This window comes from Melitaea cinxia, chromosome 9, assembly GCF_905220565.1.
Source record: "Melitaea cinxia chromosome 9, ilMelCinx1.1, whole genome shotgun sequence".
NCBI classification, from domain to species: domain Eukaryota; kingdom Metazoa; phylum Arthropoda; class Insecta; order Lepidoptera; family Nymphalidae; genus Melitaea; species Melitaea cinxia.
This window is the reverse complement of record NC_059402.1, coordinates 1,311,276-1,383,364: the sequence shown is the minus strand read 5'-3', so window position 1 is coordinate 1,383,364 and position 72,089 is coordinate 1,311,276. Positions and strand designations below refer to the sequence as shown.

Below are 72,089 nucleotides of genomic sequence, written 5' to 3'. Positions count from 1 at the left end.
CATAATAGTAAGGTTTACTATGGCAAGGGTGGACTCATCTCTGAAAGAGAATTACTCCAGTCAACCCGTGGTCGTGATTAAGTGTTTCATGTAGCGAGGCAAACAGTGCAAGAAGTATTTATTTAAGAAAAAGAAAAAAATCTAATAAATAACTAAAGCGTTTAAATACAAAATCACAACAAAAAATGTGTATAAAAAAATTCACACATTTTTTTTTTCATAAGATGACTACACTATGTATAGATTAAAATGAACGCATTTCTTTACTCCAACGTACTAACTTCCAGTCTGATTCGTTCTAAGACTGGAATATTCTCTCGTACGTAAGTAGCTCGTAAGTGAAGTAGATGGTTAAGAGGCATTTTCTCACCTTCGTCTTTTTGCACCTCGCCTTTGTTTTAGTTTTCCCCTTGAGTATGAATACATCTGGGTTTTTTAATATTTCTTGATCGTTTTTTTTTTTCGTTTTTCGTTTATTTTAAGGCTCTGTTTTTGAATAATGGGACTTTGTTTTACGTGTCTACGTCGCTTGTTCTCCATTTTTCGTTAAAATAAAAGATTTCGTTTTTTCAAATATGAAAATCTTATAGAAATTTTCCACTTTTAGTTTTGCAACAAACAATAGTAATAGCGCGCCATATTAGTTTAATAATAAATGATAATATGCAAATGAGTAATATTAAATTAAAGACAAAAATTAAAATTGAATAGGTAATCTATACAAATAAATAAAATTGGAATGTCTGTTTGTAATATTAAAATAAGCGCTTTATACTAAATGCACATGGATATATACACGGTACACATACCAAAATAATGTCTTTTTAAATTTTTGTCTGTCTGTGTCTCTGTCGGTTTGTTCCGGTTAATCTCTGAAACGCTTGGACCGATTGACGGGACTAGCAGATAGCTGATGTAGCAAGGAGTAACTTAGACTACTTTTATTTTATAAATTTATTTATTTTTTGTTAAAAAATACGCGGACGAAGTCGAGGGCACAGCTAGTGTATAAAATAAAATTTTAATCTTATAGATACAAACGCTAATAATTGCAATTTTATGAATAAACTAAACAAAATCGACTCTAGTTAAGATACTTCAGAATATGCTATATTTTTTATAATTTTTTTAAAGTAATTATCACTTGACATCCTTGTCAGTTTTCTTAATGCCATCTCAAGGACCTTCCCATGCGGATGTAAGAAAAGGACGGTATACTTCTAAAGTTGCGAGCGTTAAAGAGTAAGCTCTGCTAGCATATTTCATGGTAGATTGACGAATAAAAGTTTCTAATGTATGATTCAAATTTAATAAAACTATTTTTGTAAACTATATTTATAACCAAATTTTGCTAAATAAGATAAAATGTCGTTAGTCGTTAGTGGGGTTGTAATTATTGGCTTACAACGTGTATTATAAGTCTCGCAGATCTAAGCGAAATCCATTCAGAAGTTTTACTCTAAGTTCAATATCTAATTAAAATAAAATCCAAACGAAGACAGATGGTACAAAACAATATAAGTGTGTGTGTCAGCTTTGACTTGCGACTGGCTTCTTATGAACAATTAGAGTGACAATACAAATTTTAAAAGTTCTATTAAATTCATCATTATCGTCATCATCATTCTAGCCTATTGCAGTCCACTGCTGGACATAGGCCTCCACAAGTTCGCGCCAAAAATGCGTGAACTCATGTGTGTTACCCATAGTCACCACGCTGAGCAAGCGGGTTGGTGACCGCGGGGCTGGCTTTGTCGCACCGAAGACGCTGCTGCCCGTCTTCGGCCTGTGTGTTTCAAAGCCAACGATTAGATGGTTATCCCGCCATCGGTCGGCTTCTTAAGTTCCAAGGTGGTAGTGAAACCTCGTTATCCCTTAGTAGCCTCTTACGACACTCACGGGAAGAGAGGGGGTGGCTATATTCTTTGGTGCCGTAGCCACACAGCTACTACTACACAGCTCTATTCTACTAAATTAATGAAATTATATTTAATTAAGACAGTAAAAGTTAAAAATCAAAATTTAAATTCAATTTTGTGATTCATATCGACGACGCGTTGGCGCAGTGGTCACAGCACTGGCGGTTGCGCTGGCGGTGGGTTCAATACGCGCTCACTAGAAACATTTGTATTGTTGTTTGTCGTGGTCTGGGCGTTTGTGCTTGTGTATTGTGTGTGTTTCCTGACCTCCGAAACAGGAGAAAATCCTATTGGGGGCCTTTAGTGTGAAGTTTATTATGTCAGTATCTATAGTAAATTGTTACCTATATTTTACCAGTGTCACTGTTCAGCGTTATTTCATACGACTATAATTCTCATTATTTTTTATATCGCGAGTCCAATATCGTATCTTAAGGAGGAAACATGCAATAAATACTTATTAAATGTTATACCACAACTAAATCTATCAAAAGTTTCAACAATTTTCTTAAATACCACCACGTAAATATGCTATCACAATAAACATTTACAAATTGGATACATGTCGGATAACGTCTGATGCCCGAACAATCGCTTAAAAGGACGTAAACCTTAAAATAGGGGAGAGAGTACACTAATAGCGCAAGGTAGAGACTCAGAGCGGTCCAACGCTTTTGAAGTATCTTGTAATACCGCTTTTCGTCACTACTGCAGGGCTAACACGATTACATTTATTGAAAAGATATGCTTTGTCGATGGAAATAGCTAAGATACCATAAATAATTTTATTGGTATTGTTTGTTAAGTTTACTTGTTTTTTAATTAAAGATTATTAATATTATTTTATTTAAAGATAAATCTATAATACTATATAATTACTACCTCAGTGAAAAACAATGAAATATATAAAGAATTAATATTTTTTTACATACAATAAGAAGTTTTAGTAATTCAAAACGTTATATAATTTAATGAAAAATTATCAAATTCGTTTGTGTGTTTTTACATAATTTACAGCTACGATATCGAAAAGAAAATCCCAAGAATCGCATCGCATTCAGCCTGTAACATCCCACTGCTGGACATAGGCCTCCTGCTCCATGTAGTAACATTTTCGGAGCTTAATCCCGATTCCCACACTCAGAAATGTCATGTCAACTGTGAGCTCAAATGCTTTAGCAGTATCACACTTTGCAGTATACGGTAAACTCTATTGTGAACTATAACTTATTGTTATGACTTCATAATCCAGCAGGAGGTCAATAAAGAAGTTACTGGGACTTAAGTAAAAAAACAAATGTAAGTGCCTGAAATAAAAGGCTAATTCGCTTTAGCCTGTAATATTCCACTGCTAGACATAGGCCTCTTTGCCCATGTAGGAGAAGGATCAGAGCTTAATCCACCACACTGCGCCACTTCGGTTTGGGGGATATATACCCTACTATGAGTAACGATCGCTAGTATATGATGATGACCGAGATTAACAGATTAACATTCTCTGCGATGGACTGTGGAGAGATCCAAAAAGACATTCAGACTGGAAAGGAATATTAGTACCTACAAATATTAATCCCGAGTGCGAGTCGAATCCGAAACTGCTGGTCCTTAGGTGCTCTCACGCGGGATACACATCACAACACTATGATGGTGTCTGATATAGAAATACATAGCTAGGATACAAGGAATACAATGCGAACTCGTTTGTACGTTCAACAGCTTGCGTGCAACAGACCTGTTGACGATCAACACGATAATTATCATAATTAAAGGACGCAAGGATCAGTGTAGTGTTACGTAAGTAGCTTGTTTACGTTTCGATTCCAATTTTGTAAACGAATTTAATTTGTGTACGTAAGATAAACTACAGATGTAAATACCTCAAAAATGTGTATTTTTCGTCTTCTGGTTGACTGGTATATATGTATATTTTTTTATATTTGCGCAATTATGTATAGTTCTGTAAAAATGTTAAATTAATACAATATCTCTTACGAAAATTTATCTATATCTATAAATAAATAGCTTTTACACGCGGCTTCGCTCGCATTGATTTTTTTAAATATAAAGTATATTATGTTACTTCTAACACCTCTAAAAATATGTAAACAAAGTTTCATGATAATCGGCTAAGTAGTTTCCGCGTGAAAGCGTAACAAACAAACTTACATTCCCATTTATAATGTTGTTAGGGATAATAGTCTAAGTCCTTATTCAGGACAAATATTAAGGAATACCTTCTTTAAACAAATGAAAAAAGGGTCTTAAGTGTTAGAGCGAGTATATTGTACATTTTTATAAAAATGTTTTACATATTTTTTTCCTATAATTCAAGCTCTCTTTTTAACCGACTTCAAAAAAGGAGGAAGTTATTCAATTCGACCGTATATGTTTTTTTTATGTATGTTCAGGGATAACTTCGTCGTTTATGAACCGATTTTGATAATTCTTTTTTTGTTAGAAAGGAGATATCCCTAGTTTGATACCATGATAAGGAAACCAGTATCTGATGATGGGATCTTAGAAAAATCGAGGGAAACTCTCGAAAATCCGCATAACTTTTTACTAGGTGTACCGGTTTTGATGACTTTTAATTTAATCGAAAGCCGATATTTATTATGTGGTCACATTTAAATTTCATTGAGATCTGATTACGACTTTTGGAGTAATCTTTGATAATGCGTATTTACTTGACTATTTTTTCGTCTACCTACGTTGTATTACTTCTCGATATAATTTGAGTCGGTTTTTCTTCGTTTGCCTGCAAACACAATTATTAATATATGTCTATCAATATTTCATTTATTTATTCATTATTATCTAGTATTTTGATTGTTGTAATGCATTTTATGTTGATAATAAATTACGTTTACGCTAATAATTAAATAAAATCTACTAGCGCCGCCATAGTTTAAAATTAAAAAGAGTGGCGCTGGCGTCACGAAAGAAAAACACTTTATTCAATCAGATGCAGCACAAGCTGAGTAAAAGCCTTTTTGGGTAAAATTATTTTAAATCTAAGTCTCTAATTGTTGTGTTGTCTTCTTTTTCTAATACCTTTCCCTAAATAAACGTTTTTTTTTTCTTTCTAAAATTCTCTATTGTGCAGTCCTTGTGGATCTCCCCACCGTGCCTCGGAGAGCACGTTAAGCCGTCGGTCCCGGTCGTTATCATGTACACCTGATAGCGATCGTTACTCGTAGTACGGAATATATCCGCCAACCCGCATTGGAGCAGCGTGGTGGATTAAGCTCTGATCCTTCTCCTACTTAATGCTTGTGTTATAGGTAACAGATGACTGTTAAAGCTATTTTTTTTATAATTTAACACCTATACCCAGCTAGAAAACGAAACCACAAGCTCCAGACTAGAAAGCAGCCCTGCTTTCTATTCTGGGGCTTGTGGGCCACTACAAACTGTGCCAACGGCTGAGCAGCCGCAACTCTCCCACTTAAGCTTTTGTTCACAAGTGGGCGGCCTTAACAAACTATTGTGAATAGCTTAAGTAATTATTATAATGTATTTTTAATGTTCAATATACCAAAGTGGTTCTACTCAAATAATGTCCCAAAGATATACACCAACTAGCGATCCGCCCCGGCTTCGCACGGGTGCAATGCTGATACTAAATAAAAAATAAATATATATGCGCAAAAAAATGTGTTAATTTACGACATCACATTATGTTCCTCTACTATATTATGAATTTATTATTACATATAAACCTTCCGCTGGAATCACTAAATTTACTAGAGAAAACCGCATCAAAATCCGTTGCGTAGTTTTAAAGATCTAAGCATACAGACAGCGGGAATCGACTTTATACTATGTTATGATTATATCAATAAACAAACGTTCAAAGTTTTCCAATAAGTACTAAAAATATGAAAATGTATAGTTGACCTAATCATCTTACAAATACTAAGAAGAAAAAAAAAGTAATGAATACTTTAGAAGAAATTATTGTCAAAGAGTCTATTGTAGTATATTTTCGATAGTCTATAAGAAGATAAATTGTCTTGCTAAGTAAAATATCATATTTAACTTTATATAAGTAGGATTCGAAATTTTGAAATGTCATACTACAGATTCAAAAATATTGAAAAGAATCGTCTAGAAACTTACTCTTGCGTCAATACATCTTTAAATTGATAATTTCGCAAAAATTAAGGAATTCTTATTTATTTTTTTATTTTTTTTTTATTACTAACAACAATGTATCAAATTTCGTATACGCTTTTTTCGGTGTTTTTTTTTTAATTTGTGTAATTTAAATTACTTTCATGATCTAATTTCCCATTACCTTTCAATCTTAATCTGTTAACAAAAGTTAACATTAATATAACTAACTTAAGTTCTGTTTTTTAACGCTTTTATCTTTGTACTATAAAATAAATTAAAAAATTAAATCAAAAATTAAAGTAAGGATTAAAATATCAACAACTATAATTATTTCTCGCTTTATCAAACAATAAAGCATGTAAGCCTATTTAAATTACTTCTCATCGAACAAAATAAATAACATGAACACTTCCTGATAAAGGTTCTCGATAAAGATTCAGACAGTTGTCTAACATATAACGGTATCGGTCAGATGCATATTTCTTATACGTATATTTTCTTTCACCATCAACTTTAAATATCCGCCCTAGTTTAGTGGTCCATATGCCAAGTACGCGTCTAAGCACCGGTAGTTTCCGGGTTTGATTCCCGCTCGGAATGGACTTTGTATTAGTTTAAATATTTGTATCCGGTTTAGATGTCTATATATATAGATATGTGGGTTATTCCACCGTACCTCGAAGAGAATGTAAAGCTGTTGTTCCCGGTTGTTATCATAAACACTGATAGCGACAGTTACTCATAGTCGAATCCTTCTCCTACACGGACTAAGAGGCCTTTAACCAGCAGCGAGATATCACAGACTGAATCGTAAAAAGAATGCTGTAGAATATTAAGTTTCTTAGGGTCTGTTCCGCTTCCTGATAAAGTATCTGATAGCCAATCAAAAATTAGTTTATATGCAAGATAAATTTTATCATTAACATACGAAATTTTCTTTTAATGTTATTTCAAAAATTTATCATAGAATCGGTGTTATTAATTTACAAGCTTCTAGATTATTTAATTTCATTTATTATTTTGTTTTGTTTTTAGTGAAATAGCACAAATTACATTATACACATTTATACTACAAATTTTGATATATCTAATATATAAAATTCTCGTATCGCGGTGTTTGTAGTTAAACTCCTCCGAAACGGCTTGACCGATTCTCATGAAATTTTGTGTGTATATCGGGTAGGTCTGAGAATCGAACAACATCTATTTTTCATACCCCTAAGTTGTAGGTGGGGGGGATTAAGGGGGTTAATAAGATATATGGCAAAACAACGTTTGCGGGGTTAGCTAGTAATATATATATATATATATATATATATATATATATATATATATATATATATATATATATATAGTATAATATACATAAAAACGGGTTATATGACATTTTAATACATTTAAGCACCAAAAATATAATATGAATCAAAATATTAGTATATTGATTTTTCGAAGACTTCGCGTTACGATTTTTCTCAACCGTCTTCCAAAGAGAAAGGTTATCAATTCAATTCGACTGTATTTTTTGTATGTGTGTTACCGCTGAACTTTTTACTGGGTAGACCGAATTTGATGATTCTTTTTAATCAAGATGTTTCAAGCACTTTTGGAGTTATCACTAATATAGCGTAATTGCTTGACTATGTTTTCGTTAACTGTTGTTGTATTATACCTCATAACTTTTATTAAGTAAACAGATTTCGATAATTCTTACATAGTCTCATTTCTATTTCATTTAGATCTGATGAGTGCTTTTAAAGCTATATCTAATGCATATTTGCTTGACTATTTCATCTACCTACGTTGTATTACTGGTCGATGTATATTGAGACGTTTTTTTGACTTTTATAACATTAATTATTGAATCAATTAATTGTAGAACTAATATACTATTTAATTATTAAACATTTTAAAGTAATCGCAAAACTTGAAAATGACCTTTAAGGATATTTTGATGTTTGAGGCTGTTAAAAGTTTTACTAATGTAAGATTCTTTTGTTTTTAACTTGTAATAGTGTACTTCAGAAACTAAGAATATTGACTACTGTTTACATTAATTCAAGACAAAATAACTACGCCAAAAGGAAACGAAGGTATAAGTGGGTAATTTATGTAATTATTTATATTCTTTACTTAGTTAAATATAATAATTTATTAATACTTAATATATCGTAGCCATAGTTGAATTAATACAGAGATGTTTTGTTAAGTAATAACTGTTGATAATTGCTTGTATGGTACTACGCAAAGTAAAATATAGATTTTTTGTCGAAATGTCTGTTTGTGTGATACAACCCGTTGGCGCAGTTTGTAGTGACTCTTCTTTCTGTTCTCGTGTTGCCGGTTCGATTCCCCCTTAAATCTGGGAGTAATACTTGTATTTATATATGTACTATTTCTATGTATACTTATCATAAAAAATATTTACCTATAACAGATGGCTTACCATGTGGAACAGACGATTGTGTGTGTAAGTTATAAGATATTTATTTTAAACTCACATTATTTAATGAAAATTATTGTTCTTATAGCTATATTTATTAACTTAGGCTATGAAATAACATCGTAGAAGTCATAGACGTAAATCAGTAAGCTTTGAGTTCGTGTAAGATAAAATTACAAGTAACAGATGAAATACAAATGTGCCATGAAATAAATTATCTTAGTTATCATTGCATTAAAAGCAATTGCACATTAAGACGATGTACCGTAAATATAAATGAGAAACTTATTATTTCCGGTAAAATAGATAAATATCAGCGATCACGTAACTAGAATATAATCGTAATCGAAAACAAACATTCGTGACGTTACCAATACTATTACGATCGCAAATCGTATTCGAAAAAAAAAAACGCAAAATCGGCGTATTGTTTCTACTAATAAAAACTTCTAATAAACATGCAACTAAACTCGAGCTTCCGGGCAAATAAAACATAAAAATATATCCTATTTTCATAGGGCGAGGGTGTTTCCCCCCCGGGGGGTGAGGGCGCCCCCTTCTGCGCAAAAACCCAAAAACATCGAAATGAAAATGAGTAGCAGGGAGGCAGGGAGTCTGTGTTGGTAATTCATTTTTAACATTAAGTTTGTGTGAGTTTTTAAAGTACAGTCGATCGCGTTATGCTAATGTATGAAACGTTATTGTCTATGCGAGCGGAATGAGTTCTTTACATGTCGGTTTCCTGGCTTTGTTTGAGTGTAAGTAATTAATTAGTGTTCGGTGTATGTTTGATTACTTTTTAATTATATTAATTATGATTAGATTTTTTTTGCTTAGTTCGATTTTTAAATCTACATTTTTCCACCGAATAATTTTCTAATTAATGTTATATATTTTTTAATTAATTTAATAAAAAAAATGTTTAGAATTCCTAATGTGGGTAACACAAAAATAAAAATCTTAGATATTAATTTAATACTTAAAAAAATGCGTGAAATCACAGATTTGATAAGAAAGTATTTCATCGTAGTTAACACTTATTATGCAGAAACGTGTCTCAAGTTTTTATAGAAAGCTATATTGAGACCAGCTCGTAGAGGGCTACGCCGTGCGTAGTACCGTAACGACGAGCACTACGCGTCGAAGCGAACTTCGTGGAAAATTTTAATGTTGTTTATTGTATCTAGAATATATTTCCTACATTGAAATTTAAAAAGTGCTCTAGACAAAGTTTGCAACTGGGAGCGTACGATTGCTCCGTGATTGCATATGAGTTGTACCAGTGTTGTGAGTTGTTTGGAAAAAAATATTTTTTTAATTATAAAATAAGTAGGCCTAATACGTTATAATCAGGTCGAGTGTACCGCCGAGTTCGTATTGTGCCCCCACACACCTACACGCACTAGCGCGAACATAAAACGCAATTTTGTATTAGATTTAATTTGACTCGCACACAGCCGCGCGCCCCGCTGTGTGCGGAAGCATGCCGCTTCCAACGCACAAATTGATTGCGATCGTCGCCGAAAAGACGAATTTGCATACGCGGAAGTTTTTCATACTCTTACGTACTTCGGAGTGTGCTACATGGGCTAGCTAGACGGGTCGTCGGGGCACCGGAGCGGGCCGAGGGCGAGTCCGGCGGGCTCGTGTCGTCTCGACGTGTGCAAGGCTGTAAGTGCATGCGTGCTAGTTCATAGTTCTGCAGTAGTCGCCGGCGGCCACGCGCCGCGGCGCCGCGCCGCCGAGTGAGCGCCCGATTTAAAAACTATACGAACGAACTCGCGCAGCGAGAACCGTAATACCACCCCCCGCGTAATGATTTTTTGGCGATGAATTTATATTCGCGCGCGAGCGGTGCCACTTTTTCGACCCCCCCACCGGCCCACCCCTCCGCTCATTAACGCAACCCAGATATGCAATTCTGATCTTTGACGAGGAGGCTGTAGTGTCGGCGGGCGCCTCGCCGGGAGAGGTGCCCCGTTTTGTTTTTTCCCGCCCGGCTTCATTATTGATGGCATCGGGACGGTAATGCGGAAGCATGTGTGAACGTTTCATTACAAAAGGTGGACGCGGCTCGTGTTAATATTGCAGACCGGCCGGACCCGACCGGACGGGTGGACGCTTCCGAAAAAAAAAAAGAATTATTAAAAAATATAAACAGCCGCAATAATACCGAATAGTTAGCACGGTTCCGGTGGAAGGATAGTTAAAGTTTGCGGGTCCGGACGCGTGTCGACAAAGTTTCGGAAGTTCGCGAAGTTCTCACGTGCGTGTGTGGCCGGCGGCGCGCGTGACGGATTGGCCGGCTGCCGCCCGCTCGATTTCATTGGACACTCCAACTTCCAATTCCGAATTCCTCCGCGCGATCGTCCTAGTCTCAATTAGTGAATATTTTGTCAACAGTCGGGTTAAGTTTGTTTACTCGTTGTGTTCCGCGGCGTTCCGTTCCGTTGTTCCGCTGCTGGACATTTACTCGCAGTGACGTTGTTGATGTTTTGTTGATTGTTTTTGTTGAGTTACGTTTGACGGCGCGAGCCGGCGATAAGGTAAGTGCATTCACACCGCTCCACAGGTACTCGACTTAGTCCGCCAAAATTTAACTTAAAATAAAGTAACAATTTTTATCCCAAAAAAAGTAATTCACAATGAAATTGTCCGTTCGTCTTGTTGAACTTGATTTTTATCTATTCCGAACAATTAGAGCGACCCTTTTGTGAGCGGAACTATTATGATGTAAATGCCGGTGGACAGACGAACGAACGGACAAGGGTGAAGCTAGCCTGCAAGTGCGCTCGGACCTCGACATTAGACATTTTTGCATAAATAATTACTTTAAAAGCAATAGCTGATGCATCCGAGACGGTTGACCTAATAGATTTATTTCATATGTTAATGTTAATGCCTTTTTGTGATCGCATTGAAGCAAAAAAGTTTTGTTAAAAGTTGCGAAAAAGAAATTATTAATTTATACCTGATGTATTTTAATAGCAATTAAAAATATTTTTTTTTTTTTAAATAATTAGCAATAATCGTAATAAAGCATTATTATAATACTAATTAATTAAAAACATTAATACAGTTTTTCACCAAAAAAAGTCGCTAAACAATAATCAGAAATGAGGGAAATGTTATACATTATTTAATTACGAAATGCAACTTGCATTAGTTCAATGTAAAAACTTTTTTTCTAAGGAAAACTATAAAAATGTTATTAGTACGAATTAATGAGTATTCAAGTAACACACACGTTCGAATAATTTCTCAATTAGCACCCTAAGTGGACACTACGCGAATTAGGTTCTTTACCGAGACGTTACGAGTTGCTCGAGCTCAGAGCGCGCCTGCAGCGGCGCTGCACCCCTCTACCGTATAAAACACCTCGATATATGACTCGACTAGCGAACAGGTTTTCTATTTTAAAAAATATATTTTGACAGATACGAGCATATCATTATTATGGCGGTTGATTTGCGATTGGCGGGTGACAATTTTGGTTATTTTTACTTTTATTGCTTGTTATATTTAAGCTAATTTAAATAAATTTCCTCTGTATGTGTTTGTAATCAAACTATTTATGTGTGTTTATTGCTACTTGTGTGGTAGGTTACGACAAAAGCGAATAATCGAAGATACGCATCGAAAAATCGAATATCTATTAAAAGCAGATCGCTAATTACATTTCGGTGTCCAGACGAACGATCATCGATTCGAAGCTACGAAACAATCAACGTAGACTAGGAAAAAGTAAAAAACGTTGACAGACTCGTCCTGTCGCCGTTCTAATCGGGCCACGCACGCGCGACTTTTAATTGCATCCCCGCCCCCCGGAAAAAAGGGCCGAAGCACGATGGATTAGCATAGAACCTCGGCACCCCTTCGCGCGCGTTCCTCCCGCCATATTTTCGCGTTTTCGGCGGAGGGGGGGTCGATGCGTGCGCGCCGCAGTCGGCAGCGGCCGGCGATCGCGCGATGATCGCTCCGAACACTCCCGCGGCTGACATGATCGAGAAACTTTTCTAAGCGAGTGCAGTGCTGTGTGTGGATTTTTTTTAATTTTTACTCTGTTACGTTTTACATTATTTTTCGGATACAAATTTCGGTAAGTCGATTTTTATCAGTGGTGACGTTGGCGCTAGCAAAATTTGGCGATATCTGGGAGCAAGGTCGTGGCACTATGATAATATTATTTGCACAAAAAATTTAGTTAGACTCATTTGGATAACCTCATTATAGGACAATGCGCGCCGTTGTTTCACTTCACGTCGTTTTTTTTTTCTAAGCGACTTTTGTTTGTAATTATCGGATTGTTTACAAGAATACATACGACATGTCTCTTGGACTTAATTTCAATATTTATTACCAAAAACTAAAAAAGATAGAGTTTAATTTTTTCTATTGATATCCTGAACATGCGCTCAGCGCGTAAGTAAGAGATAAAACTATTATTAGCGAGAACGATTTTAAATATTAAGCACTGAAATCGGGTGATTTAAATTATGTGTTCAAAGAAAAACTAAGTCGACGTGGATTTCTAGTTCAAAATAGCTTAACGAGCATTAACTGTCTTTAAATAATAATAAAACATAAAATAATATTTCTAGAATATTAACGCATAAAAAAACATTATCAATAAGGCATAAGGCATTATTATTAATAAGTGCAGTTTTAAGATCGTCGCTGTCTACGTGGTGTGAACACGTAATAACTTTACACAAAAACTCAGTTTCTAAACTTCCGTAAATAACTTAACAAACACCCAATAATAACAATACATGTATCACAGATCAAATATATTGTTTTTGCTTCAACTTAATTTATTATCTTTAAAAAAATCTGAAAAAAAAGTCGAATCCTTTTAATTAACAAATAAAGTGTAAAAAGTTATTCACTAGTTCCAAGTTTTTTACGCCACATAAATACCTAAACTTCATAACTATACAAGTAACAAGGGACCTTTAATATATAAGAAAATTTACCTACGTGAACAAAGGTAAAAGATTAATTTATCACCATTAATAAAATATGAACTTCAATACCTTACACTTATTTAAAGGCCAAACAATTCATTTTTCAAGATTCCTACACAAATGTATAATCACGCTTCTTATATAAATACCCTTCTATGTAAGAAATAAACTCATAAAAACATACCCAACCAACAATAAAATGAATAATTTACGAGAGAATCAAAAGTTCAGATATTTAAAAAATATCCACGCATATATTATACTTTAAACAGCTTTATTATAATAGAAACTAATATAATATTATATTATATTACTAAATAATTGTCAATAAAACCATTAAAGATAGTTTTAATATATGTAAAATACCCCGAATATAATCTAGACACAATTAGTAATAGAATTTTTTCGTTTGTTTGAGCGCTCTAACGTTTCAAAGAGAACGTAGAGGCGAGATTGATTTCAAATATTCCCTTATGGATCTAAAAAAATTAGTATTTGTAACTATTATCAACCCTTTAACATACTTGTATGCTTATATGATTCAGCCTGTCACATCCCACTGCTGGGTATAGACCTCTTTCTTTAAGTAGGAGAAAGAGGTCTAAAAGAGAGATGGAGCTTAATCCACCACGCTGCTCCAATGCGGTTTAGCGGATATATTTCATACTATGAGTAACGATCACTATCAGTTGTATATCATAAAAACAGAAACGACAGCTTAACGTGCTCTCCGAATCACTGTGGGGAGACCCACAAGGAATCAGACTGGAAATAAATCTTTATAAAAGTACAAATATCCATCAAATATAAAATTCGTATAAAGTCAGGATGAATAGCTAGTATATACAAATTGGACCAGACAACCTAACACAGGCGTAATCTAGATCATATTACAGACGAAAGTTAGTAAAACTGTCTCAACGTACAAAAATATTATTGATAAAAAAATCATCACATAGCACCGTGTATCATAAGCATTCAAGATTTTAAATTATTATTTAAGCTAAAGCTACTGTTTCACTAGTATCTTATCCCTTGACGTTACATAGCTATGATGTTCTAATGACGAGATATTTAAATCAGATTTAGAATAATTTGAAATTCGAATAGTTGAGTTTTACATAAGCAAACTGACAGAATCTTTTTTTACAGTAATAGTATATATATATGTAAATTTTCGTTTAAATGAAAATAATATCAATATATATTTGTTAAATGAGACCAACATCGAAACAGGAGCAGTGAAAATACTTAAATAAAACATGAAATACATAAACTGCCATAAAGCTAGCTAAAGCTTATAATAAAATTAAGCTCTCCCGTTTATTTCATTTATTATAAATATCCGTTTGATAATAAAAACTGAAAATCAGTAATTTATATTATAAAAAAATGTCGTTTGCAAATAAAATCAAAGTACATAAACTAGATAAAAAGTCATGAATATCCAATTGTAAAGTATAATATCGCTAGCGTCCACCCACGACTTCGTCTGCGTGGAGTATTTACTTTGGGCTAGCTGGGGAAGGTCTTAAAAGGACAAAAAAACCCCGATTTTGAAACATTCTTCATTGGTGATCCGCTCCTATTTGTCTTAGCGTGATGATATATAGCCTGTATCCTTCTTCAATAAATGGGCTAACTAACACTAAGAGAATTTTTGAAATCGGACAAATAGTTCCTGAGATTAGCGCGTAATAATATTAGTATAGATTTTCATTAAGTAATAAAATATTCTTTATTACCACGAAATGAAAAATAAGAAAACGCTAGTATACAAAAAGATGTACGAAGGCGATCTCATCTAAAGCTAAAAGAGCGATATCTACCAGACAACATTTAGGGATATATTTAGCAGCACTCGCTTGAATTGGTGTGTAAGCTGGTGAACGCGTGAGGAGAGCGTTACAAAAATTGTGATCGGGCGAGGCGAACGGAAGTTGAGAGGGATATATATGTTAGTTGAAATAGAAAGAGAGAGAGTTACGTTTCGTAAGTTTTGCATCAGTCGTGTGGCCTAAAACACACTCGCTTTTTTAATCAAGTCGGTTTCAAAAGCACTTCTTAATCATCAACTTACAAATCATAATTATATTATTCTTTAGTAAATTAATTATGATTTACGTGGTGTTACCATCGATTCGGATTCAAAGAAACTACAAGAAATTTAGTAGTTACGCTTCCATAATAGAGCGTATAATATATTGAAACCGTTTATACACATTTTTTATATATATAAATACATATACACAAATAATATAAAGAATCTGACGTTAATAAATATTTTGAACTACTATTCACTTGAAATGTTGTTCAATTTATTATCTATTATAATTGCCGCCGTTTATGCGATACGATCCAGTAAAAACTCAACGAAATTAAATATACAGAACATTCGAAGATGATTTAAAGGACAAATTTATTTATATCTAAAATTATTTTAATTTTTTTGAGATTTTTTTTTATAGAAAGTTGAAATTTAACCATTGTAATTAAAAAAAAGCTTGCTAGGCATTAGGTATAAGTTCAAATAATAATTGCTTATTAAACACTAAAAAGGAATTATTACAGCTTAAACTAATTAACTAAAATACGTTAGATATAGCATATGCAATGTAATTAGTGTTTAAAATATATTCTTTAATAGGAAAATCTATTTAAATTAACAATATCATCGTATTTTGTGGTTGTTTTCCTTAAAAATATGGCAATGACCGAGGTACAGTCGCTCGATACATCGGTTTGCATTGTTTTATTTCATTTTACACACAGTTTTGATCTAAATTAAAATAACACTTGAAATAGGTATATGCTTATGTTGTAAGGTCTGATTCTCTTATATATTCCATTCTATATTACTTTTGTGAAATCATTTGTGCTTTTTTTATTATCATTAAACCAAAGGAGAAAGTAATACAAAAAGCAGGCGTCTAGAATGAATGCTAAAAGTCAGGTTCAAGACATACTCTAGGAATTCAACTAAAAGATTTTTTAAAAACTTCACTCACTCATTACCTTCAGCCTATCGCTAGTATTTAAAAACTTAAACAGTTAAAATTATAAGCGAATTAAAATTAAAATTTGACAGTTACCTTTCAAAAATCGAGTCGAATCGAGTATCAAAGCATATATAATTTTTAAATTCTAACTATTCTCTTTATATACTTTTTCAATTAAAAAGTAAATAGGAAATACAAAGATGTTACATACATATACATATGTTTTCATTTTATTACATTGTCGTAGGTTTAGTGTGCGATGAATTTTTAAAGCATATCAATACTAGCGACGTCTGTCTGTCCATATTTTTTTACGCGATAAGTAATCACCAACATATTATATACTTAAACTTTCTCCGAAACACGCTGCATCTTATGGTATAATTATTATTCCGATTGGTTCAGTAGGTTTTGTAGTATAACTGTACAAAAAAAACAGCTGTCTATTTATTAGCATAAATACAACACACAAAAGTATGAATATGTTTAATTTTTTTTTTTAATAGTAACTGTCAAGTTTCTTTGTATATACTTTCACTTTATGGCGACTATTATGAATAATATGATTATGAAGACAATAAAAATCTGACAAGTGAAAAAAATGCAAAATATTTTATGGATGTTTGTTACTCAATCGTGGCAAAACAGGTGAACGGATTTTGATTAAAATTGACGCACGGCGCTGAAGATAGATTTTATACTCTAAAACAGTATAGAGATATTTTTTTAATTCAAAAAATTGTACAATTTTCATAAGTCGAATTTCCAGGCAAATCGTAAATATAAAACAATATTTAAAAATCATGTCTTTTACTAGGCTAGGGAAATAGTAAAAAATGTGACTATTCAATAAAAAAAAGTATTCAAATTAGAGCACTAACAGAGTGCCTACAAAGGCTGGGCGTCAGTTGGTTAGTTCAAAGTCAATTACGACATCCAGTAACTGCTAACCGTACTTATGACAAGGGCGCTTGAGCTTACGCGGTAACGCACGTTTGTAGAGTAACGCGCTTCAATGGCCCGCCGCTTTAGCTATGATGAATGGCTTTATATTGAATACCATGCGACCAGCGTGAGGAAAGTTTTTTTTTTTTTATTATTCCAAATATGAAACCTTTTTGAAAAATATACGGGTGACATTCTTTACAACAAAAAAAAAAGTTACTTTAATAATTCCTAGTTTTAAAAACTTTAGTACGTTTTAATATTGTTACATTTATAAATTATTATTTTTAAAGTATTATAGTATACAAAGTTTTATATAAAAAAATGTAATGAACTTTTTAGAATTACTAAAACAATAAAATGTATAAACTCGACACGCGTGCATCCGATGTTACTTGTAGCAGCCTAGACTAGCGCCGACAACAGGATGTCCGGCTAAAAAACAAAGCGATTACAGCTATTTTGTTTACTTCAATCTACCACATTTGACGTATTTTGACCTACGATATATATTTCAGTCTTTTTTTTTATTTATTGAGAGCTGGATTCGAGTCCTTCGCTCTAAACTGAAAACTGAACACATTTTTACATATTAAATATTTTAGTCTTAGCCTAATAATGTTGCTATCAAAAAAAACTAAATAGTGTATAAAAACTATCAAAAAAGATCGTTCTGTCTGCATGCAAAATGGCTTCAAAGGCACAAATAGCATACAACATAATCAATTTAAAGATAATAATTGAATTGTTAATCATTATTAATACCTTGTGATAGCTTTAGACTTATCTGAATTACTAAAATTTTATTCGACACTATTTTAATGTGTTTTTTTAATCCAGGACGGTATTATGTAATTAGGTATTTAGAAAAAAATGACAAAAATATTTATTTTTATATGACAATATTTGACAGGAAAAAAAACAACATCATGGTAATAATTAGGTTTATATTTACTTTTAAAAAAGTTTAAATATCAAAATGTTTATCTGTATGCTTAATAAAAAACAAATAATTAAATAACACAAGTTATATAACTACGATACATGCTGTGCTTATTTAAAAAATAATTCAAGGCTTTGGCTACATGGGGAAAGAGGCCTATGCCCAGTAGTGGGATATTACAGGCTGAAGCGTAATAATAAAATATACAATTATATTGAATAATGAAAAAAAAAACAATGTATATCTTTTATTAAATATTGTAATAGTATGCTCAATATAAAACAGTATAAAAAATAATTGCAAAACTAAATTTCTAGTTTAATTAGATCGACAACACAATACTGTCAAAACAATTTAAGGTTAAAACGTAAAACACGTAAGCAATAATTGAAACAATGAAATTACTTGCGCAACTATTGTGGGCCATCTTAGAAATATGTAACAGGATTCCGATCACGGTGGTCTATGACGCTTGATAAACACGCAGAAATAGTTTTACATGTTAAACTTACGAGTTTGCCAACACTATGATTAATATCTTAAGGGTATCTTTATAATGTTTTTTTACTAATGCACCCATGATCATGGCACATACAATAGTGCGAAATTATCGGGAACTCAAACTGATCAATCACAAATATGGTAATCATTTTACATAAAAATCACACTTAGTTTTAATCTTAAATTTGCTCTTGGTAAATTTATTTTTATTTACCTTTGAAAAGGAGGTTATATTCTCAGGCGATGCTTTGGTATGCGTGTGTAGGTTTATACGAATTTTACTCATCTTTTATTGATAACTAGCTACCCGGACAGACTTCTTGCTGTTAAAAGTTAATAGTAAAAATTATTTTTTTTAATTTTTTTATTATTAAAACCTTCCGTAAATAAAATAAATATATTATATTATATATTATATAATTAAAAATAAATTAACCGAATTTATCGAGTCATTGTCGAGTTATGCGCTTAGCAACATTCATTTTTATTTACATAGATTTCATTAAAAATATTTATTAAACATACGATTTAAATCGTTGTTAATAAATGAAATGTTATTCAAGATTGCTGGCTGGAATTTATTTTTAAATAATATTCTAAATACCTTCCAACGCTAAAAAGTAATAAGTATTAAAAAATATTGAAACGCTCATTACAGACAATACAATAATGATACACAGAAATAAAATTGGTATTTTCTTACTGTTATAATATCTAGCTCAACTTAAAAATGTTACGCATATGGAAATAAATAATATTTATTTGACATTTTTCTAATGAGTATTTCATATTTGGAGAACATCTCGATTTGTGCGAAAATATTTTCAAGTTTAAATTATTAAAACCGATTTTCATCGTTGAAATAACTTTATCAAACGTACTACTGATATATAGTCAGAACTAATTTTTTGCTGTCTATAACTGGTTGATTAACTTAAATATAAGATAAAGTAAAGATATTATACATATATATCTTCAGGGCGATTGATAAAAGACGATCAACTTTGCTTTACTTAAAGCTCTATCTTGAAATGCTTAACAAATATTTGTCAAGATCTTACAGAAACATAATACTGAGACAATTTGTTAATACTAAAGATATAATTAATAGTTTATTTAGATAATAGAACTAGTAGACTCTATTTACGGCCTGGCTATGAATATTAGACTCGGATGTCTGTCTTCGTGTTACAAAAGAATAAACACAAACGGATTCTTAAATAAAATAATTGCATATTGTTTTTCAGTTCATATTAAATTATGGCTTTCATTGCATATGAAACAAAGCTTTTCCTTATAGCTTTTAACTAATTAAGTAACTCAGGAAAATACAACTAATATAGTTATTTACAAGTACTGTAAAGGTCAGTTATTTCCGAGAAAGGTTAAAATTAACCAATCAAGTAACCGGAACGTTGCGTTCGCACTATCTGTACACACGTCGAATACACAATTGTTAAACTAAATTTGTAAGCGAATATGAACTTTAAAGCTCTTGTTTTAAAGACTATATTCACAATCAAGTATTTTTTTTTAATAATCAAATACTTTTCCCAAGAATTAAAACGTTCCAAAATCAAGAGACAGCTCTACCGCAATGAGGCTCTTACGACGTTTTTCTTTTTAGAGATTATGTTAAGTTAATACCTAAAATGAACATAACTAAACAATTATATGCTCTATGCTTAAAAATATAAGGTGTATATTATCTCGTGTCTTCCAGTGTGGTCGTCATTAAGCAATAGTTTTTGGAAGCGAGGCGATTGTTACGAAAGAATTTTTCTCCGTTTAATGACGTGTCACAGGTATTGTTTCGCGGTATGAATGGCTATCAGCGTTTGTAGCACAGTGCTGAGATAAACGAAATCTCAATTTTATTCATATATCAATTGTAAAAAAATACTAAGAAAAAAAATAATACACTAAACTTTTTAGTTTACACACGCTTCTTTACACACGCTTGACTTGGGAAGTAAGCTGTTGAATGCGTGACACAGCGTTACGAAAAGTGCGATCGGGCGAGGTGAACGGAAGTTGAGATGGAGATATAAGTTTGTGAAGATAGAAAGAGAGAAAGTTACGTTTCGTAAGTTTTACTTCGGTCGAGTCTAAAGCACACTCGTTTTTTTAATTTTATAGGACCAATGAAAACTACCTTTTTTGAGGTTTAAAAAGATATATTATCAATTAAAACATATCTTGGGTCTTAAAGAATGAAATAATTATAGTACTTAGAATACAAAAAGCTACCAGAATTTGAGAAGTTTGGTAACTCTATATCTCTTAGTAATTCTGACATTTTACGATGTTACAGGCAAAGTCGTGCATCACCTAGTCGACGATACTATGAACTAATGTAATCGCATTTATTTTTGTTTGTATGTACACATGGATGTGCTTCATAATGTTTACTAAAACTCATCCGGCGAATTTTTCGTACTAGTCGAATGAATACTTACGTTAAAACTATAAACAAAACATCGTACTGAAAAACTGTAAAATTTGAATATTATTCAATTCTCAAGCAATCAAAAGATACCTCACGTCACCTTTAGTTCATATTTTTCAAAAGCTTATGACTGTGATCTAAATTACAAAAAAAAAAAAAAAAAAAAACTAGCAAAAATTGGACGTCATGCTGACTCGTAAAATTGAAAACGTATCAAGTGATGTACAATATTCAAAACGAAATTAAAAATATCGATAATAAGAGCTAACGTTATAATGACAATTTTAATTTTTGTAATTGCATATTACATTTTTTTATTTAATTTTGTAACTCAACAATAAGAAGTTACAACAAAAGAATGATCAAAATGTGGCACTGATTTATTTTTTTCTGTCAAGTTCTATATTCTGAATTAATTATTACTATAAAGTTAACTGCTGCTTAAATAAACTGAACCAAACTGTAAGCTTAGGCAAAGGATTGAGCTTAATAAGATAAATGATAAAGTCAAAAAGATATGATGAAAAAAATTATGCGTCAACATATCTGATGGGTGAAACCACGATAAAAGTCTAGTTCATAAAATGTACGGTTAGTGATCGAATTTACTGTAATCTGAAAAAAGTTTTATTTTGAACGATTACAGTAAATATACAGTTCATCTTCTTTTCAAAAGCAAGCAAAAGCTAAATAAACTATACATGTATGCATGTAAAAACCCACACGTGTAAAATAATAATCATAGCAAATAGAAAAAAAAAAACAACATTCAGAGCAGTCTCTATGCGAAATTCTAATCTAATGTAATTCGGCACACCTTATCTTTGCGATATTTTCATATTCACAATCTCCTGCAACTGATAACTGGCCCTGCCCTAGGTTAGTGCTGTGACGTACCTGGAATCGACATCGATAAGATAATCAATACGGTGGTATTCACTACTAATGTTATTGATTTAAATGATAAATTATTAATATATTGAAAAATTGTAACTTCTTTCAAAATACATTTAAAAAAAAATTCTTGTCCACAACTTTTATAAAAAATTATAAATAGTTAAAAACTTATTTTAAAAAAATTAAACTTTAATATAAGTCATAAATTAATTTATATTTAATCATTTAACACTTTTGAAATATTAAATATATAAATACGTAAATTTAGGATAACACAAAAATTTTCTTTTAATAACTTTATACATTACACGAGTATACGCCTATTTATATAAATGATTAATAAATAAATCATTCATAAAAAAACTATCGATAAGTGTCAAAATAAGTCCATCACTACCCTCAGTGCAACGCTATCTCGTTTTTAATACTATCACAAATATTAGTCGACAAACATAGGCGATTCTGATTCTAGCCGCGAAATGCTATATCTAAACACTATACATTTTTAATTTATAATTATTTGTTGACCGACGTTAACGTTCATTCGTTTCAATGAATATTATATTAAGCTTAGGTTTACATTTGTTATTCGGGATTTAATTTACGTTTGCGCGTAGAACTTTTTATTTTCATTCAAAATGAAATTCTACTAATATTATAGATGCGGAAGATAGGGCGAATGATTGTTACTATTTTGCGTACCTAAATAGCACTTAATCTATAACATAAAAAACCGGTAGGTAGATAGGTAAAATCCAGAATAATGAGTATTTTTATCTACTTTTTATCTCAAATTTCGCATAGGTTTGCAAGTAACGCGGATAAAACTGCGAGACGCAGTTAGTAATTATATTAACACAAATCGTGTTAATGTTTTTCACAAAACTGCGTCGAAATAGTGTCCTCCGTTATCTTTACAATAATACAGACATAGATTATACATCTACTAGCTGACCCGGTAAACGCTGTTGTGCCATATATATTATTTTTTTACACGTAAAGTAATCACCAATATATCATATACTAAAACCTTCTTCGAAACACGCTACATCTTACGGTAGAAGTATTATTTCGATCAGTTCAGTAGTTTTAACAGTATAACAAAAAAACCGGCTCTCCATTTATTAGTATAGATTATATTTTCACGTAAAAAAGTAATTCATAATATTAATTATAAAAATTGACGAAGAAAAATATCTAATATATTAAGTTAATCAGTAATTACATAACTTAATACAGCGATACTAGACAAAAAGAACTAAGCAATTGCGAGTCTTTCTTTTAGATTAAAGTTTGTGAGAACAACAAAACCTACGATAAGTGACGTCACAGCGCTTTGACGTTTTCGTAAATTTTGACATTCGATAAACAAATTAGCCAATCACTAAATCGCATTTTATTTGACATTGACATTCCTAAATATTATCCCTAAAGAAATTTAAACATAATTTTAAATAACATTAGTAAAGTTTTCAGTGTAATTTACTAAGTAAAGTTTGTAAGGAAATAAATGCGATAAAAAATATCGAGTACGCAGTCCTTAGCTATTATCGTCTAACGAGTCAACGCTCGGGTCAAAAAACCTCAGTAAGGAAGAGTATTCATTTTTTATCTATCCGTTTTACATAACAAAGTTAATAAGGCAGTATAGAACAGATTAAGTACTATCGACTCGTTGTCCTGTGATTGGCTGACATTCTATCGTCGTATTTTTATTAAAAAAAAAAAATAATAATGTTGACATTTAATTATTTTTTTTTCGAAGTTTACGTTGTTTGTTTTAAGGTAACTTTTTTACTTTCATTTTAATCGTTAATATCAATTTAATGCACGTAAAATTCTAACGACAAAATATTATTTATTTTAGTATATTTATTTTTATTTTTTGGTCTTAACTTTTAATTTAAAAAAAACATCTTGACACATAATTAGGTATATAAGTTTAATATCGGAGTTCAGCAAAGTGCTTTAGAAGATTCGTATTTTGCAGTGGATAAAGTTGTATGTAATATATTTGACATAATATCATTGATAAACAAATATTATAATATTTGTTTATCAATGATTTTTGTTGCGTAAGAAAGTTTTAAGATACGATAGGTTTTATATGATAAAAAATCTATTGAAATAGATAAAAAAATTAATAACTTCAGAGTTCTTAAAAGAGGCGTCATATTAATTGGAAGTCGTGTCATACTAGTAACGGTCGATGCAAAGTCATACAATTTTTTGATCCAAATATATCAATTTTTATTGCGTGCAACATAAAGACTCATTCTAACGTACTTAGATAACATTTGAACCGTCTCAGCAAAAATTTTTATGAATAAGCCTCTGTAAGAAGATAATGTAGCAATTCCTTTACTAGAAACAACGTTACAGATAAAGCTTTGAGCAATATTCGAATAGGCTTATGAAATTAACTTATGAATACGCAATATTCGAACGACTGTTTCCACTATCATAGCGTGTTTTTTTTTAGCCAATGACAATCGATATTATGATGTAATGCTATATTATGGTGTTTAGTACCTGACAGAACAATGTAAGAAAAAATGTAATATAACAACCAGTCCTATCTGATATAAATGTATCTAACTAATAGTTTCTTGCAGACAAGCCCTGTCTTTATGTAATGACATAACATAATGTAATCATATTGTGACAGGCTCAAGCAAATGATATGTTTGTCAACAATTGGTCGCAGAAAATTTTGTGATCTAAGCAATAGATGAAAAAAAATTGATTCTCATCGACCACTGATTTTTATTTTACAGATACAGATATTTCTCGTGATCTGGGAGCTTGGTTTGTTTTGTGCGTGAATCCGAATTCTCAACACAGGCTTGTCATGGGGCCGAGTGTAAAACGTTTATTTGCTTGTTTTTTTTTTTGTGCATTGTTCCTTTTACGAGGAAATAATTTTAATGATTGGTTAAGATTGAAATTTAACAGATTATAAGCAATTTAGCAATTTTTCCTATATATTGTACTAGAACAGTACTTACGTCACAGATGAATTGACATATAGAAGATTTATGTTGTAAGCAACTAAATAATATAATAGTCCTTGTTTTTTAACATACAATGAAATATATAAATGGTATTTTTAATGTTACATTATCTTTTTGTATTTATTACATATGTACTAGAATGTATAAAACTCGGTGATTTGTTTACTACTCATTAATTTTATTATACCTTAAATTATAATGTTGTAAATCAGCTTCAAAGTAGTTTTTTTTTTAATTCGGATTTGATTTAAATTCGGTTACAAATTTTTTCATAGTTATACAAGAAACAAAAGATCTTTTCTTATTTATTTATGGGTAACTACCAAAAAAAAGTTAAAAAGGGATTTAGTTTAAAAGGTACAATACAAAGTACGTACCGTATGAACTTAGTGCTATGTATACAGAACGAATGCCTTATTTTTTATTTATTCGTTCAGATTGACAATTTTATATTTTTCATTGCGTAACTTTTAGTTCTGACACTGTTGAATAAATTTAAAATATATAGCATCTGTTAATCTTTAATAATGTGTCGTTAAAATGACTTAGAAATTGTATAAAACGTGAATTGATTTTGAATTGATTGATATAAAATAAATAGCTTTCTAACTTTATAATATCGTAAGCTGTTTTACATAATACACTCACGAATCCAGTAAATAACAACAATAACAGTCAAATAGCGATCCTATGAACTCGTACTATGTACTACATAGAATACCCTAAGGCCGTTCAAATAGAAACTATTTCAGTAACAATTCAAACGTAAGGCGTGAATACATAACAGAGCGGAGGTTTCTGAGGCCTGGAATCACGTAGGTTTTGTACATAATTTCCGTAAACAACTAGTATATGAGCGGGATCCATCCAATCGGAATGAAGGTCAAACTTTGTATCGCCAACCGGAGCGGGTCGTTTGGTATTCTAACTATGTAGGCTCTGTGCGAAAGCGAAAGTGGGCCAATAGCGTGTCTAGTTTCTATGTGTGGGTGGCATGTGTGGACGTATGTAAATAGGTTCCGTGTGGACGTGTGCGTTGTGAATGGAGCTTTCGGTGCCTTTGTTACGTAATGAAGCTACGGTGCCGAGTTTTAAATGACTTACGTTTTTAAATACATAGGTACATATTGTTAGAACCGTTTTTATGAAATCGATTAATTTGTTTTATTATTCTTAAGATTAAATCTACGTCAAATATTTAACGGAGTTTTTAGTTTAAAACTTGTCCAAAATAAGTATGTAAATCATATTAGAAAAGTACTTTAAAGAACTTAAGGAAGGCATAAGGTGACGTGGTCACTGTGTGACAAAACCTCGTATTTTTTTTAGAATTAAAAAAAGGAAGACATAAATAAAATTGTATCAATAAATTATAATGAAATAACTTTTTCGGATTTTATCGCGGTGTATTAGATCTTGTACAGCAATCATGGGAGGACCTCACGTGACCATGGTTGCTGTAAAGTATCCGAAACGTCGGGCATGTAAAAAACCTAATAAGCAACGATAAAATCCGAAAAAGTTGTTTCATTATAATAAGTGAAATTCTCATAAACATTAGAAAACAATATGTATCAATAAATGTTCCTTGTATGTGTAGCTTGATATTTTATACCGATAAACAAAATAGGTACTAGAAACTTTAGCCTTAGTTTTATCGTAATATTTTGTTATATTACACAGAGATTTACAAAAAACAAAAAAAAAACAAAAATATTTGACTGCTCATTTAATAATCGTTTTGTCGGAAAACAATTAAAAAATATGTTTTTTTTTTCAGATTTAAGACAAGCGGTCGCTGTTGAATGGACTATTGCCATCGCAAAGGTTCGTTAAAAATTATTATATTTCTTTTTATTTAATTCAAGTTCAGTTTAAAGTCTCAAAAACTAAAAAATAATATTCTAACACGATTTTATAAGCTCTATTATTTTTTCATACAATTTTTACGTGTATGAAACTTTCATAATTTCTTAAATGAGACTTAAACATATCTATTATTTATCGATACTTGTATAATAAAGTTACTTACAGTCTCAAGTCTTAAATTATGGCCTAATATAAAGGCTAGTAGAGGTATGCTCTTAGGGCCACTTACATTTAGGAGGACCGAGCGTTTTGTCACCCCAGTGGTAAATAAGACAAATCCTATGAAGTCACAATATTGGGAAACAGCTTGATCAAATACACTAACCACTGAAACGTGCCATGGAGCGATCTGACAGAAATCGAAACAAAAATAATAATTACTCATTTGTCAAATCAAATATTTTATTTTCGAATTTTCTCAGCTAGCTCATCATGTAACATTCAATTGATATTTAAAACATCAATGACGTTCATGTCACTGATGCATTTCAATACCTTATGGTATCTCTCTTCATTCCCACATCATCATAAATTACTATACAGTCTTCGTCTCGTACATAAAAATATTAAATGTCAATCAATAGATATCTTATAAAAAGCTATTTTATTACATTATAATAACGAGGAATACAATTTTTGATAACAGTAGGTAGGTCATGACGTCTGAGCTCTGAACCAGAGCTAGATAAAGCCTAAGTTTTTAGTTCTTTCTGAGATAACGCACGTTATAGTGTTTAAATTTGTAAAAAAAAATGAACTGTCGATTTGATTGATTGAAATTGAATAGAAGTCTGTCACTTGGACACGAGGTATGTCTTTTCATTATATTTAACCCTATTTTTGTGACTTTTTATAATTATGTGACGTCTTTGTTATATTTTATCATTAACAGGATCGAAATTTTGTCTCATATTAAGGAATATTTATAATTTAAATCGGCTTGAATAATACTGCATGTTTTCCATTTACCTATAACTCCTACGTATTTATATTGAGAGTTATTTTTCTTCATTTCTGAACTGATAAATTTTAAGAAATTTAAAGTGTCACTTCCCTTATACTTATATCATTATCAAAAGAAAAAAAAAAGTTTGTTTCTAAACGACTTTTTTTTTAATTCGATTTAAATAAAGAACCGTTTTTATCGATTTAAATTTTATTTTATACGTATGATTGCGTTATTTTTAATTGCCATTTATAAACTGAAATCGAAAGGACGAGGTATTGCTATATTTATTAATATTAAAATTATATTAGTTAATTATTAATATTTCATCTAACAAAAAACAAGCTTTTTTCTCAACAAGGCAAAGTTATTTTTTAACGTTTTAATTTTAAAGTCTTTAAAACGTGTTATACTTTTAGTATTTTTTTACAAAGGAATGTCATTCTTCTATTTTACGTAAATGTATTAAAATTATTTTAGTGTACGTAATAAAATTACTATTCAAGCAAATTGTTTGATAAAACTTATCGATATCCTCATCAAGTAACCTTGAAACGATTGCACTATTACTATCACATATGAAATTTAATATATATACATATATAAATAATTAAAATATTGATAAAAATTAAAAAAAATCAGATAAATTATTATTAAATATTATAATCAATTATATACCTTTTTTAGTTCGTTGAAGTTTTGATTTTCTTGACGTATCTTCGAAGCTAAGTCATATTTTTAACTATTATTATACCTAACGTCTTTACAACTCTCACTGGTTCGGTTCACTTTAGCCTATCGCAGTCCACTAATGGAAATAGGCCTCCACAAGTTCGCGCCAAAATTGGCGTGAAAGTCAGTGTTTTGCCCATGGTCACCACGCTGGGCAGGCGGGTTGGGTCACCAACTGCAGGGCAGGGCTGGCTTGGTTGCACCGAACACTCTGTTGCCCGTCTTTGGCCTGTGTATTTCAAATCCAGCAGTCTACTGGTTAAGTAAGGTTAAAAACTATTTTAGAAGCCGTCTTAAACAAAGCGTAATATGTCGTAATTACAATCTTACCCTCACACAAATTATAATTTAATAACTATCAATACTCACAAAAACTAAGTTCCTTGCTAGCATATATATTTAGCAATTAACTTTCATGTAAAGCCGATAGGGGGATCCGGTTGGGCAGGCTTTGGCGAGTCTCTACTTCAAAGATTCCAAACTGCTTGAAGAAAAAAGTCTTCGACCAATGCCTTTGCCTGCTTAAACATTTGGTGCCGAGACGTGGACACTGATAAAAGGACTAGTCACAAGCTTAAAGTCGCTCAACATGCAATGAAACGGGCTATGCTTGGTGTTTCTCTAAAAATAGGATTAGAAATGATACTATCCGCGAGAGAACGAAGGTAACCGACACAGAATTAGCAAGTTGAAGTGGCAGTGGACTGGTCACTTGTGTTGCGGGACCGATGGCCGCTTGAACAGACGTGTTCTGGAGTGGTCGTCGCAAACGCAGACGCGGATGTCCTCCGGCCCGCTGGACCGACGATCTACGTAAGATTGCTATTAAGATTGGTGGTGGCTGGGTGAGGATTCCGGAAAACCTGGATGTCCCGCGCGAACTTGGGGATGCCTATGTCCAGCAGTAGACTGAATGCCGATGTGAATTACACATAAACATATAAATTATATATTCCGTATATAAGTAGATCGTTTATGAAAGAAGTAAAAATATATAAAAGATCTTATATAAGTTAAAGGTGAAGCCTATGTTTATTTCAATATTATTTAAATTTAAGTGGACATCACTGTGTACTGTCAATAGTAATAAAATTTGATGATCTAATTTTTCGCTGAATTAGATATTAATTACGCGACTATGAGTAATTTTATAATGTTTCATTAAACACTATTGTATTCTTAGATAAATATTGTTTTATTTGTGCAAAATTTAAATACGTTTTGAGACATGTCTGGCTTTATATATATTTGTATAGTCTAGTTGTTGAATTGAGTTCAAACAATGATCATGAGTTCAAATCAATAGAATAATGTTACCAAAACTCTGCGATAAAATCAAAATGCAGAATTTTCAGACAGTATTTATTGATTCAGAGTAGAACAGACTGGTACGTGTTTTGACATTTTCTTTTTTTACAGTTTAGTGCTGGAGATTGTTTAAGCATTGATATGAAGCCCAAAAAAAACATACACCTTTTTAAACAATTATTAAAGACCAAGGCGTTGATACTTTAAGAATTGATTGGGAAAAATTTATTATAAGAATATTCTAGTATATGCATATTTTATTACGTCGTGTACTCTATTATGTAAATACCGCGAAAACATTTGGCAAAATATTATAACAAAACAATATCCATTGAAAAACATCTGTGCAATCTTTAAGGTCCTTGGAATATGCAATTTACGAGTTAGACTTGGCCTGATATATTCAAATGATCTCATATCTAAATGTGTATTTAAATAAACATATTTTTATTGCAAATTTTAACACAATTATTGTATTCTTAATTTAAAAAAAAACTCAACAAATGTTTGTCTGTATATCCTTTGTAGAATCGTAAACTATGCATTTGATCATGTCATGCTCTTCAGCAAAGTGTTGTGCATGAGCCCAAAAAGGTTTCTGAGTTGGTACAACCAAAAATAATGGTAAAAAAGCGTCCCAACGCGCGCAGCTAGTTGGTGATAAAAAAATGGACGAAATCGATCGTCAAATATTTGAATAGCATTTTTATTCATACTATAAACTAAATATTCCAGTAAATATGTTGGTATATTTTTCTTTTACGTATTTTATTACGCGTATAGTACGTAGAGAGGTGGACCTGACGTTTGTCTAGGATAGAGATTTCTATGAAAGACATCAACGCGGTTGCTTACAGTAGACACGATATGGCCAAAAACTTGTACTATAGTATTTTATTGGTTTATTCGTTAATAGATCATACAAAATTAAAGAAAATAAGACGATATACTACTACGTACTGTGTGGCTACGGTACTAAAGAATTCAGCCACCCCCTCTCTTCCCGTGGGTGTCGTAAGAGGCGACTAAGGGATAACACAGTTCTGCTACCACCTTGGAACTTAAAAAGCCGACCGGTGGCGGGATAACCATCTAACTGCTGGCTTTGAAATACACAGGCCAACGACGGACAGCAGCGTCTTCGGTGCGATAAAGCCAGCCCTGCGGTCACCAACCCGCCTGCCCAGCGTGGTGACTATGGGCAAAACACATGAGTTCGCACTATTTTTGGCGTGAACTTGTGGAGGCCTATGTCCAGCAGTGGACTGTATAGGCTCTAATGATGATATAATGTTTATAAATTGTATAATACTACTGTTTTTAAAAGAAACAATTTGACAGTTACAAGTTTACTTTTTGGATATATATAGCTAGGTTGGCAAACATGGGTACGGCTCAACTGGTGGTAAGCGATTACCGTAGCTTATGGACACCTTCAACACCAGAAGCATCGAAAGCGCATTTCCGACCCTATACCTAATCTCCCCAGGAGCTCTGCCCACCTTACTCACCAACAGGAACACAACACTGCTTGAAAACAGTATTATTTAGCTGTGGTCTTCTGTAAGGTCGAGGTACTACCCCAATCGGGTTGCTCCATATTTTGAGCAAGAAAGTTCCTGCTGTGCCCTACATCAGTTTTTTTGGAAGAGTTCTCGTTCTTAAAACTGTTTTTTTTTAATATATTTGCTTAAATTGTACTGTAATTTTTTTTCATACCTATCTACTTCGTAATTGATTTTCTAACAAAATTTAAATTTAAAAATGTATTTAATAAGTAAATGCTATTGAAATATTGGAGTTAAATTTAAAATATCGAGAACCAAACTCAAACATAGCATTTTAGGACCATGATGTTACTTGACATTCGCAATTTTTTAAGACTGAATGTTGAGTTACTCATGTCTGCGGCTCTTCACAACGGACTCTACATTCAGAATCTATGGCAACTTCATAATAAATATACTGTTTTAAATCTATTAAATCAAGTAAATTTTTAATTTCTAAATTTGCCTAGGAACAGCAATCTTAATACATGTTCCATATTTTATTGCGGGTTCGATTCCCGCCTTAGCCTGGATGTGATACAAGTATTTATTTATATATAATTATTATATATATGCATCTATCGAAAGAAAATATTTGCTTACTTTAGGAACAGACGAGCGTGTGTGTGTGTGTTTGTGTGTTAAAGATATTTATTTATTCTTCCTATCCTTGCACACAAATCACACATACATATCGAAAAACACTTCATATATATACATATTTTCCTTTTACCGCATATAGGCTCAGTAAATAAATTATACTTACAAATAATCGAATAATTATTTTCATTTCGCAGCTCATACAAACCAAATATTTACACAGAAAATGTTTTTAAAAATACCTTTTATAACCTAAACCAACTACTTGATCTTTACAATGTATTATTTCAATAATATTTTAACAATTGCATGGCACGTAATACTCGTCAACATAAATTTTATTAAATATATATTTAAAATTTTAAATGATTTATTTCATAGCGCTAGAAACATTCAAAAACCTAAACTAAAAGTACGATAAGATATCAGGTAGCCTAGGTCTTTGATAAAACGCTAAATTTACGAAAAAAAAAAACGCGATAACACCCGGCTATCGGCGCGCTGATGCGCCGCTCGCTTCTAATTCAAGTAATAACAAAACTTTTTTTACATTTAATGTAATTTAAGATAGCTTTAGACGGTTATATTGGATAAAATTTCCATTTAAAAATATTTTAGAGTTAATTTGTTTAATTAGGTACATGTGACGCAAGTTTAAACAACCTATGCTTATTATGTAATGTTATTTTGATACATCATTTGAAGAGTACCGTGTACACGTGTTTTTATTTTTAGTTCATCTATTTGAAAAATATTATTGTATCTTTATGATTTGTTTCGTTTTTTATTATAAATATATATATGCTACTATGCTACTATGTACAAAATACAAGATAAGGGGACTAATTTTATTTACGCTATTCCAGTGTGATATTTTATCTAGAGTTATAGCAACACTTAATTAGAATATATTTAAAAAAAAATAACTTATAATTTATTTGTTGATTTGAATAAAAATAGGTTATAAATTAATCTTAATAATCTTAACTTTCAGTAACGTTGTAAAAATAACATTATTTTGGTGCGAAGTGATACTGGCTTTCACATTTAAAACTGAACTAAAATCTCACTACATATATTGATTAAGTATGTTTAACTTAGTTAGGGCACAGCGGGAATTTTCCTGCTCAAGAAATAGAGCAGCCCGACTTGGGAAGTACCTCGACCTTACAGAAGATCACAGCTAAATAATACTGCTTTCAAGCAGTTTTGCTTTCCTGTTGGTATGTGTGGCCAGAGTTCCTGGTGGGAATTGTGAGTTGGGTCGGCAACACACTTGCGTTGGTGTTGCAGACGTCTATAAGCTACGTTAATCGCTTACCATCAGGTGAGCCGATTGCCTATTTGCTGACTTAGTTAAATAAGAAAATAGAAAACAAAAAAAGTTTAGTGTTTTTAAGCTTTCAGTTCGTAGACTAATTTTAAACTTTAATGAAACAAAAACTTTCCTGGACTAGTATCTCTATTTATTGCTACTAACATACTCCCTTTAAAATAAGAGACACTCATTAGCTTATAGTAAAATGATAAGCCTGTGTTAGGTATTTGATTATACATCATAAGCACAAACGCCCAGAATACGACAAACATATATATGCTCTATACAAACATATTTGTCATGTACTAAATATGACCTCTGCGATGAGCTGTCATCATAACTAACCTTTAACACTAGTCGGTAAACAAGCCACTAAAAAAATATTAGGAGTGATTTATTGAACCGCATAGTTTTAGTAATTTAGATGTCTACTTAAGCTGTAGATGACCAACAATAACTAGATTTTATGATACAAAGGTTTAAACTTGAGTTACTTAATTGATCCATGATATTGATCATTATAATTTAAAAAAAATGCTTATACGTCATATGTCTCCGGAAATTCCGAAGCATATTCGCTCATGTACAGAGGAATACCATAGCTGAAGATATTATGCATTCTTCTCCTGCTTTTGCAGCATTCATTTAGAGATTATATTTCTACATGAATATAAACTACAAAATAGCATGCAATAAATGGGGCATGTGAACTGAAAATAAAATAATTTTATCAATGCAATTTTATATACAAAGAAATCTAATTTGTCAACGATTGATCAATCATTCGCGATAGTGGTGCGAGTGAGTTAATCGCTTTAGTTTCTAAAATTTCGATACGCGATAAGATATTGCCGTCTGTGATCCGTGACGTATCTGTAACATTCATTTTGAATGAAGGTTGGAAATTAATCAAAACTATTTCTTTCTTTTTTATCAAATTTTCCTTTGCGAACACTTTCTTATAAAAGTATTAAAGTAATCATAATTCAAAGTCAATGTATTAAAAACGAACTATAATAAATATACTAGTAACTACTACTTTACACACAAAAAGGTCACAATTATGTATACATATAAAATAAGTTATAAAAAGTTTTGTTGTATGAAGGAGCTGTTTCACTAGCTCATTCAGCAGTTCACCATCCATCAAATAGCATTATCCACAACTAGAGATATAAGGCCTTAAGTATTACACTTACTCGGTCGTAGAATTTGAAAATACTCTAAGATACGCACATATTACTTGGTAACCAAAAGCCTATATACAAAATGAGCTTTCATGTCCCCATTTAAGTTAATCAAAAGTTCAAGTATATTTATAACTTGAACTTACTACTAACTTATTTAAGGTTTAAAATACAAGCATTTATTTCTAAAGCTATTAATATATTTTCATACTTGTAACTTTTAAATACATGCCTTATCATATCTTCATCACATTAGAACAAAAATAATAAATAAAAACACATTCTTGTTGGTTATAGGTTAGTTTAACTTGTCATGCTAAAGTGACGAATCAGTCAGTCAGAACATGTTACTTCATAAGTTATTATATTCGCAGACATTGTTTTTGTTTTTATTTATTTATTTATTATTACGGATCTCCAAGTCGTTATCTTTCTATACAAAAAGAATACAAATATAATGCAAAAGATAATGCATATATTATATAACTTTATCTATGAAAGATATGAGAGCAGATTACCTTGAGTGTTGAATTTAGTTGGATAAAGTTTTTACTTCTTCCAATTTTTTTTTACTATCATTGCCATTGTAAAAAAGATAAAAAGAAAAAAGTATTTAAGCTTAACACAGTGTATATGTATAATATTATCTATACACGTTTATTTAAATGATGGTAAATCCCCGAATTAACTAGTCATTGCATAATGTAGCAATAAAATTCATACCAAAAAAAAAATTATACCATATAATAACCGTAATTACGTATCTAAAAATACTATATCAAATAATCAAAATATATGCTCCACTTTAGCAACAATGAGATAGCTAAACCAACTTATCGTACATTTAAATACGAAGTAAATAAAACTGCCGCTAATCATTCTATTTTAACTCTTAATCACAGGTGTATAAGTATCATATAACTTTTTTAGATATATATACATCCTCCTTTATGTAAAATGTCGTAAATCCTTTACAAAGGTGTTAAATATACAAAAACACCATTGATTCAATTTGAAAGGTGGTGTTTTTAAAACGGAGCTAAACGGATTTTTACAATGTCGCAAATGTTGTATGGATCAAGTGTAAGCGTTATGGCGATTTATAATATCGAAATATATATATTTGTAAGTAAATTTAATTTAACAACAACTATGGGTCTAATATATATAACTAAATTATGACTGTGTATATTAATATAAAATTACACGACTGAAGTAAAACTAACGAAACGTAACTCTCTCTTTTTCTATCTTCAATAACTTTTATCTCCTTCACAATTTTCGTAACTTCTCGGGCAGGACAACGTTTACCGGGTCCGCTAGTATATATATAAATATACCGTGTATTTTTAAAGAATTGTTACTAAAAAAAAACTGTTTTAAGTAAGAAATAAAAAAAGTTACAATTTCTATAGATTGAGGTATAACTTAAATATATTGCGCCTTTTCATAAAGGTTGAATGGCGTGGATTTGCAAAGTGGTATACCATGCCGCGTTACATTAGATTTACAAATAGCGTAGAGGCACCATCTGGACCAATTGAGCTAGGGTGTGTTCTGTCTGGATTGTCGAGATGCTGAGCTGACGAATCACACCTATTTATAAAACGTTTAGTCATTTGCAAATTAATATTAATAATATTCTTTATTGTAGACCGTTAAAAGGAACAAAAATAACAGTACTTTAACTAATTAGGGAAAGATACATAAGCAGTCTTACCGTTAAAAGAGCAAAAAGTACATTATTCATAGGCTATAAAATATTTTGAAGTGATTCCGGAAAGGAGCAGAGATGTAATCACAAAGAATTTCTAAAAAGAACAAAACTATGTAAGTCAAATATTAAAAAAAAATACCATATTTAAGCGAAGCTAGAAGATATATTTTTAAATCATTTTTCTTTATAAATTCCCTAATTAAAGATAAAAAATATAATTAACAATTCGTTATCTTGTTATAGTCTCCTAAATGGCCCTCTCATGTTTAGAACTGTAAACGCTATATCGATGGTTACTCGACTAATTGAGGCGTTCGTTAATATCTAATAATTTTTATATTTTTAATTCACAGCTTCACATACTTGGGTTACAAGACTTTGGCTACACTGTTTCCTCGAATAAAATATAGCCTATGTCGCTCAATGATAACTTAGCATTCTCCTGACGAAAGAAATTTTAAAATCTTTTCAGCATTCCTCTTTATATTATTAGTGTCAATTAATTACATTAGTCTGAATTCCTGTGTAAGATAGGAGTAGGGTCAGCAGAGCACTTGTGAATCACACAGTGTTGCAGGCGTCCATAGGCTATAGATACCACTTTTCAGCCGTCTGCAGTATAAAAAATATTTTTGGAATGTAATGTGACATTATGCAACGTTTTCATTAGACAATAATACCTATTTGTTGATCTTCACTCTACAAGATAGTTCGAATCGCATACCGCTGGTAATCCGATCGTCATTGTTACACTTCACCGGGTTATTGTCTACGATTGTTTGAAAAACTTCACTCAATTATCTGATTTTTATAGCAAATCCTTAATACGTGTGTCGTAAGGATTGTGTAGGACACGCACACACTTACATCCTTCGTGCGTATGTATATGTAAACGAGTGTAAAAGTGTTTTAATAGTCTTCGAAAAAGGTTTCATATTTTTATATTACTGTTTATAGCGTGTAGAATATTTTAAGAATATAACTTAGAGGCTTAGGTGTCCTAGGGTAGGATACCTATCCTAAGTGTATATCTATAACATTTTTTTTCTTCCAGTTAATAATTAAATTCATAAGCAGAGATTTCAGAATAACAATATGTTAAGATTGAATATTGTGTCGAAACACAAAATACTTTTTATTACTTTTATTAACTTTGTTTTTCAATTTTTTTTTATATTCATTACGAAACCATCTGTACAACCAGTTAAAACTTATTTACAAACAATAAATTACAATAAAACACAACAACAGTATTGTTGAACTTTCTAACTCCTTTTGTTCCGAAAATGCGCTAAATTCATGATAAACAGAAACTTTACAAAGCCTTAACAAACAACACCTAAAAATGCTTGAAAGGCTTTTTTTATTTTACGAAACATGAATTTCTACAATAGGAAACCGTAGTTTAAATTAGTAGCAATAATAATTAAGCGCCCTTTTACGACGCATTTAAAGACATACATTTTTAAGCTTTTTTAAAATATTGTTAAATTTGTAATTGTATTCCCACAAAAATATTAGGCACTGAGAATTATTACATACACGTATATAAAAAAATGGCTGAATACTAAAAAGATTAACTGTCATTTATTTAACAGCAAAAAGTTCTTATCATTTGATAGAAAAAAAAAAGTGCTATCACGCGCAGCTATCGCCAGTGCCTAGATCAGAGAATAAGTTATACAATAATTATAGAAGGTGATTATAAAAAAACGGGTCACGCGATAATAAGACATACGCTATCACTTGTTTATGACATTTTAAATTATTGCACATTCGTCCCATTTTTATACAATTTACACTATCAATGCAATAACTCATTTCTATTTAAAGATGAGAATAATATGTTAAGATAAATCTCTATTGTATTGATGCTGTATTTGTTGGCAAATCGGACTTTCCGTCGTATTAAAATAAAAAACTATGATAATATCATCACATTACAAATGTAAATACATACACACATATTATGTATCTATCTAGACGAGTTCAATAAACATTTTCTTTTTTTTTGGTTAAAATTAGTTTTATTAAATACTAGTATAAAATTAGCTATTTTATTGTATTAAAATTAAACCTTTTTCAATTAAAACACTATGTCATATCAATCAAAGCACAGTGTCATATCAAACTATTTTTCACAGATAACAACCACATGACTCGATAATTGGCGGTAAAAAAGAATCAAGATGGTGGACACACAGCACTTTTGCCTGCGGTGGAACAACTACCAGAGCAGCATCACCAGCGCGTTCGAGAACCTTCGAGATGATGAAGATTTTGTGGATGTGACCCTCGCCTGCGATGGGAAGAGTTTGAAGGCGCACAGAGTCGTTTTATCAGCGTGCAGCCCGTATTTTCGAGAATTGTTAAAGGTAAAATATAAAAAAAACCTTTTTAAATCTATATTTTCATTTTTACGACTACCAATCTCAATATTTTTTAGAAAAAAAAAATTATAGCAGTGAAAGCTGTTTGAATCCTAAATAATTGCAATATTTATAGCTAATTACACTTAATTACTTATAAGCAAATATGAAATCTCATTCTCAAAACAATCGATATACGAACTCAGCATTTCATAACATTACAAATACACAGTCGATGATTCATGTGTACATTTTCTAATTTATTCGAAATAAAAAAGAAAAAAAGTAACAAAAAATGTGAATTTACAACCGATGTCAGGTGTGGGGTTCGAACCCACGCTCCCTCTCGGGAACCAGAGCTTAAATCTGGTGCCGTAGACCACTCGGCCAACCTGACTTAATCAGTGTGGGCGAAAATACGATACTAATTCTACAGTATCATAATGTAATTCTGGCATTGTTTTGTGTACATACTATTTTAGTATAATTATATATTTGTATTATTAATGTGAATTTTAATACAGAAATTTTAATTGAGGTTAAGCTTATTTTCTTTGTTTTTTTTTTTTATTTTTTTATTTAGAGATTTGCCCATCACTATGGATACTATAATATTGTAATAATAAATATTTTCTTAGTACTGTCAATTTTTGTAAATGATGAGGACTGCGAAAACCCGGGATGTCTGACGAGAACTTGGGGAGGCCTATCCCCAGCAGTGGACTGTAATAGGCTGAACTGAACTGAACTGATTATTTTAATAATTAAAATTTATTTATTTATTTATTCAATAACTAATTAGTTACAAGTAATTTATATTTATCGTTTTTTTTTTTTTGTAGTTTAAATATATTTTTACTTATTACTTAAAACCATTTGACTGGTTTACTTTATTACAAAAAAACAGGTGAAACAATTAATATTCATAAAAAAATTCTATTCCCCTAACCCCAACCAGTCAACGCCATGCAAGCACCCAGTGATCGTGCTCCAAGACGTGGCGTTCCCGGACCTTCACGCGCTCGTTGAGTTCATCTACCACGGCGAGGTGAACGTCCACCAGCGGAGCCTCTCATCCTTTCTGAAGACCGCTGAGGTGCTCCGCGTATCGGGGCTCACCCAGAACGATGACGCTCAGGGGGTAAGATAAGATATATTATATTTTAGACAATTAGATTTAAAAATATATTACAATTTTTATATAAGGCAATAAACCGTATCTAGTAGTAAAGCGACAGTGGGGACCAAGAATGAAATAAAACGATTAGATTTTATTAGTCATTTATTTACTTTGAAATATTGAATTTATCAAAAGTTACTAGAAAGTGTTTTTGATAGTGATTTATAACAAATGTATATAATATTCCTATTACTATTCTTTGTATAAGAAAAAATAAATAAAAAAAAGACAAAATGTCAATATAGGTCTTATATTACTGGCAACTTTACGATAATGTCAGCTTCTGCAATGCTTCTACACTTTTTTATTGTAATTATTTAAAAAATTTGAAATAAAGTTAAATAAAATAAAAATAAAAATAGTAAAATTTATAGTATAAAATAAATTTAATTAACCGATAAAAATAAGGTTAATTTATATAATTGAATAATTTTTGATGTGACGTGACTACGAAATTCCATTAGAAAAAAAACCAATGACAGTAATCGTGAATTTTAAATATAGTTGGTTAAGTAATAATGTATTACGAGTTGTAATAGATAGCACCGTCTAGACATACGTACTATTACATAGATAATACATATTATTGAAATAACTTCCAATACATTAAGCAGGCCACGAAAGAATACATAAAGATTTCACGCGACTCCATTAGTCACTCGTTACTCCTTAAATTCGTGTAGACATACCGGATCAGTGTTTTTCAAAATTTTTACATATGCTACCCCCTTTTAAGTGACACTCTCAATATCCCTTACGTTACATTTTAAGGCAAATTATAAATAACTTGTTGTCTAAAATTAAGTCAGTGATTATAAAGCTTAATAATAGTCGGTTATAACGTAGTGGCACCAATCGTCGACACTTTAAGGAGATAGTGGACTTCATTATAAAATTAAAGGTCATTTAGTCATCTTTAAACCAAAAGTAACGATTGAGTATGGTGAGGTATATTTTTGATATAATAATAGGATGTAATATTTTTATTAACTATATCCGGATTAGAAAAAAATCCTAAAAATGGAAAAAGTGTATAAATCTCCAATCATCGACACCGAATCTCCAGTAATCGACAGTTACCAATTACCGACTCATTCGCGGCCTCCTTAGTGGGTCGTTAAAATAAAATTAACAGTTTAATAAGTATTCATTTATTGTCCATAGTATAATGTCCATATTTTTAACCGACTTCAAAAAAAGGAGAAGGTTACTCAATTCGACCGTATATATATTTTTTATTTTTTTTTAATGTATGTTCGGGGATAACTCCGTCGTTTATGAACCGATTTTGATAATTCTTTTTTTTTTTGTTGGAAAGGAGATATCCCTAGTTTGATGCCATGATAAGGAAAGCAGGATCTGATGATGGGATCCCAGAGAAATCGGGGGAAACTCTCGAAAATCCGCATAATTTTTACTGGGTGAACCGATTTTAATGATTTTTAATTTAATTGAAAGCCGATGTTTATCATGTGGTCACATTTAAATTTCATCGAGATCTGATTACAACTTTTTGAGTAATCTTTGATAATGCGTATTTACTTGACTAATTTTTCGTCTACCTACGTTGTATTACTTGTCGATATAATTGAAGTCGGCTTTTCTTCGTTTGCCTGCAAACACAATTATTCTTTCTGAAGTGTATTAATCATAAAAATGCACAGATTACACACTTACAGGCTTATGTAAATTATAATAAAAAGGGTCAATATAATTAACAAACAATTATCAAAAAGTTTCATCATCATCATTTCAGCCTATTGCAGTCTACTGCTGGGCATATGCCTCCACAAGTTCGCGCCAAAAATGGTATGCGACTGCAATCTTTTCGCCATTTTTTTACAGCTTCTAAGGTTTTTTCTAACTGGTTGGGAGTATAATTTTTTCTCGGAACCATCTGTAAGAACCAATCATCGACACATTATTTCCCAATAATCGACACTTGTCGATTACTGGTCCCTCGACTTTGTTTAGTTTACTTCAAATATCTACCAAATACGCAAATTAAGAAGAACTATATTCGCTTGTCAAATGAAAAATGTTTTCAAAAAATTATTATCGACCCGTGTCGATTATTGGTAAAAGTCAGTTTATGAAAACCAGTGATCGACACCAACATTATACTAAATATCAAAATAACCTTAAACTTTCGTTAGAACAAAAATCGATCGTATAGTTCTTATAATAAATAACCCGTGAAAAACATAAAATCCAAATATGTTAGACTACATTAGTATAATTAATAAAAAAAATGTACTCACTTCCTTAAGGATTTCACTAAGAAATGTTGTAATTTTCACCGGTACTCCAGGCGCAATCAGTTGTTACACCGTCATTTTCAAAAAAAAGACGGATATCGCTCAAAAGTCACTGGGAGCCAATCAAAAGTGTGCTATCTATGGTACAGTTTTGCTATATTAAGAAATCGTTTTCCTACTCTTATTTGATTGAATCAAAATATAAAGTGTCGGTTATTGGGTCTTGTCGGTCATTGGTGCCACTACGGTATATGATTTAATAATAAACTGAAATTTTATTTTTTTCTTATTGCGTATGCTAGTAATTGTCTCGTAGTTCGAAATAGTATATTGAGAAACACTGCACTAGATATTAAATAGTTATTTAATTATTTATTTAGATATTAATAATAAAATTGATCAACAGCCTCTCGTGCAGAGCATCGCTCGCGCAGCGGCCGCAGCGGCGTCATCCCCCCACACACCGCCTCACCCCGCGCACACCCCCCACACCCCCCATACCCCGCACACACCCAGCTACACCGAGAAACTCGAGGAAGCACTGTTGCACCCTCCACCCATCATGCGTCGCATCCCCCTCCCGCCTCGCCGCATGTCACGCTCAGCTGACAACTCACCCGACGTCATCAAGCGAGCCCGTCACGACAACAACAACGAGCAGCCTCAGATACACGATTTCTCAACAAAGAGCCACTCGATGGTGAACAACACTCGAGCTCATGAGCAGGGGAACAACGGGAACGGGATATCGAACTCGAGCTCGTCCCCTTCCCCGAGGCTGATGGATGAAGTCAAGAACGAGCCGCTCGACATGATCTGCCCCTCGAACCCGGACATCGATAGGAGTACGGACGACACACCGCCTCATTCCCATCACAGACCACTTGTGAGTTGGTAAAAATCATCCGTTGTAACACGACAATCGATAAAAAAAATTTTTACCTACACTACGTTATTCCACCCCATAATAGTTTTAATATCACTATAAACATTTCAATAATCAGAATATATGAGCTAATACATTTCCAAAATATTATAAAAAAGAGGATAACATTCCTATAGGTATAAAAAAGCCGCTTATAATTGATAAATCCTAAATATAAGAAAAAAAATTAGCATTCCTTATTTAAAATTTGAAGTACAAAGAATGGCTATTTGAACATAAAGTCATGATTGTCATAATTCACAATTAATGTGCACTAATGCCAGTAACACAATATAAACGTAGTATAATATAAACACGTGACATCCTCACGTACTCGCTGGCATTGAGACTTACCGAGTATTAGAAGCACTAACTAGAACCTATACCCGGAATCGTGCGAGAGTCGTATGACGCGTCAATTGTACCAACGGTCGTTATTTCAATGTTTGTAAATCGCTTCGACCTTCAAAAAAGATTATTGAAAAAAAATCTGTTTAGAAAGATTGAAACAAAATATTTTTCATTCAATACATTTTATATTTCATGTAAGAAAATAAAATAAAAGTCACTAAGACTATATCGCTGTAATAATAACATTTTTCTAAGAAAATTCATACGTGACTTTTTAGTCATAATTATAATTTGAAAAAAAAAAAAAACTTTTAATGTAAAGATTTACATGAAATTAACACTAACAAAATAACTTAAAATAACTAACAATTAACAAAATACTATTCGTAATTCTTCAGTCTGTAGCCTCTAAATAAATCGTAAATGAATTTATGAGTTAAAAAATTGTCTCCAGGAGCCCTAAGGTTACCGTACTCGAGCCCACTACAATTTATTACTCGCCAAAAAAATCTGAGCAAAAAGTCCAATAGTAGGTACGCGTTATTACGAAGTTAGATTGACTTAATAACTTCAACTGAAATACCGAGGTTTTAATTCTTGGAAATATTAACTTAGTAAGTAACAGTTTTCTTTTTTTTCGGTAAATTTTGTCATGCTATCTATTCCGTTTTTTAAATAATTAATTTTGAGCTATTTTAATGATAAAATAACATTAGACTTGCAAAATAGACTATAACTTATTTCCTATCTGTGTTTAGTCTACAACGTTGACGTATTCTGAAGTATTTATTATTTTAAAAGGTTTCCTATTAAATATTTGTAACATAGTTCAGATAGCGTAGCATCCGAGCGGTAAACATAACTTAGTTCGCATAGTTCAGAAGTTCACATAGCTTCTGCTAACCCTCGTTTGATCACACAAGTGCCTTTGTCGACTCGCATAAAATTATTATATTGATTTTTCACTGGCTGTATCGCACGGTTTTACTCGTATTGCTATAAGTACCTATTTAACTTAAATGCCTTGCTTTTATGAGTGCAAAGATTTATCTTACTAGTTTCCAAAAAAAAAATTAGACAAATTTCAAAAAAATCTGCTAAGATCCCAATAGCACGAATAAATTAACACTTAAATAAAAATGCATATGTAATTTGAAAAACTTAATAATTATAATAATAATTAATAAACGCTTCACACTCAACGGATCCCCCAGTAGGATTTTCTCCTGTGTTGGGGGTCCGGAAACACACACAATACACAAACACAACGCCGAGACCACGACAAACATCTATATGGCCGATACAAATGTCTGTCGTGAGCGGGAATCGAACCCACGGGCCAGCGTGACAGCCAGTGCTATGATCGCTGCGCCAACGCGTCGTCAATCACTTGATGCTCATATTTTTATTATTTTTTATTCTACTCTAATACTAATCCTTTTAGGCATATTAGTTAGATGTAATCCTCTATACACTCTGACAACTACATTTCTAAGACATTAAGTAAATAAGTCAAAGATTAGTTACGTGACAGGGCTAAAGTTTAATACCTACGCGTCGCTGTCACAGGGAGGCGGGCCGCCGTCGCGTGCGAGCTCAGCTGAAGCAGACGACCGCACCCCGCCCCCGCAACTGCCACCCTCGCCGTTCATATCGCCCGCAGAGACTAAGCTGTTCGCACCGCAACACAACTACAACTACAGCATGACGGCCCTCACTGATCCATCTGCACTAGCCGGTAATGACGCTTTTGTGATGTAACTTTGTTGTTTTTTTTTTTATATTAACTTTAGGAATTATTTAATACGGAAAACAGTCGTTTTCTTCTTGTTAGCTTTATTTTTACTTGATTAACGTAATTACCTAGGTATGAGCTGTGTTTTGATTTACTATATTAATGATTCTTTAAGTATTTGGAACTGGCAATATGAATCTATAAGTAGGTATTACTTATCATATTGCTAGTACCGTAAATAACATTTAACTAATAAGAAGTTGAGTCATTATTTCAATGAAACTTATAACAAAATTAGACACGGTGGCGGTACTTGCCGAGTTAGGGATGAGGATTTGGGTTTTAGAATGGACAAAACAAGCTTTGTATGGAGGAGTGAATAAGACCCATGCAATTTCCAGGTCTGTCGAGCCCGCTGGCACCGGACGGCATGGCGAGCACATCACAAGGTGAGTTAGCTTGTTAGCAACAAGTTTATTTTATGCATACTTACATATATTGAAACAAACGATATTTTTAATGCACTGTCTGTCGTATGCCACCATCACCGCTTCCTCTCTGCTCTGTCATTATTAGGTATATATATCATTATTAGGTTTTATATTTAAAAAATTAAATGTATGAGGCAATTATCACGTGACATATTTTTAATATATGTATTATTATTATATATACTCCTAACCTGTATATGTCTTCATTATGTGCTGTGTTTTGTACTCAATATTAATGTTAGCTTTTTGTGTTTTGGTTCGATGGACTTGCGCGTATCTCTTTTCATTTGTCGGATCTGTACACACTGCGAAAATGAGAATTGATCATTGAACCAAAACGCAACTTGGCGTGCATGTTACTGTATTGTTACTATAGTTTAATGTATACTATATCAAGAAAATTGCTAGCTTGTTTTCTAGATGTGTCTTGATAAGTTACGCTAGGTATCCTCCGTCCCAATTATTCCTTTCAGTTCATTTTTTTTTTCGTTAAATTTTAAAAACAAACTACTTCCTATTATTTTTAATTGTCATTCAGTTACCCCCAATCGTGTAATACGAAACGCACTAAATATGTTGAATTGGCTTATTCGTTCGGGTCAAGAAGAAAAAATTAAAAAGAAGACGGTAGCTTCCAAAATTTCAAGAAAAATCTGGAAACAATTCGATCGAAATTTAGCTTCACCGAAAAATGTTATAATGAATCATTCGTGTATCTAAACATTCTCGTATTACCCTTAGCCGTTGTTCTCTCGGGAAATATATCGTTGGGACACAAGATTGGACAATGGAATTTTAGTAGCGATCACGTGGTTATTTAAAAGATATTTCATTGAAGAATAACTAATGCTTTCATTTGAGAATTTCGAAACCGCAACAGACGATAGCGCGTTCTGAAAAAGATCGATTAAATCATCGCACGATCATCGGTGAGCTTAACTAAGACGTAGGTCGTGTTAGGAAAAGAGTTTATTGCGTTACTAATACCGCTTGGCATAATATCGACGCGTCGGATGGCTATCATCAAACAGTAAGGGGGGTGGCGGTGCTTGAAAGTTAAACGAGAGGCTACGATAGTGAGTGCATTAAAAGTGCGTTCGGAAGCTTCGATGGGGCTAACTGCTTGTGTTGTGACCAGGTGGCGCCCGCACCCCCCAGGAAGAGTACCGATGCGAGCCCTGTAACAAGAGCTTGTCTTCCCTGACGCGGCTCAAACGGCATATCCAAAACGTTCACATGCGACCGTCCAGGGAGCCCGTGTGTAACATTTGCCGACGGGTTTACTCCAGCCTGAATAGTCTGAGAAACCACAAGTCGATCTACCACCGCAAGCAGCAACCGCCCTCCGCCGGCCAGGGCCCCTTCTACCCCGTCAATTGACGCTCGACGAATCCGTTGCCATACACGTTGCCATTCGAAGAATCAAAGCTGCCATCCCAACCACCTAAAACATAGCCATAGTCTTGCCCTTAGACTTCTGTTAAGTTTAATAAAAATGTAACGCGATATGTTCCTAACATTTGTACATAGCATAGTTTTACGTGTACTTGCATGCGCATCGCCAGACTCTATATATTATGTATCTATAAATTATCGTTACTAAAATAAAATGTACGCTTGCGTGAGCGTCGCTCGCACGCGCCACGCCTCTCTGGAACCAATTGGAACATCTATGATCGGTACACGCATAACAACCAACGCTCCTTTACATAAAAGCGCATTAGTCAATTATTAAAGATCGAATCACGTTGAATTGCCTCTACAACCCAGGTTCACAAAATTGCCACCGTAAAAAATTTGGCGGCACTGAATTGTGCCAATTGGTTCCATCAGAATGGGACCCGTTGGATGCGAGCGGTCGCTGTGGTGTTGGTGTGCTCTATTCCCTGGGGGTAAGGGGTTTATTGTTGACTAATGCGCTAATGTTGGTCGTTATGTGTGGCGCAGTGGGCCCATTGGGGGCGGGTCACCGATGCGAGGTGTGCGGCAAGCTGCTGTCGACGCGGCTGACTCTCAAGCGGCACACGGAACAGCAACACCTGCAGCCGCTGCACTCGGCGCGCTGCAGCCTGTGCCACAAGGTGTTCCGCACGCTCAACTCGCTCAACAACCACAAGAGCATCTACCACCGGCGCCAGCGCGGCCCGCCGCAGCAGCAGCCCCAGAACCTCACCACCGGCGACGCCAAAATCGCTCCGCCGCATCCGCCCCACAACGTCGACTTCTACAAGTACAAGGATCAGTTCAACGTCTAAGACCTAACTGACCGCGACCTTTCGATTCTCTATCTCGTTCTTTCGTATAGATTTTTATATTTCGACCTCACACGGTTCCGACGTGCCGGCGAGGTCTCGTTTTATTTACACGTCTCGGTCTTAGAACTTGTAGCGATGTTGTGAGGCCGAAGCGGCCGACTCGCGGTCTGATGTTATTCGACGTTATGAAATTGACATTCCGTTTATGACGAGGAAGGGCGAGTTTCGGGTCGAAATTTTTAGAGAATTTAACTGACGCCCGCTAAGTGCAATACTGCGGTATGAGTATTCCTGAATTTTACACTATGTTTAATGTGTGACAATAAGGCGAAGAGAAAATTTAATATTTTGAGAAAAGAGGAAAATCTTGGTGCTGTAAAATTATATATTAGGCTTAAATTTATAAAAAGGAACAGTGTTCGTTGTAAGTAACAAAAGAGGCATATTGTTTTTAACATTGTGTTCATTTTTCGGCGTTTTGCAATTTTGTTTTTATTTATTCTGTACTTTTTACCTTCATGATCTCACACTTAGATATTTATACGAGATTACTAAAAAATCTATTTAAAAATAAATAAAATTATATACACAAATATTTAATTGGCTAATGAGGCTTTTCAAATTATTATTTTATTTAGGTGTTTTTTGTTTATTGACTGTAAGACTGAACATACAGAACACATAGCACCAATAGAACCGACAAAATTACTTTAAACAGCCACCCGCAGACGCACTGTGACCACCGCAACGGTAACAGTAACAGGTTTCATTCGATATTAATCAGCCACCGGAACAGGACATACAAATAGTTTATGGCATCACAAACAGACACACAACTTCATACAATTAACTTAAGTCGACTACTTTAATACTTTACACTTATTTTTACTGTTACTCTATCTAGTCGACTTTATTTTCGTTTACTTTTTTTACTTTTCGTTTATTTTCCAATGTTTAAGCTTTGTCAATGCACGAGCATTTCTGAGCGAAGTGAATCGCAAGGTGCCATTTTATGTAAATCAATATGGCTATAATATATATTATTATTTTTCTTAGTTTAGTCAGATTTTTAGTTACTTTCGAAACATTAGTTTTTATCACATCTTGTGTTCGTTTTATTATTTTGTTGTTGTTTCGAATTAATAGTTTCGTTTCGGCAATCACTTTTTAAAATATATTTTTTTTTTGTATAATTAACTTTATTAATGTCTTTACTGAATTTTATTTATTCGTTTCATTCGAGTCTAAATAAACATCACGTTATTGATAAAAAGTGAATAAAAATACTTAATAGGTAATAACTATTAAATCTTAATAATTCTCAGTGTTAAATGTTCCTAAATTTCAACAATGTGAATTTTTTAATATTACAATTTTTCTGCTTGCCATAAATAGTCGTAAACGATTATTATCGATATTTTTTATTAGGCAACAACTTTTAGACATTTTTTCGTAACGCTGTCTAGATTCAGAAACGCTTATTTCGAGTTTTATTCCTAACTGATATTGATGTATGTTAGTCAACCCATTGTATGTAGTTAACCTATTCATTTACATAGTTATATCAATAGCGCTGGCTTAATTAAACTTGTAGGCATTCAGTAAGTAATAGGTGTTGGATGTTGTCTCAAAATTACCCTCTGAATCTAGACGTCCGGGCTAAATGTTTTCATTTCGATATCTACTTTATCTAGTTCAATAAACATCACTATTTTCCAGCGACCTACATCGCTTAAAACAATGTTATATTTCTTTATAATAGCAATAAGAAAAATATTATCTAAGTGTAAATGTAAACACATAATTTATTGTAACAATATACACATTAAGTAATTATTAGTGCCTGCTTTACATTATTTTTTTTTTAATTATTATTCGAAAAAAAGACATATTTTGCGTAACTAAATTTTAGAGTAGTGTTCGGAACACTCACCTGTGAGGTAATCGCTATTTTTATTAGCAAATGAGGCTTCCTAAAGTAAATTTTAAATACGATATGTTATAGATTATGTTGTTATTACTAAATGCATAAACGCTTAGCCATTAAAATTTGTTTAGTTATTTAATAAGCTTTATTACGATACTTTTAAACAATTGGAAGACTAGTGTTTTGGTGCTAAATTGGAACGATGTTCGTGTTAGAAAAAAAAAATTAGGAAAATAACAAGGGTTTAACGAAAAATGGGATCTAAATTTGTTCGAAAGTTTCGCAACATTCCGTGCACGATTTAAAAAAAAAAATGTTAAGTTTTTTTTTGCAACCAATTGCAAGATTTTTGAACGTAAGTCGTAGGATTGTTGTTTTTTGTGTAGTAATTTAGTAATAGTTTTTATTGTTAATTTGGGTTTGGGAATTAAGTTAGTTGACTATTTAGATATAAGATTTATCTGAATTCGTAGCGGTAATAGCATCTACATTTTTAATTTACGATTACAGGGATGTGCTGCTGAGTTTGGCAGTAATTATTTGGCTATGTCACGTAGCACTTGAAAGATCTTGTGAATTTTATTTAAAAAAAAAAAGAATATTCAAAAAGATTTATGCCAAAATTAATAAGCGCTATAGACTGATTAGAGTAAGTACGCGTTTCAATTGTACACTATTAGGCGTATTTTCTAGAATAAAATGTACAATTATTTACTAAATTGATAATTTTATAGAGAAAAACAAAGTCAGAAGCGTAATTCGTTTCGGTTCGGTATTAAATCAAAATCGTTTGTGATTCGAGGATCTTTGTTTTTATATTTTTAATTTTTTTCGTAGTGGCTAAGTTATGGGGATCTTAGGAGATCTATAAGGTCTATGGGTTTTAAGGGCGATACTACACCGTGTTCTAAGGAGCAGAACACATCCCTGTCAAAACTACATTAGTTAGGATCTTAGCAAGTTTAAGACTGTTTCTGTGACCTGTTTAAGTTTTTTTTATCTTCCCAACATGTTAAGGGATTATTTTCTTACCGCACGTGCAGGCGTCGCGACCTTATACGATGTGTTCTTATACTTCTTGTTGGCATTTTTACTTATTTTATAAGGAATCTAAATTAATTTATTGGTTGTTGTATTGAAAATTTTATATTTTTTTCTTCTTAAATTATTATACTGTCCTTGGATCTTGATGTTTTGTTGATGATTGGCATCTATGTGATGCAGCCCATTACATTACTCGAGGTTAGAATGGTGCCAAAAATTGTTGATTTAAGTTTGTCTTCCATTGAAACGCTGTTATTTACAAAAATGAAAATTGGCTAACATCCCGGTACACGCAAGTCACCGCCTGATATAATGGGCTGCACGAAACCATAGCTCTATACTTATTAAATTAATTTCATATCACTTATTATATTTACAGATAGTTCTTTTTTCTTACTTTTAAATTAAAACCTTGACATAATTACTCATAAAATGTAATTGTAATCGTTAAACCGAACTTCATAAATCCTAATATTGATGATAATGGCGTTTTTAATAAAAACAAATATACAAAAAATATAGCTGCTAGTTTTATTCACTTCCTCACACACGATTCGTTAGAAGACGGAGCTTCCGAGATTAGAACAATTGTAGTGCACTCTTATTTTGGAACGCTTGTCATATTCCCGTCAGAGAATAATTCCCCGCCATATGCATGTGTTTGTTCTAACACTTCATCGGCCACTGTAGCTTCGCAATCATTTATATTTATTTTTCTTTTTAATTTATATTTTTTTTATATATTTTATTAATATTTTCAATCACTTTTTTCACTCCTTATTTTTCCGATGTTTTAGTTCACTTTAAAAAAAAGAATTTCACAAATAGATATGAATAACAGCTAGGAATGTAAAGGTGTTATTTTATTTTATCGGTTCCGGGGACCGACCCCACATTTGTTTTGTTTTTTCGATTTGTTTACAGGTAAAAAATTATTCTCCTGCACGCTATGCGCGAAAGTGTTGTGCTCAAAGGCGTCGTTGAAACGACATATCGCGGACAAACATGCGGAGAGGCAGGAGGAGTACAGATGCTCGATTTGCGATAGAGTTTACTGCTCGAGGAACTCCCTAATGACCCACATATACACCTACCACAAGTCCAGGCCAGGGGAGATGGATCAAATCAAGTTTTTTTAGTGACTACTCGGACGGAGTTGGCGCGGCGTGCGGCAGAATTCATCTAGCAAAGAGAACCTTCACGAAGCCAACCACCCAACCGCCGTTCTTAACATCACTCAAAAAGGTTAGAATCCGTTTATAGACAGCCACAACTTAGGGTATACTGACCGCTGGTTCATTAACAACACTCTATACTTCGATAGACATAGGTTTAAGGGTCCCTTTCTATTATGTTACTTTAATTTATGTTGATTTTTTTGATTATTTTTTTGTTATTTCTGATTTAAAACCCCCAGCCGAAGGCCCCCTCCCAACGGGTTTCGCAGTTTTGACGTTGTTGTGTTGCTTGGAGCATGCTTCTATCATTTTTGTTATCACGTGTTTCTGTGTCATTGTGGTTGAGAAAATTTCCTTAAATTTTTGAATATATACGACTCGTGATTACTGTGTAGTTAGTCAATGTGTACAGTGCATATTATTAGTATTATAATTAATTTTAAAATAACCTCATACATACTCACAAAACTATTATAACCGCTATAACCCTTTTTATATTTCATGAGCTGTTACAAGTATTGCCGAAACGAAAAACTGAAACGATTACCACAGATAACGATAAAAAAAAATACATAAACCTTTCGATCCGCAGCCGTACCGCCCCTCCGTATGCCCCCGCCGACGGCCGGCGGTATCAACGAGCCGCAAGAGTGTCCCTACTGCCGCAGGACATTCTCTTGTTACTATTCCTTGAAACGACACTTCCAAGACAAGCACGAGCAGTCCGACACGCTGTACGTGTGCGAGTTCTGCCACCGGAGGTACCGGACCAAGAACTCGCTGACGACGCACAAGAGCCTGCAGCACCGCGGCTCCAGCGGCATGCTGAAGCGGCTGCTGAAGACGTCGGCGCTGCACGGCGCGCTGGCGCCCGCGCCGCACCACCTGTTCGACCTGGGCGCCGGCGAGCGCGCGCCGCTGCCGCCCGGCCTGCAATGACCGGAGCTGGCGGGCTAGTTCGAGTGCGATGTGCGGACGGTGCGGGGCGGGGCCGGACTCTGCCGCAGCTTCACCGGCTAAGTGTGTATTATAAGCGTAGTAAAATATTGACGTTAGTTTGTAAACAATGAACAGTATTCGCACGCGCCGCGTGGGCGCTCGTCTCGTGGACGATCGGACGGTGTTCAATATGACAATGTAATTCAGAGCAATACTAAAGTATTAATGTGTCTAGTACTGCCAAATCGATGCCAACTCTATCCTAGAGAGGAAAGATTACATTTTTAATATCAATTTTGCGGATAAATGTCTAGTGTCAAATTAGATTCGGTAACTGTACAAAAGGAAAACGTACAAATTTTAAACAGTAAATTTTAAAATATTGAAAGAAAATATTTTTTAAAGAGACTTTTTTCGGATCGCCAAATCTAAATTTAAATACAGATTATTTAGAAGTTAATAACCAAAATTTTTAGATTAAAAGGAATAAAAAAATGAAAAAAAAAATGTTGATGTTAATTAAAATAAAATAAAAAGACTACTTAGAATCTGATTTGAGAGTACAAAAAAGTTACGTCTTAACGATGAATATGTGTATTCTATGTGCGTTTTGGCTTCAATAAAAAACATTTTGATCGATGTATAAGTAGCCGTGCCTTCGTTCGTCTTCATACGATACAAAAAAAAAAATGGTTTGATGAAATTATCGAGGTGACAAAGAATGTGTAAAGAGTTGGCGAACGAAAAGTTAGGGCTGTCGATAAGCGAGACTGGAGCGCCTCTGGTGCCGCCAGTCATTTAATGGGAACAGTGGGTCTTGCAGACCTATACAGGGTCAGGGAGGACGTAGGAGCGCCGGTAAGCCAACACTGCGAAGGTCTTCGAAAAGCGAGAACCTGTTCCATCGTATACGTTCGTGGTTTCAAATCACGCGGCGAAATACCGTTTCGTCTGTATAAATAACGTAGACATTAGGATATTCATTAACATAATTATATTTAATCTGTATCCATTTTTCGGATTTCTCTCTATGAGTGTATAGTGGTTTCTTATTTAAATGTCGACCAACGTAGCGGACGTCTCGTTATTGAAAATTTATTAGATTATTATTATTATTATTATTATTATTATTAATTATATTCTCAAAATTCTTAGGATCGACCATAAGATGGCTGCAGATGTAAAAATATATTATTTACTTATATTATAGGTAATCGCTTGGGTACCGCATTCGACTAAATTGCGACATACATATCTCTTCAGGGTTTAATCGACGAATACGTTTTGATATCATAGATAAATTCTGCATCTATACAGATAAGAAAATAATTAACCCTTACATATCAAACAAATATCTAACATAAATATATGCTGGTATGAAAGTATTTCTACGCCGTGATATTTCACAAGCCAAAGAAAATTTTAATGGGGATAATTTTTGCCAATACGCATTTACTTCGAGTATAATAAAACAAACATTCTGAAAAATGATCAAATCGAGCTGTGCCATATCTGATCAAAAACATCGATGTTATTAAATATAACCACTTTTGAAACCTGGTATCGAAACTTATATGCACCGTAATGCAATTTTGTCCGCTTAAAACAATGCAATTTCAGATTAGTTTGAATTAATTAACATTATTTTTGCATTTATTATTTTTTCCAATTTTAAGATAAATGTTTAAGTATGTACGAATAAGTTTTTATTTTCTTTTTCGGAATGTTACATATTCATAATTTGTGATATGAGTTATAATAGAACGTTATTTGGTAGATTTCCAAATATATTTTTAAATAAGTTATTTTATTAAATATTCAGCGTAAATTAATTTGTTAGACAAATTACTCTTTTCGTGATTGTCGATACGTTTTTCATGCGAAAATCGAACGTTATCCCCGGTAATAACGCGCGTACCTCCATGATTGTAATACCTCAAATATTTTGTTTTTTATATATTAATTTTTATTTGAATGTTAAATAAAACTGGCTGTCTTAGATTCCGAAGATAACGATTTGGGTTCGGGAATTTAATCGTCATAGTATCATCTAGGGAGCTTAGAAAAAAAAGCAAGCGGGTAGTTTGAATTGTAAATATGTTATAAGTTAGAAGTTAATTGAAAGATCGTGGCATTCGGGAATAAAGCCTCGTGATATTATTAACTAAAATAGTGAATAGATGAAATCATTAATGGAAAGGATTTTTATATATATATTCTAATAATGGATTTATTAATAGTAAAACTTAGGACTTAGTCTTTCTATAACGTTTTTTTTTTTTTAGTGTTTGCGTTTATTGTTTTCGCTGTGCAATTTATTTCATACGTTTGGCCGTTTGTAAGCTTGTTGTTGAATGCTTTGTTAAAAAAAAAGTTTTGGATTGTTTTCCCACCAAGATTATTTGCGAATAATTTTTTTTTCGTAATTCTAAATTGATCTCAGTAGACAGCTGCGAACTACATCATATATCGGAGACAGCCGTGATTGTTATTAGGCATAGGTCTTTTACGTTAAGTTTGGATGTGTCGGCAAAAAAATTTTAGCACGTAATCGCAGCTTAAAAAAGGCTCCAGTTAACAGCGAAACATGAAAATGAACATTTTATTTTGCAATGTATACCAAAATACTGCATTTTTAAATCGTAAGATGATAAGTGAGAACTTTTTTTTTATAAATTAATTCATTCTCTCGAGTAATGAATATGTATAATCTTTTGCTTCGTCGCCAGATAATTTATTTTAAGTTTACTAACGATATTCGTTTAAATAAACCGACTGTGTTACTAATGTAGGTAATGCACAATATAATCATTAACAGAATGCCTTCGTATCAGTACAACTATTACAATAGCCTATAAAGTAAATTATAAGAATCAACGGGTAAATGACAATAAGTAAATAAAATCCGATGTTCAGCTGTAAATAATTTAAGGGTTGATAGCGATCTGCGCACGCGCCGTTTTATTTTAGATTGTTCGAATTTATTGTAGTAGGTAGGTATAGCTACCACTGACGACTTTATATACATATTGTCATTTAGTTTATTAGATTTTTTTGCTGAACTTGTCCAGTTATACTGCCAATTGTTGATGTAACTAAAAACTTTATACATCAAAAGCACATTATTAATTTTACGTATATTTACGGCATTTATTATAAAACTAATATTGGCTTAATGTAATTAAAGTATAAAGTAAAATACAATTAAAAATATCAACGTTCACAAATCGGTTTCACAAAACAAATCTTGCTTTTTAAATCGTAAGTATTACCTCCAATAATATTAAGTATTATCTTTGATAAATCTTTTAATTTTTAATGTTAATGTAGCGGTAAAAACTCCGTGTAAGGCTACTTGACTCGAACAATATAAAGTCAGAACTTGAAACGTTCATACAAACTTTGGTCACACCTGTAAAAACTATCGTCGCCAAAATTCGTGTAAATGAACGTATTAAAATATGACTGTACGGTGTCTCTGTTGAACAGGCGGTCATTCATTAAAGCTAGAAAGAGACAAAGCATCGATAAGTATCTTATTTATAGTATAACTTGGTATACGGTAGTATATAGGAAGCAGTTACATCTTCAAAGCGAGTAGCTTTACAAGGCGGTTTTGGTTTACGTTATTTAACCAGGAAAAGTCAATGAAACGTGATCATTTATATTTATAAATACAATAATTATAAATATTGTCGAACTTTAACAGTTGTTACATAGTTATTTCCATACATACATTATTTTTGTTATCCATAACCATATTTAAAATGCAATAGTTTATTATTCGGCGCTCTGGTCAGTGGGAATTTGTTCTCCCGCGCCGGAACGTCGAAACACCAGATCACAATAGCTAATTATTTAAAATAATTATATTTGCTCGACGGGGGACGCGAAAGCCGTTTTTTGAGAATAGATCGACTCCACCTAAAATCTAGCCTAAGATGAAATCGCACCGACTTATAATTCGAATTTATCGACTGCATAACTTGTTTCATTTAAACGATATTTTAACAATCTAGTTATTTTTATACTGTATTTTCGATAGTCGAGTGGTCGCACGTTGTTATTTTTTTATAATCGATATAAGTCGATGTATTTTCGATCTGTAGTCGAGTGATTAAAGTGAGTCTATACAATTAAGTCGTTATATTCTTAAGTCAATAGCTTTAATATATACAGTATCTTCCACTTTAATATAATTATTATAATACAGTTATAGCAATAGTTCCCATTCTGCCATAGTACCTCAATAATTATAATATCATAAGTAATAAAATGAGATCGGTAGCAGATTATTGAAGATAATTTCGTTTTAATGTTTATTTTATTCACCGAAAAGGTTTTATATAATTGAAAACAGTTTGTTAATCTCAGTTTCAGACAGTTGATTCGATACTCTTCTCAAGCGTCCTCTAATCCCAATGTGAGCCTCTTGCAACTGTTCCTATATCTAGCGATCTTATATTATAGAGGACTTTATATGAAATGGTAAAGATTTATAAATGTTAACTAAGACATACTTTAGACAGGTGCTAAACAGCGAAAGCGCCCTTTATATAATCTGCAGGTCCCCTACTACCAATAGATACAATTATAGTTCCATAATTCAAAGTGCACTTACGTCTTTTTATATAAAAGTAAGTATATTTATACTATGTAGTTCATTCGCCGCCTCCCCTGTCGAGCAACGATCGTTGATAGCCCCGTCTTTGCAGTAACTATATAAAAAGTATTTACAATATACTCATTTACGACATACAATATATTGCTAGATGTAACTTTTTATCTACAGATGAGAGTAAAGCAGGCGTACAATTTCGCTAAAAATTCGTTTGGCGCGTCCTCTTCCAGAGCCTGACGGAGACATTGCTTTCTGTCGATCTTTCCGATTATGTTTTAGTATACAAACGAATCGATCGGGTTTTTAGCAGAATTGCACGGATGCTACTTGTTATGCTTGGATAACACATTTTATACACAGAAATATTTTTTTAAGGAAATCAATTTATATGTCAATGTTAATTAAGTGGCAATTCTAATTTTAACTGCACTATATTTTTGCTGACACGTTTAGGATTAGATTTTTTCTTTTTTTTTTCGTAATTTAATATATGCACGATCTGCGTTTTTATTAGTATCGACTTATCTTTTTTTAAGATTATTTCGTCTAAGTGGTACGTACCCTCGATTCAATGTGGAGATATACACATTTTATTAATTTATTTTATTTTTTACAAAAAGCACGCTGCAATCGAGAGTGTGTGACATTTAGGATCATTCTTTGCCTAAACTAATTAGACATTGCGTTTATATTGTAAAAGTTATAGTTTGCCATCGTTGATCAAAGAGGAAAAATATGTTTTTAAATACATTTAGTTAGTGAGTTTTGTTATACTTTTCATGTTCGGAGAGTTTGGAAGGAGCGGGGTGTACAAAAATATTTCATAGTATTGTGTATTGCTCGATAAGATAATAGATGTGGGACCGGACTAATCGGTCCTATAGAAAGTTAGGGATCCTCTTGGAAATTGTTGTAAGTTGGAACATCTTCAGTCAAGACACTTAAAGTACTATTGTTGTAGATTGTATGAAAGTCGACTATAATGAAATGAGAATGTTTAATTGGCACTGAAATCGTAAAAATAATCCTATTGTTCGAAAAAAAACGAATTAGCGGTGTAAATTTATTAAATGTAGTATTACTTACATAGTAAAGTAATGTAAGTATGTACTTGAATTATATGTGCACAAATTAAGTGAAACTAAAATTTTTGACTATGATCACCTTCCGCGGCTTTTTTGACAAATGACAGCGGTACGATCGTTTAGGAAAGTAAAACAAAAAAAAAATGTTTTCAAAGAAGTTATTTTTTATGATTTTCGTGTCATTTAAATGGTTGTGTCTTTACTTGTTTTGATGTTGTTGATAAATGTGATTAAGGAATCAATCGGGCTGCGTAGTAGGAACATATCAAAGTCGGATGACCTAGTACTCTAAGTATCTTTGAATCTGACATACAGAATTACTTATATTGGGTTGTAATAAACGGTCCTTTATGTTTTGTATGAAACCTGTGTTTTGAAATATCATGGAAAATATAACAGTTGGATGTAATAAAAGTATAAAATTTAATAAACTCGCAGTGATTCCATTGATGATGCGTATTTTTATTTTTCTCCTCAGTACGTAATAAATATTTATAAAAGTCACTGTCCTTTTCCTTTCCTACTGTCCTAAAAATAAAAAATAAAAATAACAATCTGAAAGTAATGTTTTTTTTTATATGGTAAGAAAAATATCTTATATTTATTAAGATGAATACGAAAACAAAATTTGTAAACATGTTTTCCTTATGGTAAACAGATACAATACAACATAATGAAGATATTGCTTATCAGAGTAAAGTAGGTAACCAAACATATAATCATTCAAAGTTACTGTCATCGAAAAACACTCTATACCAATTACACTAAAGTGTACAGAAAAATCTCATTAATTAAAACAACTACAGAACTTTTGCAGAAAAACTAATTAATATGTTGAATAATTCATGCAAAATAGTTGATTGATTCAGCCTGTAACATCCCAGTGCCGAGCATTAGTTTTTGCCTTGTTATAAGAGAAGGGTTGGTAGATATACCCCCATATTTTTTTTTTTTTTTTTTTAAATAAAGTAATTCATCGTAATTTACGTTATTGGTATATTTTATAGTTTCTTTACATAAAAAATAGTAATATACAATATTATGCTATAAAAAATATAAAACTATGTTATCCGATAACCGTAAATCACAAGTAAATTTCAGGTTGTCAGGATTGAGGAAAATGTTTGTAGCTATGTTATATTGCTCAAACATAATTATTTTATGTAATAAAACTACTTTTAAATTAAATTTATTTTTGATTGCAGTATTTTCTAATACTACTAAGGCTATAATTTTGATGTCATTTTTCAAGTATAATTATGGAAATAATTATAACAGTACGAAAATGAAAATATAAAAAGTAATAGTATAATTATCTATACAAATAAATAAAATTCGAGTGTCTGTTTGTAATATTAAAATAACTGCTTTTTACTAAATGCATATGGATGTATACACGGTACATATACCAAAATAACATTTTTTACAATTTTTTTCTGTCTGTCTCCCTGTCTGTTTGTCCCGGCTAACCTCTGAAACGGCTAGACTGATTTTGACGGGACTTTAACTGGCAGATAGCTGATGTAATAAGGAGTAACATAGGCTATTTTTATTTTAGAAATTTATTTATTTTGTAACTCAGCGAGCTGAACAATAATTATTTTTAAATTCCACGCAGACGAAGTCGCGAGCAAAGATGCTAGTTATACTGTATAAGTTTATTATTTGAATTGTATCAAAGCCAAAATAAAAATTTGAAAATATAAATTTTGACTCCTAACCAAATTATACGTACCTCACACTTACGTCTCCACATATTCATTTGTAATTGGTACTAATCTTTATATATATATTTCTTGTGCGTGCGTGTGTATGTCACTGAACTCCTCCTAGACGGCTGGACCGATTTTGATGAAATTTTTTGTGTGAGTTCAAGGGCATTCGAGGATGGTTTAGATTCACAATTTAGTCCACTGGAAAATGTTTATTTAACTAATTTTTCATTTATAAGTAGTTGTTAATTTTGGAATGTTTTACATTGGATCCGGTAGACTGCGCTACCATCGCAGCATCAAATATTAAATATTATTCTAATTTAATTTCAGTTTGTCCCGACAATTAGTGCTTTGATCAAATTGAGAAAAATATTTGAAATTTTGTGTTATGGCAAAAAAAAAAGTTTACGGGGTCCGGTCAGCTAGTATTTTAAATAGCTATAGTAAGTAGCAATAATACTAACTGGGTGTCATTATTGTTACACTACCAAACACCCGCAACAACATCAAAAACTTAAATGTAAATTTCGTATTACGCATTATGCAATTAAAAATAATTTCTTTATTTTCTTTGTATATGTAATTACTCGTGCTCAGATAATATTACGGGTAATGAAACTTTTAGAATTGCTACCGGTCTCCGGTTGGGAGCTCCACTGTTCTTTGAACACAGATTTCCGTGCGGAAAAAAGGTTGATTCGTGCGGAATACAAGGCTTTTCCCGTAACAAGAGTTAAGGTAGGTTTGCCCACTTCAGTTCCCTTAATGATATCATAAAAAAAGCGCTTGCTACCATTGACGTTCTTGCTCGATGCGTTATCCAGTAGGCTCGATACATCGAATTAGTCGAGATGATAGCAAGAGACCTGATGGACTAACGATGGTTCCCTTGGAATGGGGACGGGCGCTTTTTGGGACGCAACCTACGTTGACACACTTACTCCATCTCATGTAAAAGAAACAGCCTTAAAAGCAAAAGCCGAGCCGCGGCGGAAAAAGCTGAAACGACTAAACGGCACAAATATTTGTCACTAATTCCAAATTACATCTTCCGTTTGCAGTCGAAACACTTGGACCTTGGAGTAGCAGTGCAAAAATTTTTTTTAATGAGATGACTTCTCGTTTTATTGTCTCCACTGGTGACAAGAGGGCTGGTACATTTTTTGCCAAGAGAATCGGAATAGCGATGCAACGGGGAAATGCTGCCAGCATTCTTGGCACAATTCCATGCTGGCATGATTTGTACCAAATCTATCTGTAAATATTTAGTTCTTAAGTTGTGAATTATAAATATGTATAATGTTTAATAAACTATTGTAATTTTTAATACACATAAGTTTACGAACGAGTCACGAGCTGTCAAATTTTGTATGTGACATTTTACTAAATTTTAGCGTGGTTTTGACATTTCTGTGTCTGTTTTGTATCAACATTGCCTCATGTTATTTAAGTGAATGAAGTAATGTTATTAAATTAATTTACATCAAAATGGACGCTTATGATATATTTAAAAAGCTAACAAAAGGGCTCACCTTCAAACGTCGTGTATTAGGAGTGAATAACGTTGTAAGTACAATTTTTTGTAATTCTAACCTAGTGTAATATTGTTTTTTGAGTTTTATTTAAATGTTTTTCAATATTTCAATTTTTACTTTACGAATATTAATAAATTATTTAGTGAATTTGGATTAAATACAGTGCAATGTTTTTATTATCTTCTTAAAGAATTAATCAGGTGTTAAATAGTTGTTAGGTACAAAGTTACTTCTACGATAATGAACCAATTGTTACTAATGAAACTAAATTGTACGCTTAAATAATATACAACAACTACAAGTGTGTATAATGCACATGCCACGTAATGTGTATTATCTGTTATGAATAATTATTTAAAACTGAACCAGTGTTTTTTTTAAGAATATTATTTAATTTATTAAAAAGTTTTTAATATACTTAACAATTGAGGATCTACAAGATCAAAAATTATTAAAATTACCATTAAAACACGTTATTTCTTCAAAAAGTAAATATATTTTAAAATAATAATAAAACTAAATAAATGTGTACATTTTTTACAGGAACATAATGTGAAAGCTGCATTGAAAAAAGAAACGGAAATAAAAAAGGTGGAAGTACATGAAATAAAACATGAAAAAGATGATATTGATGATACAGATGAACATCAATCAGCGTCCGAGAATGACAGGGGAGACAGTACTGATGATGAAAATGATGAACTTCAAATAATCGACGGTGAAACATTGGAAAAAAAGTCTAAAAAAAAGAAATCAAAGCTAACACCTGAAGAGTTGAAGAAGAAACTTGAACTTGAAGAGGTTAGTTATGTTTAAAAAAATACGTCAGCTCTGACACACTGGACGACAAACTGGAGTTTACACCATTTAAACAATTATTGTGATGTTTTAAAACACAGTTATCTGTTTCTCGCAAGAGATGTTTCATTGTCATTCTCAAGGCAGTTGAGATCACATGATTTCTCTCTAAATATTTTTTTCACACAAGCCTTAATTTGTTTCTTAGGGCACTCCAAAAAGCACTCCAAAATGTTCCACATTTAATATAACCGCAGTAGTAAGACCATGGCCAGGGTCCATCTAACTGCTAACTAAAGGATTAAAAATAAATGCAAAATAAAGGCAAAGTCTATGATAAACATTATACAACTAAGATCTGCTCTCAAATAGTGTGCTGTAGTGAGTAAGGTAGTCGGAACTCCTGGAAGGGGTCAGGGATAGGGTCGGTAACGCGCTTGCTATGCTTCTAGTGTTGTGGGCATCTATAGGCTACGGTTCTCTCTTGTCGGTCCCTCATGTCTGAGGATCGTGGTCAGCATCAGGGTTGCATCTGAAGCGGATGATTTGTCTCCACCGGTCTTTATCCATGGCTTCTCTTATGACCGTGTAAAACTTAGTGGCAGATGAGTTTTTGACTTGGTCTGCCCATCTCGTCGGTGAACGACCGCTGATCTTTTTCTCTCTTCCCAACCACAATAAGCTACGGTAACTGCTTACTGATGTCTAACAGTTCAATATGTTTTCAGCAAAATCACTTTAGAAATGAGCATGGTATCAAAGCAGTGGGACGACACATTCCCAGTGCGTTGAGAGATTTCAGCGAACTAGTCACTCGGTACAACGTCCCCCAAGCATTGGTCGACACTGTAATTCAATGTGGCTACTCTGAACCTACACCGGTGCAACGACAAGCTATACCATGCTTGTTAGAGGTTTGTTCCTAACATTGTTTTATTGAAGTTAAAATATACAAAAAAAAAAGATATCATATAATCTTGTTGATATTACATATTAATATAATATATACAGTGGAAACTTAATTATTCAGCCCATAACTACTAGTATATGGACCTGCAATTATCTGAACTGGAATGCTAAATATTTTAATTTAATTACATATTATATTTCTTGAATCATATGAAAATTAATAATTATTTTAAACAAATTAGACTAGTACATATAATACAATGTGATAATACATGATTAGGGTTTTGATATTTTAACAATTTAAGAAAATATATTTTGTTAATGCCTATTTTTGATGTTCGGTATACATTCGAATATCATTAGTCTAGTTAATTGAGTTTCCACGGTTTATAGTCAGAAAACGTTATATATCAAAGATATGTATACCAGTATTGCAATATCTTTAGCTTGTGAACTAACTTTACTTTTTTTACACAATTTTTAATTATCATTAACGTATTTAAACTATTTTCCTTAATCCAGAACCGTCAAATAGTAGCATGTGCACCGACAGGGTCTGGGAAGACAGCGGCATTCCTACTACCCCTTCTACACCCTTTAGGGACCGCACAAGGAGGTCCCAGAGCATTAATATTATGTCCTACAAGAGAACTGGCAATGCAGATCTACCGTGAAGCACTAAGGCTCTCGGCCTCTACGGAGCTACGCTGTAGTGTTATTAGGAGCTGCAAGCAAAGCAAGATTAAAGAACGGGAGAACACCATCAAGAAGAGTGGTATGTTTTTATTATAAACCTAAGCCTAACACAAACTTTATCGTATGGTATTAAAGTTCAAATTGACTTTTAAGTATTATCACAGATCTTTTGTATGGGAGTATAGAAAAGTGTTGCTTTTTTTTTTAGAATTTTTCTCTCCGTAAGAACCATCCTCGTACTTCAAGGAATATTTTAAAAAAAGAATTAGCGAAATCGGTCCAACCGTTCTCGAGTTTTGTGCTTAGCAACACATTCAGCGACTCATTTTTATATTATAGATATTCTTTACCGTACCAAAAAAATAGCTGTTATGTAGAAATAATGTGCAGGACAAATAAAAAAAAGCGAGTGTGCTTGAGACCACACGACTGGAGTAAAACTTACGAAACGTAACTCTCTTTCTCTTTCATATTCATTAACTTATATCTCTCAACTTCCGTTCGCCTCACCCGATCACACTTTTAATAACGCTCTTGTCACGCATTCACCAGCTTACTCCGACAGTCAAGCGTGCGTAAAGAAGTTATACCTCAAAAAATGTTCAAAAACAAAGGAATTCTTGCAGCTAATAAAGTCATCTATTCCAAAAAACAGACATAAAAAAGAATTAAGATGCATGGATGTCCTAAATGTATAGATATATACATTTTCGTACAAATATATTTATAATTAATAATTAATAAATGTACATATACTATGTATGTAACAAATACAAAAATACTTACTCCTAACAATAATATGTAAAGTTTTAGCAGAGTACATGTTGAGTTTCTTGCTAATTCCGCTCAACAGAATCCACAACTGACGGTAGCTTCACATTAGCAAAATACATTGTTGTAAAATGCTGATTTAAAATACTTAAAAAGCCTACTTCAATAACCTATATTTTAATTTTAATTGAATAATTTTGTATATATGTTCTAAACCAGCTGACCAGAGGCCTTCAAACCGCCATATACAACGTGTTTCTAAACTGCGTCCTTCCACTTAACTCCGATATCAGAATCGATATTAGTCTAAATATGCAACTTACTTGCCCCGATGCCCCTTGCTTTGATAAAAATAATAAAATTAATCTAATATATAAAATTCTCGTGTCGCGGTGTTTGTAGTTAAACTCCTCCGAAACAGCTTGACAGATTCTCATGAAATTTTGTGTGCATATCAGGTAGGTCTGAGAATCGAACAACATCTTTTTTCATCCCCCTAAGTTACAATGGGATTAAGGGGGTTAATAATATATATGGCAAAACAAAGTTTGCAGGGTCAGCTAGTTCTTTATAAAATTGCACTCGTGTGTACGTTAGAGTTGGGTCAATGACTGAGTTAAGATGGTTATTTATAGCCTCTTTCCCCATGCTGTCTCAACACTTTTTTTTTTTCAAATTTGTCTGTGTATTTTAATTCATATACTTGATGTTTTATATTTAAAAAAAAATAGTGAAAAATTTTTAGTTAATTTTTTTTTTCAGACTTAGTTATAAGTACACCAAATCGTCTCTGCTATATACTTAATCAAGAAAATGTTGGCATCAGCTTGGACAAGTAAGTGGCATTTCTTATAAAAACAAAACAATGGTTTCTATCTGCTAATTTACATTGACAGAATTTGTGTTTGCTCTGAAACAAAAAAAAAATGAATTTTCATCAAAGTCATAACTCCAAAAGTACTCCTTGGATCTCAATCAAATCAATCAAATCTAAATGGGACCGCACAACAAGCACCAGCTTTCGATTCAAAAAGAACCATCAATTGATATCGAGTACATTATTAGTATATTACAATGTCAGTAAAAAGCTATGAGATAACACACATAAAAAAAAATACAGTCGAATTGAGAACTTCGATTTTTTTAAGTCGGTTTATTAAAACTTTAAAAATACACATTAAAAAATTAAACTAATACTTTAAATTAAACATTCCAGGGTCCAGTGGATGGTGATCGATGAAGCAGACAAACTATTTGAGGGTACCACAGAGGAGGTAGACACATTCCGGCAACAACTTGATATGATCATCAGCGTCAAGCCAGAGCGTTGCCAACTTGCCATGTTCAGTGCCACTCATACACCTGCCATCGCTAAATGGGCAAGGCATAACATGCGTGGACTTATCAACGTTACCGTAGGACTAAGGTACAAGATTTTACTAATTTTTTTATACCACTAAGGACATAAACAGACAACCCATTTTGATGGTAAGTCGGTTCAGTGCCAGTCATTGCTGATACTGCTAAATGGGCAAGACATAACATGCATGGTTTTATCAATGTTACCGTAAGACTGAGGTATGGCAGCTATCTCGTTCACTTTTTTTTTATTTTGGAGTTCACTCATAAGAAAGGATACACGACACGGTATAAAAAAAAGATGTGCAGTGAAGTGTGGAAATTTACCAGTCGAATAAACTAAAGTCACGTGTGGAAAACTATTTTTTGTACCACTACTACTGATGGAAAGCAAACGTTGCTCACCACCATAGTGGTACGCTGCCGTCTGCCTGATAGCAAGCGGATACTATTATCCTATGATGTATTAATAACTATTAACTGTGACGTTATGTTATATTATGGTGCTTCCACGATTATATTAATATAAATTAGTCATCACGATCACTATTTAGCCTGTAACATCCCACTGCTGGGCATAGGCTTTCTCCGTGTAGTAAAAGGATTGGAGCTTAAACCACCATGCTGCTCCACTGCGGGTTGGCGGATATATTCCCTACTACAAGTAACGATCGCTATCAGGTATTTATGATAACAACCGGGACCAAAATCTTCGTCATCATCATCATCATTTCAGCCGATCACAGTCCACTGCTGGACATAGACCTCTATAGGTTCACGCCAAAAATGGCGTGTGAACTCGTGTGTTTTGCCCATAGTCACCACGCTGGGCAGGCGGGTTGGTGACCGCAGGACTGGCTTTGTCGCACCAAAAATGCTGCTGCCCGTCTTCGGCGTGTCTTTCGGCTATTATCTTTACTACCGTAGTCACACAGTAGCCCACCACCACAATCTTAACAGTAAGGAAACCCACACAAGGACAGACATCGAGACCAGAAAGACATATTTGTACAAATTCAAATATCCATCTCGAGCGGGAATTGAACTTGCAAACCATCTTTGTTTCAGGCGTTTATAATCTTTTCTTTTACTAATTTACATAATCTATTACAGAAACTAAAATAAGAGGTTTTTTCTTTTTTTTTTTTGTTAATTATATTGTTTGTGTCTGTAGAAATGCAGCGTCAACATCAGTCGATCAAGAGTTGTTATTCTGCGGCAATGAGAATGGAAAGCTTGTGGCATTTAGACAGCTAGTTCAAAACGGATTAAAACCTCCCGTCTTAGGTAAGCTAACCAGTACCAATTAAACATAGCAGCTAGGGTTTACTTTACGTTTCCATTTCATTTAATTATTTTATAGAACAGACAACCTTATGAGTGTGTTAAAAGTAAATTAAAACAAAAAATATATATTAAAAAATATTTTTGTCAATTTTCGGTTTTAATTAACTTTTCAAACTACGAGACTTTTTTATAAATTATAAACATTGAGTATTATAATAAATAATAAATAAATATCATATAACATACACACACAGTCGTCTGTTCCTATGGTAAGCAACTTAATGCTTGTGTTACAGGTAACAGCCGACTGTTAGAACTTTTTTTTTTTTTGATAAACATACAAAGAAATAATACAAATAGAAATACATAAAAACAAATATTATATTACACCCAGACTCAGGCGGGAATCGAACCCGAAACCGCAGAACAGAAAGCAGGGTCACTACAAACTGCGCCAACGGGCTAGTCATATATTACAGTGATTTTTACTTAAACATAATGTCTATGGCACATTTGACTGCATTTCTCTCGTTAATCGGTTCCTAGTCGGCGGGACTACACCTTAATCTAAATATTTAAAATATACTAGCGACCTCGGTCCGTCCCTATTCCTGAACACGAAAAGTAATTACCAACATATCATATACCAAAACCTTCTCCGAAACACGCTGCATCTTATGGTATAAGTATTATTCCGATTGGTTCAGTAGTTTACGCAGTATAAGCGAACAAAAAAACCGGCTTTTCATTTATTAGTATAGTATAAGTCGTAAGTAATTTATATAGTATATTCTTCGAAAAATGTAAATTCCTTTGAAGCCTATTTAAATATTTTTTTTTTTTTTTTTTTATCTCCCATTACACTGGAATCTATTGCACAGAGACATTTATTCGGTATAGGATCAGTGCCACACCCTACTTTACTTTTACAATTTAAGTGTGTCTTGTCATATTTTTGAATGTGAATTTTATCATTTTCATTTAAATAAATATATTTGTTTCAGTTTTCGTCCAGAGCAAAGACCGAGCGAAACAGTTATTCAAAGAACTGATATACGATGGTATCAACGTAGACGTCATCCACGCTGACAGGACACAAGCGCAGGTAACCTCATCTCTTACCTAATAACCAGGTTGGCAAACAAGCCTACGGCCCACCTGAGGATAAACGATTACCGTAACAAATAGATGCTTGCAACACCATCGCAAGCGCGTTGCCGACCCTATCCCCAATCCCCCCAGGAGCTCTGGTCACCTTACTCACCAACAGGAACACAACACTGCTTGAAAGCAGTATTAGTTAGCTGTGATCTTCTGTAAGGTCGAGGTACTTCCCCAGTTAGGCTGCTCCAGATTTAAGCAGGATATTTCCTACTGTGCCGTACCTCAGTTCACTCCCTAATGTTCCCCTGTCTTAACTCTATTTCTGTCTTACTCCTTATACCTTTCTATCTTTTTTTTTGCCAGAGTTTGTTCAATCTTGACACAAATTAAAACATTTGCTTATACGTGACACTTAAAAACGATTAACAAAGTAGTACTTACTTGAAATAAATATTTTTTTTGTCTGAATGTGTGTTTCTCTGCGTGTATGTCTCTGTAGGTGTGTGTTATAATTAATTATTTTCTTCCAGCGAGACAATGTAGTCCGAAGTTTCCGTACCGGACGTATCTGGGTGTTAATATGTACGGAGCTGATGGGGCGTGGTATCGACTTCCGGGGAGTTAATTTAGTAGTCAACTACGACTTTCCGCCTTCCGCCATATCTTATATACACAGGTATGTTCACATCGAGTTCAAATCATCGTTAACAGGATAACTTTGCATGTCATGTTTTCTTTAATGTGATTGTACATTTAGCAATGTAATCTTTAATAAAATTAACATTGCAATGTATCATAAAATGTAACAACTGCTAGCAAACCTTAATAAATAATAAATATATATACTATACTATACTTTGATCTTAGGATCACAAAGCGGGAAATAAGTAGGCTTTAAAAGCACTTAAATCGTCATTTTACAAATTTTACAAATTATAAGGATGTTAGTGTTTGGAAAATAATTATAGTTTACAGTAAAAAATAAAATATAAAATAAAAAAAATATATAATCTTTTATAAAAACAATTATTTTAAATTTAATCATGTATTGCATGATATATATAGCATCACCAAACCTACACATCTTTGTAATTAATATAAGTATAAGAAATTCAGAATGGTACTGAAAGTCAGACTCCATTGTTACAAAATTCTGATGACAATCAAAGTTACTCAAAAATTATAATCTATATAAATATAACGCTTCAGCCTGTAATATCCCACTACTGGGCATAGGCCTCTTTCCCCATGTAGGAGAAGGATCAGAGCCTAATCCACCACGCTGCTCCAATGCGGGTTGGCGGATATATTCCCTAATATGAGTAACGATTGCTATCAGGTGTACATGATAACAACTGGGACCGACGGCTTAACGTGCTCTCCGAGGCACGGTGGGGAGACCCATAAGGACTGCACACACACCCAGACCACGGAAAACACCAATGGCCAATACAAATGTTTGTCATGTGCGGGGATCGAACCCGCAACCGCCAGCGCAACAGGTACAATCCATGGCTGTGACGGTTGCGCCAACGCGTCGTCTATATAATATAAATAAATCGTTAAATGTGTTGCTAAGCGATAAAATCGAGAAAGTAAAACTTCTCTATGCGCACATGACTAGGGGAGTAAGCTGGTGAATGCTTGACGAAAGCATTAAGAAAAGTGTGATTGGGCGAAGTGAACGGAGCCAGAGAGAGAGGTGCAAGCACACATTTTCTTTCTCTCATATCCAGTTGCGTTTCGTATATCTAAGACACAGCGCAGGCCTATTGTGCAAAAGTTTTCCTTCAGTCGTGTGGTCTTAAGCACACTCGTTTTTTTTTAACTCCTAAGATTAGTAATATAAAAAGACTAAATTAACTTTTATTCTTTATTTTACAGGATAGGGAGAGCGGGTCGCGCCGGACAGAAGGGTAAAGCTATCACGTTCTTCACACAAGATGACGTTACCAACTTAAGGAGGTACAATAGTCAAATTGAGAACATAATCTTATTTTTTTTAAGTCGGTTAAAAATCAACATAATTGTTAAATGTTTCTTTCTTTTCTTTCTTTCTTTCAGCATTGCCGCAGTAATGAAACAATCGGGCTGCCAAGTACCGGAGTACATGTTGAAACTAAAGCAAGACCCAAATAAAAGGAAAAAACTGTTGAAGAAAGCCCCGCACAGAGACAAGATATCTACGATTTTGGTGAAACCGGAAAAGTATATTGAAACTATTATTTTAAATTAATTCACTTACAAATAGGCCGTAATATGTTCTTTTAAAAAATGTTTGTAAGTCTATCATATGTCTAAATTTACTGCTTTATCTTTAATTTATCTCGTTTTTATGCACATCTACGTACTACGTATACGAGTAACATTAAAAATAATTTTCAATGTTTGTAAATTACTGATATACATATTTTATATAAGACAGCTATAAACTATAAGTCTATATCCAGGCATTACGTTGTTTGTCTAAGGCACGGACGACTGTGTGTATATTAAGCATATACAAACGTGTATATATAATTAAGTATATATTTTCCGATTTTCAGACGTAAGCTTGAAGCTCAAGACACAAAGGACAGTAAGAAGACGAAGGACACGGAAATTGTTAAAAATGCTAAAAATAATAAACATAGGAAAATACAGAATGGATTACCAGATAAAGAGATATACAAAAAACAAAAAAGTAACATAAAACCAAATAAAGAAAGAAACAAAATAGAAAAGAGTAAAGTGAAAGAATCAAAGAAATCACATAAAATAGTTAAAAATAAAAGGAAAAACAAGAAAGTTACCATTGTGTAAAAATAAAATAATTAAGTCCATATTTTGGTTAATTTATTGTTAACACTGCTTAATAAATACTTATTACTAGAACTAGACTACGTACATTTTTCAATTATACTTGTGATTTCATTTGACACAGAATTAAATAAAATGATCCATAAAGAGTGGCGACTTGGAGCTGTATGTTTTTGATAACATTTACAAGATATTTAAGTTGATTAGGACTTCCACTTTGTTTTGAATATACAACAAATTGGTACAAGAAGTATTCTGTAATTAAATCAGTTACTAATTTTAATTATAATATAACAATCGCTATTATTTCAATATTTAGGACTCAATAAAACAACCATCAG

General features: G+C 32.7%; 2 protein-coding genes and 1 non-coding gene across 3 annotated transcripts; 2 read left to right on the top strand and 1 right to left on the bottom strand.

Annotated features, from left to right (window-relative positions):
• Positions 1–38,547: 38,547 nt before the first annotated feature.
• Positions 38,548–53,479, top strand: LOC123656540 (broad-complex core protein). The gene is made up of 6 exons (XM_045592210.1): positions 38,548–38,792; positions 39,745–39,927; positions 42,631–43,110; positions 45,070–45,238; positions 45,637–45,684; positions 52,723–53,479. Exons 1-6 carry the CDS (start codon positions 38,607–38,609, stop codon positions 53,067–53,069), a joined length of 1,413 nt encoding a protein of 470 aa, XP_045448166.1. The 5' UTR covers positions 38,548–38,606; the 3' UTR covers positions 53,070–53,479.
• On the bottom strand, positions 39,100–39,183 carry Trnal-uaa. Its single transcript has one exon. It is a non-coding gene; the product is annotated as a tRNA-Leu (tRNA).
• An 8,280-nt stretch (positions 53,480–61,759) lies between the features above and the next one.
• Positions 61,760–71,751, top strand: LOC123656538 (probable ATP-dependent RNA helicase DDX52). Its single transcript, XM_045592207.1, has 12 exons — positions 61,760–62,056; positions 62,569–62,826; positions 63,552–63,737; positions 64,255–64,507; positions 65,962–66,034; positions 66,416–66,625; positions 67,733–67,845; positions 68,850–68,950; positions 69,480–69,625; positions 70,834–70,914; positions 71,014–71,157; positions 71,496–71,751. The coding sequence occupies exons 1-12, from the start codon at positions 61,979–61,981 to the stop codon at positions 71,749–71,751; spliced, it is 1,899 nt and encodes a 632-aa protein (XP_045448163.1). The 5' UTR covers positions 61,760–61,978.
• Positions 71,752–72,089: the final 338 nt, after the last annotated feature.

What these genes read in the sequence shown, in the direction of transcription:
- LOC123656538 (XM_045592207.1), top strand. Translation starts at nt 61,979, where the DNA reads ATGGACGCTTATGATATATTTAAAAAGCTAACAAAAGGGCTCACCTTC. An exon ending in TATTAGGAGTGAATAACGTT is followed by an intron (nt 62,057 to 62,568) that starts GTAAGTACAATT and finishes CATTTTTTACAG; the next exon opens with GAACATAATGTGAAAGCTGC. An exon ending in GACGTTACCAACTTAAGGAG is followed by an intron (nt 70,915 to 71,013) that starts GTACAATAGTCA and finishes TCTTTCTTTCAG; the next exon opens with CATTGCCGCAGTAATGAAAC.
- LOC123656540 (XM_045592210.1), top strand. Translation starts at nt 38,607, where the DNA reads ATGGTGGACACACAGCACTTTTGCCTGCGGTGGAACAACTACCAGAGC. An exon ending in ATTTTCGAGAATTGTTAAAG is followed by an intron (nt 38,793 to 39,744) that starts GTAAAATATAAA and finishes AACCCCAACCAG; the next exon opens with TCAACGCCATGCAAGCACCC. An exon ending in TGATCCATCTGCACTAGCCG is followed by an intron (nt 45,239 to 45,636) that starts GTAATGACGCTT and finishes TGCAATTTCCAG; the next exon opens with GTCTGTCGAGCCCGCTGGCA.